Source organism: Cryptomeria japonica, chromosome 11 (assembly GCF_030272615.1).
Source record: "Cryptomeria japonica chromosome 11, Sugi_1.0, whole genome shotgun sequence".
NCBI classification, from domain to species: Eukaryota; Viridiplantae; Streptophyta; class Pinopsida; order Cupressales; family Cupressaceae; genus Cryptomeria; species Cryptomeria japonica.
In genome coordinates this window covers 562,475,701-562,547,789 of record NC_081415.1, presented here as the reverse complement: position 1 = coordinate 562,547,789, position 72,089 = coordinate 562,475,701, and the positions used below count along the sequence as shown (strand labels likewise).

At 36.1% G+C, this 72,089-nt stretch overlaps 1 protein-coding gene across 1 annotated transcript; it reads left to right on the top strand.

The window, feature by feature from the left end:
- Window positions 1-40,025: 40,025 nt before the first annotated feature.
- On the top strand, window positions 40,026-49,010 carry LOC131080104 (endoplasmin homolog). The gene is made up of 17 exons (XM_058018199.2): window positions 40,026-40,181; window positions 40,334-40,457; window positions 41,103-41,256; window positions 41,389-41,469; window positions 42,846-42,957; window positions 43,070-43,196; window positions 43,390-43,528; window positions 43,713-43,827; window positions 44,716-44,760; window positions 45,043-45,176; window positions 46,417-46,629; window positions 46,729-46,894; window positions 47,024-47,162; window positions 47,309-47,459; window positions 47,586-47,990; window positions 48,354-48,560; window positions 48,648-49,010. Exons 1-17 carry the CDS (start codon window positions 40,115-40,117, stop codon window positions 48,747-48,749), a joined length of 2,481 nt encoding a protein of 826 aa, XP_057874182.1. The 5' UTR covers window positions 40,026-40,114; the 3' UTR covers window positions 48,750-49,010.
- The last annotated feature ends 23,079 nt before the right edge of the window (window positions 49,011-72,089 follow it).

Here is a 72,089-nt window from a genome sequence, read left to right as displayed (position 1 = left end):
TCTTCGGGGGCACCCATTTACATGCTTTCCTATCCTCGTATTTATCTTTGTTCCCTTTCCCAATGAATGGGGGAATCTTGATCCCTTTCCACTACTTCCTAATATAGTCATCCCACTATGTAAATGTCTTATCATATTGTGGTATGTTCATATTCCTATTATTGGAGGTTTCTGTGATGGAGGCCTCTATTTTTGCTATCAGCATTTTTGTCTTCATTTCAATATCCTGAAAGATTCTCCCGTTTCTCTCCTCCCAAACCTCCCAAATTACTATTGTTGGGCTACAAATCCACAAGTTATGGAAGATGCTATTATTTCTATTAATGGCCAATTTCTGAGCCAATCCTTTAGGTTAGGGATGACGACTCCTCACCAACCTAATTGTGCCATCAACCAATACCAACATTTTTGTGTGTAGTTACAGGTTGTGAATAAGTGATCATTTGTTTCCTCATCTTTCTTGCATAAGACACACATTGAGGGCCCTTCATACCTCCTCAGTTTAAATTGTTCCACGGTAAGAACTTTCCCCTGGAATGTTACCCAGGCAAAAAAGACAGCTTTTGGGAGTACAAATTTATCCCAACAAATTGTGTTCGGGGAGTAGTCTTTGATTATGTTTTCCTCCTCATAAATGGTTCTAAAACCATCTTTGTAGTTATATTGTCCATTCTTTTATTTTGACCATATAAGCTCATCCGACCCAAGTCTGAGAATTATTGTTCTGCCTTCTAGTATTTGCATAAGTACTTGATCTTTGTTGTCCACTAATAAATGGGACATGTTCTTCCATGTCCATCCCGTTATTGATTCAGGTGCTAGCATCATGTAATCCCTTACATGGTTCCCCCATAAAGATTTCATTTGATCTTTAATGTTGTTTGTATCCATTAGACTGTCAATTGAGGGGTGACCACCCCAAGAATCCTCCCAGAACAAAGTTGTTCTGCCATCATGAATATCCCAGGATAGGTACTTCATAATGAGTGTCCAACTTTCTCTTATAAAGTTCCAGATTCTAGATCCCTTGGGGGGAGGTGCTTCCCTAAAAATAGCCTCTCTCTAATTTTGTGACATATATATGTTCCTAAGGATTCTAGCCCATTTCGCTTCTGAGGATGCATATATTTTCCATGCCAATTTTGCCCCTAAGGCCATATTTTGCCATAGTAATTTTCTTATTCTCGTTCCTCCATCACTCTTTTCTCGACATATATTTTCCCATGAAATTAGTTTCATTTTGTTTTTATCTTTTGCACCATTCTAGTAGAAATCTCTCATTATTTGAGTTAGTTTTTTACATGTCCCTGTTGGAAGAGGTATACAAGATAGAAGGTAGATAGGCATTGTTGATAATACTATTTTTATGAGAGTTAATCTGCCTGCCTCTGGCAGCCATAAGGCTTTCCATGATGCCAACTTCTTTATTACTTTTTCAATCAATGGATCCCAGAGTTTATTCGATTTGATGCCTTTGTCTAGGGGAATCCCTAAATATTTTAGTGGTAGATGACCTTTTTTGTATACTAGATATGAAGCTATCCTGTATTCTTCCTGTGGATCTGTTTTGAAGAAGAATATTTCTGACTTCTCTTTGTTTACCATCTCTCCTGAGGCTAGCCCATAGGACTGTAATATTTTTTTAATTTCCTTAGCTTCATTTAGCTGTCCTTTTCCCAAAATTATTGTATCGTCCGTAAACTGTTGATGGGTGCACGGGTCAACTCCACTCGTGATCTGAATTCCCGACAGTTTGTTGGACCTCCATACTACCTCCAAACTCCTTCCCAAGGTTTCAAACATTATTATAAATAAGAATGGGGATAAAGGATCCCCTTGTCTGAGTTCTTTGGAGGTTTCAAAGAAGCCTTCCGGTTTCCCATTTAGTAAGATAGAGAACCTAGGGGTTGATATACAAAAGTGAATCCAATTTATCCATTTCTTGTTAAAGCCAAAGGCCTTCATGCAGCTGCATAGGAAGTACCAATCCACTTTTTCATAAGCCTTTTTGATGTCTAATTTTAGTAGCATATTGGGCTGCCCTTGAATTTGGTAGGAGTGGATGGCTTCCTGCACAATGATGATCCCATCTAAAATAGATCTATTGGGTACAAATCTTGTTTGTTATTATGATATTATGATAGGAATTAATATTTTTAATCTATTGGCCATAACTTTAGCTAGTAGCTTGTAGATCATGTTGCATAGAGAAATAGATTTGAACTCATCCCATTTTGAGGGGTTCTCCTTCTTTGGGATTAAGGCCAGAAAAGTGTTGTTGATTTCTTTTAGGAATCTTCCCGCATTGCAAATAGATTCCAATGCATTTGTTACCTTGTCCCTTAAGATGTGCCAACATTTCTGGAAGAAGCAAGCAGGAAAGCCATCCGGACCAGGGGCTTTGTCTCCATGAAATTGATCCACAACTATTTTAACTTCTTTGTGTGTGATTTTGGAGTTTAACATTTTGTTGTCATCTTCTGTTATTTGGTTGGGTATGTTGTTTGTTAAGATTCTATTGTTGGTGAGTTCTAAATGTTCCAAATTGTTGAGAATGTTTTCAAAATACATGATTGCATCTTTTGCAATTTGGTCTTGATCCATTATGATCTGATCGTTGTTATTGGTGATTTGGGTTATTTTGTTTGTTGCTCTTTTAATTTTAACACTGTTGTGAAAGAATTTGGTGTTTCGATCTCCATCTTCTAACCAGGATTCTTGGGATTTCTATTTCCAGTATATCTCTTCTCTTGCCAAGATGCCTTCATATTCACTTAGGAGCCTCTTCTCAGATTCATATGTCTCAAACATCATCCCATTTTGCATCACATCAGTGTTTATTGTCTCCATTTCTTTCTCAATTCTTGCCTTTTCCTCAAAGATGTTTTTAAATTTCTCTTTGTTCTAGTCTAATAACTTGTGCTTAATCTCTTTCATCTTAGATACCAGACAAAACAATTTTAATCCTACAACAGTGCTTTCCTTCCACCATTTTTGTATATTGGGAAGGAAGTCTTCGTGTGTGTTGAGCATCAAATCTGAATTAAGTAAAATATCTTGATTTGAAAAATTAAATCTTAGAAGCCATCTACCTTTGGAGGAAATCATCATTTTCATTGATACCGTAATGAGCCATGAGTTATCGAACAAATCTGATAGCATTCTATCAAAATATCCAAAATCCAAATAATATCAATGAGACCCAGCGATGTCTCATCGATATAAAAAGGGCATCGAAGGAAAGGGAACACCGATGGACTCTAAAAAGGATCCATCGAAAGCAATGTTTTTGTTGAATAAAGATATCGAAGAAAGTAGAGACGTTTTCATCGACGGGAGAAAACTTTCGAGGAAATAATATAATTGGCGCAGCATGAAGGAAACTCACCGAAAGAAGTATTCTTATCGAAAGAGTGATATCGATAAAACAGAAGAAAATTACATCGATAAAATATATCAATAAGGATATGAGTTTCGAGGAGGCTAAAAGGTATGTTGCTGATATGTGTGGTTTCACCGATGCAACTTGATCGAGAAAAATTACTAATGAGCTCATTGATGAAAAGATGATGGCGGAAGCAAGTCAACAAAAGTAAAGAAGACTTCGATGAAACGAAAAACATGTTTATCAATGGGGTGTAGTGATGTCGATAGAAAGAGAGTTTCGATGGAAGGATAAAGGAAGTCACCGAAGCACTAGGTCTCTTCAACATGAAACCTGACGGACATCAGAAATATATCGATGGGGAGATGGCTATAATGACCAAATGCGGCATTTCGATAAAGGGAGAAAATACATACTCGAAGTAATATTCAAAATAAAATATCATCTATAGAGACAAAGAGATCGATGGAATAAAAAATGAGGGATCGAAAGATATATTCTCATCGAAATGATTACCACGAAAATCAGAAACAAATCCCAGGGAAGGTCACATCGCCATTAAATTCGAACATATTCCCAAGTAACTGTTGTTAAAACTACCACTATTAACTGATCAAAGATGACATGAGGATGCTAAACAGAGATATTAGAATGGATAAAGATGACAAGTACATCAAGCATATGGGGGTACCCAATTTGTTTATCTTCCAGTTTGTTAACAAAAGATGATAGTTAATGGTTGAAAAGCCACAACGCTTGGTAATAATGTATACTCTCATATAAAGGATGAAACTTTGGTAACGTGAAAAATAATTAGAGAAGGAGTAGATTATAGCCTCAAGCTTACCATTGTGATATTTTGGCAAATATATATAGCATAATCAGTCATTTTCCTTTGCATTTATGTTGTGGATTATTGCATTTTCTGCAGGCAATTGCTTATGATATTATCTAAAAGTGGATAAGGTTATTCGTGTTCTTCCAGTGAAATTCTCTGTTTCATATTGTAGATTTGGATCAAAAAGATTTACTCACGAATTATAATTGTTCCCTGTATTTCTTCCTTGGATGGTCTCTTAAAAAATAGGGTTAAATTCATTCAAGTAGTTTACAATATAGACATTGAAGTAGAGCTCATAAGAAACAGTAACTGACAGACTCATCGAGAGGTGGTGGGTTTAAAAATTGTCTCATAAGTTTACACAATAAGTCCTAAAGAAATATAAAGACTATTTAGCCCAAACATCGAAGAAAGGCACTGGTCATCTATAGAATACAACTCATCAGTTCACATTTCACTTTAAAAGTAATAGAAGTAGTTGAGTAGGAAATATAGAATAGGCTAGCAATAGCGTATATACATAAATTTCAAGCACAAAGATCGAATAACTTCTACAACAACAATCTTGAACTCATCTTCTATATCTCCATCCTGGGAATTTATGCCATTCTGAGATAGGAGGAAATCAGATCAAGATACTTAATCTGCTATAAAAAAAAACATTAGTCATTGAAAATAACTAGTGAGTAGGTATACCCGCCTAGGTCCTGTAGAGCCTAAAGTGAGAGAGTTAGTAACCAAACAGGTTCACTCTATAAGTTGGCCAAGTCAATTGGAGGGTTTGATCATAGGAGTTGGCATTTCCTTAGAACCTATCCAATCTGTTGATTTGAGACCCAACAGATTCCCGACTCTACTAGGGAACATTCATAAAAAAAGTACTCTATTGTGGGAAAGAACTTATATACAAAATACAAATTCCTTTCGAGAAGAAAGGTGGCAACTCTGAAATAAGAAATTTAATGTATAGGAGGAGGTCAATACCACAAGGCCACCCCATAGTCCAATTAAACTTTGATCAAAAGAGAAGTAAAAGAAATCCAAATGAGAAATCAATAGATAGTGTGATGGAACCTAAAAATAAATTTATGAATGGGAAGTATAATCAACACTATTTTGAAAACCATTCAAATCCAGTCTTGAGTAAACAGAATTATACAGTCCCCACATACCCCAGGGATGAGGATTTGGCAGCTATGGATAGAGCGCGGAAAGGGAAATACCCTCCTAGCTTTGAGAATCACCGTCCAAATTCAAGGGCAGGGGCTTCAAGTTCCTCAGGCTCAAGCAAGGTGGATGCATCAGATTGTATGGCAGACTTGATGAGGCAAATGATGGAAGTAGCCATTGAAATGAAAGATGAAGGAAGAGTACAAGAATGTATAGAATCATTTGCTAGATTGGGTATAGATATCAATGAAGATGATATTGATCATGACTTGGAGAGATACAGGCAAGGTGTGAATAAGCATCCCAAGGATCAAATAGAGGGAGAGACAGTACGGATAAAACCAATGCAAAAAATAATACTTACAAGGTGTTTGAAAACCCTCTATACAATTATAAGCCAAATAACTCTCCATATAATAATATACCTCCTGAGCATCAATACAATCACTTCAATAACTTTACATATCAAAACCACTTTCAACCACAAAACCAATTTCCTTTTGGTAATAACAATGTGAGACCAAACTATGAAAACTTCTTCCAAGGTGGATACGAGCTGATGAATACCGAATGCATCAGGCAATTCAACTTTTCAGGGATGACGTGTATCCTCACCCTATCCCTAATGAAATTAGGACTGCAATACCAAAGTTCACTGGGAGTAACGCCATATCAGGGGAAGCACATTGCAAGGCTTTTGACACAGTTATGGAGGATTTTTGTCTCCCATACAAGGATGTTAAGATGAAGTTGTTCATGCAATCATTAATAGAGGATGCCCGAGATTGGTTCAGAGCACTATCGAATTTTTCAGTAAACAACCGAATAGAGTTCAAGAGACTTTTTCTTGAACAGTACGGAGATCACAATAGCCCGGAGTTTGCCTTACATGAGATCATAAGCATCAAGAAGGATACAAATGAAACAGTGGCCGATTTCAATAAGAGATTTAATAGAGTTGTGAATAAAATTCCTAATAGAATGAAACCGGTTCCTGAAGTTGGCATTTTGTACTACATGAATGCTTTTTACAGTAAAACAAACTATGAGCTCAAAACAAAGAATCATACAACCCTTCAAGGAGTCATGAAAGTGGCCATAACTATAGAGAATAATAGAAAAGCAACTGGAACTATAGGAAGAAGGGAGGATGCAAGGTTGTTCAATCCAAAAGCCCCTAAACAAACAAAGGATGATGACAAGTTGGACAAGGTGCTGAATGTCCTCAAGGATTTGTTTGTCAGAGTAAACAAAACTGAGAAACAACAATTCTATCATCATGACAGACCCAGATTGCATGATATGCCTTATAACACCACATGGAAGGATGGGAAGCCAGTGGACAAGAATCTGAAAGAAGGTAACCAAATACCAGATCCTTTAAGAAAAGTGGTGAACCAGGTGGTTGATGAAGATATGTGGTGTTTAGCATGTGATATGCCTCATTCTCCTTACCAATGTGCGGTGGCAATGAAGTTGCAGGGAAGAGAGGAAGAATGTGAAGAATATGCATATGATCGTACGATAAACTTACTATCCTTTGAGGACTATGACTCATCTGAGGGGAGTGAAGGAAGTGATGTAAATTATAGGCAGATTAATCAGCAGTGTTGTATGCAACATGTATTCTCAAATGAGGAAGATGAAGTCGGGCTGAGGATCCCTACTAAAGAAGAGCGAGAGAGGATTACTACAGCTGTTGTTGAACAAGCCAAAAGGACTTATATGCTAAGAAACAGAATCGTAGACCCTGAACAAAGCAAACCATCAGGCATGTTCATAAAGGAAAGTAATAAAACATCTAAACCAATAACTAAGCCAAGCAAGACTCATGAAGAAAACACAAAGTTAATTAAGGAAAAGGAGTTGCAAGTTTCTAGGATGCAAAAGGGTGATAAGGATGGGACGGTGAACACTTCAATACTGCCTACTACAACATCATTTGATATTGCCAACACCTTGGCACAAATGAAGGTCTTTGTTCCACTACTTGAGATGATGAAGTTTCTCGAATACCAAGAAAAAACCTTGAAGGTGATCAATGGTGTATCTAAGGAAGAGACCAAGGAACATAAGAAAAATAGCCAAAATAATGACAACCCTGTTCCAACCATATATTTAGGGTCAACAATAACAAAAAATCCCTCTCAAGTAGACCCATTTTATGTAACCCTGATGATCAATAACAAGATGATAAAAAATTGCATGATTGACTCAGGAGCTGCTAGAAATGTTATGCCAGTAGGAGTCATGAAAGAACTTGGAATGTCAGTGGACACAAATTTTGGTAAATGCTATGCCATGGATAACCGTTCTGTCCTAGTGGTTGGTGTCATGAAGGATGTTGAATTCAAATTGGCAGCATGTCCAGAAGCATCTTATAAAATGGACATCACTGTGGTTGATGTCCCTCCTATCTATGGTATGTTATTGTCAAGACAATGGTCGAACCTGATAGGAGGCCATGTCCAGCTAGACTTATCATATGCTACTGTACTAGTAAATGGATAGGAGGTAAGGATTGAGAGAGAACCTCGCTTTGAATACATCATCGAGGAGGCGGAACCTGTTGATTTGGTATGTTTCATCCAGTCAGATATGGACAACTTCAAAGTAAAATTGACGAAAACAAAATTGAGTGGATTGACCCAGATAGAGTCTATAGTCACGAAGAGTAAAGATCAAGTATGGAAGATGTACTTTGATGGATCATGTAGCAAGGAAGGAAGTGGGGTTGGAATTGTATTTATCTCACCAGATGGAGAGATGTTCAAGTATTCTTTCAAACTGATGTTTGAATGTACAAATAATATTGTAGAATACGAAGCCTTATGCATTGGACTTAATGTGGCTACCAAGCATGGAATTAAATTGCTTAGTGTCTTTGGGGATTCAAAACTAGTAATATCTCAAATCAAACAAAAGTATGCCTCCAAACATCTCAGGTTGAGACAATACAAGGATGTTGTATGGGATACCATGGAACAGTTTGATACTTTCTAGATAAGTTGGATTCACAGATCGAAGAATATCATGGTTGACTTCTTGGCCAATGTTTCTTTGAAGGTAAATGATTTAACACTGAATGGGGTCTCAGAAATGGAAATAAAAGTCAGACCTTTTGTTCCAGATAACTTGTATAACTGGCAAGTTTTTCATGATGACAATGATTTGTTAAAATTCTTACACTGTGTGGATCACTACCAAACACAAGCTATCAACTTCAATGATTTTGTGGATATGACAAATGGGAAAGAGACTCTGTTGGGACAAGAAATCATACAGTTAAAATCTAATAAAATACCTAGAGGACTAGTCACATTGGAAAGAGCTTTCAACATACAAGACAAAGTTGAAATCAAAGGAACCTCGGTCAAAGAAAATGATGTTGAGTAGATTAATTTGGGAAGCAAAGAATCACCAAGACATGTTTTTATTGGTAATAAATTGACTCCTAAATGTTAGTTAAGATGAGAGGATTGGGGGGGGGGGGTGAATCATAAAAACTTCACAATACAATGTATTCAATAGATTCAACCTCGGTAGCCTTTACTGATATGCAACTATGATTGTAAATCATTAAATACTCATAAACAGATACACTTAAAACATCATAACACTTTTAGCACTAGATTTAATGTGGAAACCCAAATAGGGAAAAACCACTGTGGAATTTCAGACCCATAAAGAAATATACCCTTCTAGAGTATGCTCGGTTAAAAGCTAATCCTGTTAAAGATTACAAACACATTGCTAGATGTGACCCAGTTAAGGGATTTCCCTCAGACTTGTTAGAGTCTTGCACTTTGTTAGAAGTGACCTTGTCAAAGGATTTCAAACACTCATTTAGAATGTTACCTTGCTAAAGGGTTTACAAATAAGACTGTTAGGTCCACTCGGTTAAGAGATTTCCTGTCACTTACAAAATAAATAACAATAATAAAATATATCTGCAACTTCACATCTGAAATGCTAAAGCAGATTCTATGTGCTCAAAACAATCTTGTCATAAGACTTATCTTGTCCCTTGTTGGGCTTGCTGGGCTTCTCAATCTGTTCTTCAATCAGATCTTCAAGCTTTTGTGATCGGTAAACATTACTGTAGCATCATTGTGCATACATTTGCCCGCATGCATTGTTCATCTACAATTTCTTATTTATAAACAATTTCTAACCGCTTAATCTCCTTGATCACATTTCTCATGATCAATCTTAGCCATCAGATCTTCAAACTTGACTAGGTTCAATGTATCCTTCGATCTGAAAAATGTTTTACCTTGCCTTGGAACTTGCATTCCTTCCTTGGAACTTGTGCTAGGTTATTGCGGTTCAATCTGTGCTATAGATCTTCCTCTTGATTTTCCACTATCGTAGATCCTCAACAAACTTCTTGCACGACATACCAATCATTTATTCATCTCCAGCTCATCAGCATCCTTCATTAAATAATGCTTTTATTCATCCAATGTGATCTATTATACCTCGGTTGATACTCGGTTAATACTAAACTTCACTCGATAGACATTCTGCCTTCTTTAACCGATATCGATAACCTTAGGGGTTAGCGACTAGATTCTTTGCTCGATGACATAGTACAGTATTAAACTTATAATCAACAACATATGTAGGAAATCAAAATAATCAAAACAACATGATCTCATCATTGTCTAACTCGGTAATAGTTGCCCATTGAATAACTTATTATTCCCCTTCATTATCACATTCTTTCTGTGTCACTTACCGACCTCTTAATACTCATCAAAAAATACTTCTCAAGATATGGCAACATCATACTAAATCAAAAAATCAATCTCTTGACATCAATGACAAAATAATATTATTAAGACAATAATCATCCTTCTTCAGTTATATCAATAATCTCCAACAACCTTCTCAATATCCTTATTGAAATGCCAACAATCTCCTTTATGTTGTAATGCCAACAATCTCCCCCTTTGGCATTGATGGCAATACCAACTTTAAATGGCAATACCAACTTGATTTATTCCAACTGATTCGGATTCAGATTGTTGTTTAGACTTCTCCTGTTATCCTTGAGTTGTTTAAACCTTCTCCCGAAGTCTTCTCCCCTTTTCATTAGTCTTCTCCCAGCTTCTTCTGTTAGTTCCTTACAAATTAGTCTTCTCCCACTTTGACAACAATGCCAAAAAGAAAACTAATTCAAGATTTCTTCCTTTGTGAAGTAATTACCACAAAAAAAAATATCATCAACAAATACAGCTGAAAGTAGTATACCATTGTTTTCATCATTTTTCATATACATGTTGTTGTTTTCACTTGTCCTTATAAATCCAATCTTGATCAAATAAGAGTGCAGTCTCTCATACCATGCTCTAGGTGCTTGTTTCAGACCATATAAAGCTTTGTTCAATTTACATACCTGATCTTTATTCTTGTCTTCAACAAATCCTCTAGGTTGTTCAATATAAACTTCTTCTTCTAGTATACCATTCAAAAATGCAGATTTAACATCCATTTGATATACCTTTAAATTTTTGAAAGCAGCATATGCCAACAATGTTCTCACTCCTTTAAGTCTTGCAACAGGTGCAAAAGTCTCACCATAATCAATTCCTTCTTCTTGAGCATATCCTTTGCAAACTAGTCTTGCTTTATTTCGAATGACCTCTCCTTTTTCATTTAGCTTGTTTCTGAAAATCCACTTTGTACCGATTACATTTTTGTCCTTCAGTCTTGGGACCAGTGTCCATGTTTCATTCTTCTTGATTTGTTCAATTTCTTCTGTCATAGCATTTATCCAATCTTCATTACTAAATGCCTCTTTTACTATTCTCGGCTCAAATTAAGATATCAGACATGTGTTTTGTCTCAGTTTGTTCCTTGTCATCACTAGATCATCCTTATCTCCTATAATCTGACTTGATGCATGATTTCTTCTGACATATTTGGCTAATATGGGCTTGGTAGGCTCTATATGATCTTCTTCATCACTCGGAAACTGGATATTATCTTCATTTTCTTCAGCAACTTTCTCGGTAGGACTTCTCGGTTGAAAATAAACAAATTCTTCATAATTTTCTGGTTCTTTGGAATTTCCTTCATCATTTCTTTCTGCAAATTCATCAATTTTCACATTTGCACTTTCCACTATTTTGTTAGATGATTTGATCAGACATTTAAATGCTTTACTTCTAGAAGAATAACCAAGAAATGTTCCTTCCTCACTTTTTTGATCAAACTTTCAGTTTCTGTCATCTTTGTGAACATAACATCTACTTCCAAATATTTTAAAATAACTTACATTGGGTTTCTTATCATACCAGATTTCATATGGTGTCTTCAAAGTTCCTTTCTTCAGTTGTACTCGGTTCAGGGTGTAAACTGCAGTGCTGATTGCTTCCCTCCAAAATGTTTGAGGTACCCTCTTTTCTATCATCAGGGTTCTGGCACAATCTACAATTGATCTGTTTCTTCTTTCAGCTATCCCATTTTGCTGTGGAGTTCTCGGTGCAGATACTTGCCTTTTTATACCATGATTATTGCAGAATAAGTTAAATTCATCAGAAGTGAACTCTCCTCCTCTATCAGATCTAAGACATTTCAGCTGTCTTCCTGTTTCATTTTCAACTCTTGCCTTGTACCATTTAAACATTTGAAAAGCTTCTGATTTTTCTTTTAAAAACATAACTGATATCATCCTTGAGTAATCATCCACAAATAATATGAAATATTTATCACCATAATAACTTTGAACTTTCATAGGACCATAGAGATCAGTGTGCACTAGATCTAAAATTCCTTTAGAAGTGTAGGACTTACTTGTAAAGCTTGATCTTGTCATCTTACCCATCTGGCATCCTCGACACATAGCATTCTTAGGTTTTTCCAAGCTCGGTAGACCTCTTACTTGATGCTTCTTACTTATTTTGATCAGGTTATCAAAATTTACATGACAAAACCTTTTATGCTGTAACGGGGTATCTTCTATTTTTGCATATAGAAAATTGTTCCGAGTTGATTCAAGATGAAATGTGTTACCTTTTGTTTGTGTCCTGGTAGTAGCCAAATTTCCATGCTTGTCATGAACTTTGACAATTCCCTTATGAAATTCTATTCGGTATCCTGTATTGTTTAGTTGTGCTACACTCAACAAATTGTATTTCAAACCTTCAACCCAGTATACATCATCACATTTAGCATTGTCAAGAAGTTTTTATAGATCCTTTACCTTTCACCGGACATGGTGCATCATTACTAAATCTTACATATCCTCCATCATAGTCTTCTAATTTAACAAACTTGTGTTTATCACCTGTCATGTGATGTGAGCATCCACTATATATGATCCAAGAATAATTTCTGTTTATGTGAGATATTAGGGCTTTTTCTTCATACCTTTCTTCATCTGATCCATCTTTGATATCCACATAAACAACTTCCTCTGTATTAGTCCCATCAAATTTATCATCGTTGGATTCCTCATCAGCTACTAGGCATGTCTTTCTATCTTTCCTTCTGAAGTTTCGGTGTCCTCTGTATTGGTTGTCTTTCTGTCTGTCATCTCAGTATTCTCTCTTTTCACTAGATTCTTTGTCAGGACAGTTAGAAGCCATATGTCCTATTCTATTACAGTTAAAACATTTTAAAGGTAACTTTCCTTTATACTTACCTTTGCCTCTCGGTAACCTTCTGGCTAATAATGCTTCAAACTCTTCTTGCTTTTTGATTTCCTCATATAGTTTGTGTACCTCTTCCATGTTTTTGCAAAATCTTTCACTTGCTCCACTGTGATTTCCTTCAGTATACTTATACATTCTATCATTGTAATCATCAGATTCACCAATATGAAAAGAACTGGATGCAGATTCAACTTTATTTACCGAGGACCCATTGTTATCAAAATTACTTAACTCAAATGCATGTAGCTTACCGATAGTAGCATCCAAAGAGACTGGCATGTTTGACACAGACCTTAATTCATTGATTGTAGAGACTCGAATGTCATAAGCAGGTAGAAGTGTTCTAAGCAACTTACTTGTTACATCCTTTTCTTCAATAGTTCCTCATGCTCATTTGATTTGATTGACAATTTCCTTTAACCTTGTACTATATTGGGTTATGTTCTCACCTTCATTCATTCTCATGGATTCAAGTTGACCTCTTAGATTGTCTACTTTTTCTCTCTGAACATGTTCATCACCACCATACACAGATATGAGCTTAGACCACATCGCCTTTGCATCATTACAACCTTCTAGATAATTAAACTCTGAGTCGGTTAATGCAGATGTTATTTCGATCATAGCTTGAATATGTTCTTGCTTTGCCTTTATCTCTTCCATAGTCATCGGGTTGGTGCTAGGTGCTATGTAATCATTCTCCAGATAATATGTTGCATATTCTCCAATTCCTGATAGATGCAGCTTCATCCTTTTCTGCCATGTGGAGAAACTTGACTTGTTCAGCTTTGGTGCATCCATTTTATACATCTTCGGATCTTTGCCTCAAGTCCCTTTAAACTTTTCTTCCGGAGTCCAAAGATTTGATACCAATTGTTAGTTAAGATGAGAGGGGGGGGTGAATCATAAAAACTTCACAATACAATGTATTCAACAGATTCAACCTCGATAGCCTTTACTGATATGCAACTATGACTGTAAATCATTAAATACTCATAAACAGATACACTTAAAACATCATAACACTTTTAACACTAGATTTAACGTGGAAACCCAAATAGGGAAAACCACTATGGGATTTCAGACCCACTAAGAAATATACCCTTCTAGAGTATGCTCGGTTAAAAGCTAAACTTGTTAAAGATTACAAACACATTGCTAGATGTGACCCGGTTAAGGGATTTCCCTTAGACTTGTTAGAGTCTTGCACTTTGTTAGAAGTGACCTTGTCAAAGGATTTCAAACACTCATTTAGAATGTTACCTTGCTAGAGGGTTTACAAATAAGACTGTTAGGTCGACTCGGTTAAGATATTTCCTATCACTTACAAAATAAATAACAGTAATAAAATATATCTGCAACTTCACATCTGAAATGCTAAAGCAGATTCTATGTGCTCAAAACAATCTTGTCATAAGACTTATCTTGTCCCTTGTTGGGCTTGTTGGGCTTCTCAATCTATTCTTCAATCAGATCTTCAAGCTTTTGTGCTCTGTAAACATTACTGTAGCATCATTGTGCATACATTTGCCCGCATGCATTGTTTATCAACAATTTCTTATTTATAAACAATTTATAACCGCTTAATCTCCTTGATCACATTTCTCATGATCAATCTTAGCCATCAGATCTTCAAACTTGACTAGGTTCAATGTATCCTTCGATCTGAAAAATGTTTTACCTTGCCTTGGAACTTGCATTCCTTCCTTGGAACTTGTGCTAGGTTATTGCAGTTCAATCTATGCTATAGATCTTCCTCTTGATTTTCCACTGTCGTAGAACCTCAACAAACTTCTTGCGTGACATACCAATCATTTATTCATCTCCAACTCATCAACATCCTTCATTAAATAATGCTTTTATTCATCTAATGCAATCTATTATACCTCGGTTGTTACTCGGTTAATACTGAACTTCACTCAGTAGACATTCTGCCTTCTTTAACCGATATCGATAACCTTAGGGTTTACCAACTAGGTACCTTAGGATTTACCAACTAGATTCTTTGCTCAATGACATAGTACAGTATTAAACTTATAATCAACAACGTATGTAGGATATCAAAACAATCAAAACAACATGATCTCATCATTGTCTAACTCGGTAATAGTTGCCCATTGAATAACTTATTATTCTCCTTCATTATCACATTCTTTCTATGTCACTTACCGACCTCTTAATACTCATCAAAACATACTTCTCAAGATATGGCAACATCATACTTGTAGCGTCCTAAAATTGCGACACTTGCAATTTCGACTGCATTTCGGTCTTCACGATGGCGACGCAACACACAACCTGAATGGAGACCCTGAAACCTGATTATGACACTGAAAACTGCATTTTTCAAGCACCCTGGCCTGAACCTCCTTGCACCCTGCTGTCCCGGGAGGTGGGACCAGAGCGCCCAGCGCCCTGGTCCCTGGGTCCTATTTTGGGCCCGGTATCCTTTGGACTTCGGGTCTTTTTGTTTGCAATTTGGAAAATAAACTTTCCTGGTCGGCCTAAGGTCGGGAAAATCTGTCTATCAGCCCTAATTGACAAGTATATAAACTACATTTTCCTCTTTCATTCGATATGATGAAAAAGGCGTGGAAACTATACTCAAGCATTCAAGCATTCAAGCATTCCTTCAAGCAATTGATCATTTCAAGTCTCCATTCAAGGCTAAGTGTTGCATTCAAGACAAGGATTCAACCATTGAAGAGGAGATCACATACTACTACAACATACAACATCTAAACCTTCACACATAAGGAGACAAACATCCTTAGAACAAGGTATTAGTACTTGTTTTACAGTCATTTACATTTACAGCTCTTGCTCATTTCTTGGTTAATTCCAAAACTAGGGTTTGACCTAAAGGCAAACCCCTAATCCCTAACCCCCCAATCATCTTCACTTTTCTGTGTGTAGGTTGCAGGTACGCAGCTGAAATTGAAGATCTGGAATCCTTGTGCAGAGACGAACAGATCCCCCTTCGTTTCGCGGATTTTTCGGAGGACCGTGGCGCTGGGCGCCATCGTCCTGACAACTTTTGCTCAAATTTGCAGGACAACGCCGTATCGACATTTTACTGCTAATTCCAGGTCCGCAGCTTCATCCTATATCCCTATCTCAGTTTATAAGCGAATCTTTGTCACTTTCTATGCATTCCTAGCTTAATTCTTCTATGCACATTCTTTACAAAAGAGGGTAGCCTTGCTGTCATAACCCTTGAAACTCATTTAGCATCCAATCTTGCATTGTGTGGGATTGGATCTTGTGGGGTTTCAACCCCTCTTTTGAATGTAAAGTCTCTCCCCTAAGTGAAAACCATCAACCCTAGTGAATCTCCCTTCTCTCTCCTTGGAGTTGGAAGAGGGGAGAGCAACTAGGGTTCGATCGCGATTTTTCGCTTTACATTTTGGTGAACCCGACGTGAACATCCTTTCTGGTTTTTCATGCTTAGATCTAAAAAAAAAAATTGATTACATTTCCATGTTTGATCTTTTGCAAAATTTTAGAGGTGATTGCATAAAAACCCTAAAATTTCTTTTTAGTAATTAAGCTTGTGAAATGTCTAAATGTTAATGCTTGTTTCAGATCTATCCTTCTATTACAAATTATCAATTCATATTTGTGCTTTAATTTTGAAAATTAAGTGGTTAAGTGTCAAAACCCTAATTTTTGAAACCCTCTTGATTCAACCTTTGTTCGACAATTTCACTGATCAAAACATCTCCAAATCAGCTGTAACTTTGGATTCCGCAATAAAATCACAATATCTTTCATCCCTGAAAATTTGGAACAAAGTTGCGAGGACCGTGTGCACTCCGAGCGCCATCGTCCCCGACATTTTTTCCGAAATTTCGGGAGCGAGATCTTACTGTATTTTCCTGCTAAAATCCAGAATTTTGGCTGAATTTATCAATTTTAACACCTTCAAAATTACAGTCAAAGTTGGTCTTGTAATTGCTTGGATTAAGGCTTTTAAACATTCAAAAATCATTGAAACTAAAATTTTGTGTCAAAATTGTGTTCTTACTGTCCTAAATCTGAAAAGTGCGTTAACATTCATTAAAAATTTCAGTGCTTTATTCAAATTCTTGCATTTTGTGACTTTTGAAATTAAGTGCTTAATTACAACAACTTTGATTTCCGCTTTCAAAATTGAATTTTGCGTGAAATTGAGTCAATTTTTGAATTTCAAAACTTGCATTGCTTTTGACATTCCCTCTAAAATCATAAAATTCAAAATTTCAGTTTCTCTCTCTTTTTCAAAATTCAAATTTTGCATTTTTCGACAATCTGGGTAGGGTTCAATTTTGAGATTGCAACTTTAATATGGCCTATCTACAGATCGTAAAATCACTCAATTTTTTCAGATTGGCTTTAAAATCATCATACCTTTCATCCCTGCAAATTTCAAAAAAAGTTGCAAGGACCGTGTTGCACTCCGAGCGCCATGGTCCCGGACATTTTTTCCGAAATTTCGGGAGACTGTCGTGATTGCATTTAACAGCTTAAATCCAGAAGATTGGCTGATTTTACGGAAAATTGCTACCTCTAAAATCAAAATTTTCTCTCCTTCTCTAGTGCATGAGTTTTACAACAATAAGCCCTACTTACACTATTCCCGTTAGACGAAGCCATAGAATTAAGTCTTTCCGAGGTTTAATTACCGAGGAGATGGAACCTAATTTGAATAGCCTTTTTAACGAGGACATGGGTAATTCCTCTAATCCTCCTAATGATGAAGAAGCTCTCCATGAGGTTTCTGAAGAACAAATTTCGAAATTGGATAACCAATTTGATGATTTTCGACAATGGATGTCTCAAGAATACCCTGATAGTCAAGCTCTTCCTTTAATTGAGGGTCTAAAACATATGCTTCAAAGTGATAAGAATGGAATTGATATTTTGCGTGGTATTTCACACATTGTGAATTCGAACGTGATGCCTATGAAGAGTTGTGCTGAAACTTTAGGTTATACACAACCTCCTACTCAAGTCAATCATTCTATTCCTTTGATGACTTCTATTGCTAGCATACCTACCTTTACATCAAACATAATGGCTACTTCTACACAAGACATTCCTCCTGTGATCACTAGTCATGGGGGCAATCCTTCCTTTTCAATTAACCCTCTTCCTTCATTCAATCTGACTCCTTCATTCACTCCTTCAATGAGTGTTCCTATTACATCTTCACAAATGAACATGACGCAAGGGGGCAATTCGTTTAACCATTCCATTCCTCCTTGTAGTGTTCCTCCTGTCCAATCATCTCCTATGACTAATTATCATAGAGTCCCACCACCTTACTCTTTGCCTTCTTTCAATAACACAACACCTCCATCTCAATCTAACACATCTAATATGAACTCTTCGACTGAAGCGACCATTAACAATCTTGCACAAACTGTCTCTTCTTTACAGCAACAAATTGCCTCTATGAATCAATCTAAGTTTAGTGTGCCCACATTTGATGTTGCGAGCCCACTTTCTCTTGACATTGTTCGAGCTATTCCCCCTAAACATGTTGAAATTCCACATTTGGAGCTTTATAATGGTAAAGGTGATCCTCTAACACATGTTAAGACTTTTCAAACAATATGTACTGATTTTGCTTATGACCAAAGGTTGCTTGCAAAATTGTTTACTAGAACATTAAGAGACAAAGCCCTACAATGGTATTGCTCGTTGCCTTCCTATTCTATTACTTCTTTCGAACAACTTGCAAATGCTTTCATTCAACAATTTCAAAACAATATAAGTCCTAAAGTTACTTTGATTGATTTAATGCATTGTAAACAAGGTGTTAAAGAAAAAGTGACTGATTTCATTGGTAGATATAAGCATTTGTATGCTCAAATTTCTTTTCCAGTGCCTGACAATGTTATTCAAAGAATCTTTATTTCTAATTTACAAAAAGATATTCGAGACAAACTTCTGTTTTCTGAGTTTACTTCTTTCCAATAGTTGTGTGCCACTCTTCACAATTATCAACTGACTGTGAGTCAAATGGAACAATCACATCCTATAGCTCCGAGTGATAAGGGTGATAGCAGTCAACAACCATTTGTGAAGTTTAAACCGAACAGAGACTCCATCAAATTCAATGAAAACATCATCAACAACAATGTGAATGCAGCATCAGGTGTGCCTCCTATTTCTAAATTTTTCAAGAAAGAAAGAAAGTATACTCCTTTGGATGAATCATTGCATAGTATTATGAATAAGTTATTGGAACAAAATGTGCTTACTCTTCCTCCTATAAGGCAAATTGATCCTGCAAAGATTACTTCACCTTATTTTGATAATAAAGCTTTTTGTCAATTTCATCGTCAGCCTGGGCATGATACTGAAAAATGTTTTTCTTTAAAGGGTAAAATTCAAGATTTGATTGATAATAATACTATTTCTGTTTCTGGAGTGAATGATAAAGGCAATACATCTGTAGCTCCTCCTAATCAAAATCTTCAGATTTTCACTGATCCATTACCTTCTCATACCTCTAATGCAATTGAGGCTAATGATTCCTCTCTTTCATCTGATGGTCTTGTGTCTATGGCTCCGAATGTGATTAACTTCGTAGAGCAGCAAGAAAACCCTAAAGAACCTTCCATCACGTTTGATTCCAGTGAAACCATCAGGGCACCTGATGGTCCTTTATACATAGTTGCAAAAGTCAAGAATGCACCTTGCCGTGGAGCGCTTATTGATCCTTCGTGGATGGTTAATATCATTACTGAAGAATTTCTTTTTACTTTGCAATTGAATCAAGTGATATATGACAAAACAGATGTGATTGTGAAACTATTTGATGCATTTTCTTCTCCTGCAATTGGTTCTATTACATTGCCTATTGAGGTCCATAACAAATCCCTTGATGTGAACTTTGCTATTATTCCATCTTCCGAACAATTTCGTGTGAAGCTTGGCTATCCTTGGCTATCTTCCATGAAAGCTATTGCTTCTCATATACATAAGTGTTTGAAATTTCCCCATAATGGTGAAGTTGTTACTGTCAATCATAGTCTCTTTAAACCAGCTGAAAGAACCTCTAGTGTTCCTCTTGATTACTTTTGGCCTAAACAATTCCAATCTCTTCCTCCGCGAAGTGATCATCTTTTCAAATCTTATCAAAAGTGGAAAACAGATATGATCCTATCTCTAAGTGAACCTAGAACACCTAAACTTGACATTCCTATCATTCTTGAGAAGGAAGTTCTTCCTTTGAAAGATAAAACTAATGTCTTTCCTCAAGAAGATTCCCAACTCATCCCTATGGATGTGACTATGTCTAATAAACTTCCTAAAAGTAGACCTATACCTCCTCGTCATGATGGACTTGGTCTCCTTCCTAAACCGAATATTCCTCCCTTATATGGAGCAGTCCCTCCTCCTTCTTTTTATAGAGAGAAGAGACCTTCTTCTTCTCCTATTATCCAGCCTAAGAGACCACAACCTAAACACCCAAGTGATAAGGATGAGAACATTCCTCCTCCTCAATCTTCTTCACTTCCTACTAAGACTAGACGAAATCGTTTTGCACGTGAACGCAGACGAAAGCGTCATCTTAGAGCTCAAGCAGCTGCTTCTCAAACTTTGCAATCTCCAAAAACACCTTCAACAAGCATTATTCCATTTTCTCCAAAATCTCCTATACATAAGATGCATGATGGTCTTGATCCCGTGCGAATTAAAGACCCCATTTTTATAAATCTTGATGATGATATAGATGAAAATGTTATTCATGATGAAAATGTTACTCCTCTTGCTTTTGATAGTGAATATGAACTTGTTGATATTGATAACCATTTATCTAATGAATTTTCTAAAGCACTTATCCTAGCTCCTAGACAAGAACAATGTGGCTCGGAACATGAACATAGCCCTTGTTTGGATCTTGTGATAGCTCCATCTGCTGTGTTGAATGTTCCTCCTCTAGCGTGTTCCCTGCCTTCCCGAAACATTGATCAGCAAGATTGGGGGGTAGATGACGTGCTAGACTAGTTACATTAGCATAACAGATTCTCTCCTCCTCTCTTGTGTTACTTCTTCTATATGTTATTCTCATTCTTCTATTTGTTGTCCTTAGTGTTGTCTACTTGAGGATGATGCAAAGCATTGAGATCTCTCGATCTCTCTCATGTTGGCTCAAAAGATACATGTGTTCCCTTCTTCTAGGTGACCTTCCTTGATTGGGGAATGAAGAACAATTATGCATACATACATATGATATATATACATGAATTATCATACAGCATATTGACCCCGAGGAAAGCGAAGTCACCTCGTGCTTTGTGTTTTGTGTCTATTATCCTTGGGCTTATCTCACACTTGGGGGCTAAATCCTTGTGATAACGTGCTCCTTTCCCTTTTTCATTTTCTTATATGTATCACTACCTTAAAGCAATCACCCCCGATGAGGCGTGTGCGATCGCTTTAACGTAGGGGGGCATACATCCCGTTCATATCTTTTCAAGATACTTGAGAATTTCTTGGCAAATTTAGCCTTGCCTTGAAAATTTTTGATATCTTTCTTGCATGACTCATAGTGAGGGAACCTTACTACTGACAGTCATGGTTCTCCCTCGTGATCTTCCCTTTTACTTTGTCAATCGAAGTCGTAAGATCCTTAGTCCACTGGGGGCTTGGTGTGTCTTGCCTCCTTGACGTGGTGAAAGTCTTTCAATGTTGTTTCCTTGTACTTTACCGGAAGTATGAGCATACATACTCCCGCTAAAGTGGGGGCTAAATGTAGCGTCCTAAAATTGTGACACTTGCAATTTCGACTGCATTTCGGTCTTCACGATGGCGACGCAACACGCAACCTGAATGGAGACCCCGAAACCTGATTATGACACTGAAAACTGCATTTTTCAAGCACCCTGGCCTGAACCTCCTTGCACCCTGCTGTCCTAGGAGGTGGGACCAGAGCGCCCAGCGCCCTGGTCCTTCAGGACCAGGGTGCCCAGCACCCTGGTCCCTGGGTCCTATTTTGGGCCCGGTATCCTTTGGACTTTGGGTCTTTTTGTTTGCAATTTGGAAAATAAACTTTCCTGGTCGGCCTAAGGTCGGGAAAATCAGTCTATCAGCCCTAATTGACAAGTATATAAACTACATTTTCCTCTTTCATTCGATATGATGAAAAAGGCGTGGAAACTATACTCAAGCATTCAAGCATTCAAGCATTCCTTCAAGCAATTGATCATTTCAAGTCTCCATTCAAGGCTAAGTGTTGCATTCAAGACAAGGATTCAACCATTGAAGAGGAGATCACATACTACTACAACATACAACATCTAAACCTTCGCACATAAGGATACAAACATCCTTAGAACAAGGTATTAGTACTTGTTTTACAGTCATTTACATTTACAGCTCTTGCTCATTTCTTGGTTAATTCCAAAATCGGGGTTTGACCTAAAGGCAAACCCCTAATCCCTAACCCCCCAATCGTCTTCGCTTTTCTGTGTGTAGGTTGCAGGTACGCGGCTGAAATTGAAGATCTGGAATCCTTGTGCAGAGACGAACAGATCCCCCTTCGTTTCGCGGATTTTTCGGAGGACCGTGGCGCCGGGCGCCATCGTCCCTACAACTTTTGCTCAAATTTGCAGGACAGCGCCGTATCGACATTTTACTGCTAATTCCAGGTCCGCAGCTTCATCCTATATCCCTATCTCAGTTTATAAGCGAATCTTTGTCACTTTCTATGCATTCCTAGCTTAATTCTTCTATGCACATTCTTTACAAAAGAGGGTAGCCTTGCTGTCATAACCCTTGAAACTCATTTAGCATCCAATCTTGCATTGCGTGGGATTGGATCTTGTGGGGTTTCAACCCCTCTTTTGAATGTAAAGTCTCTCCCCTAAGTGAAAACCATCAACCCTAGTGAATCTCCCTTCTCTCTCCTTGGAGTTGGAAGAGGGGAGAGCAACTAGGGTTCAATCGCGATTTTCCGCTTTACAATACTGAATCAGAAAATCAATCTCTTGATATCAATGACAAAATAATATTATTAAGACAGTAATCATCCTTCTTTAGTTATATCAATAATCTCCAACAACCTTCTCAATATCCTTATTGAAATGCCAACAATCTCCTTTTTGTTGTAATGCCAACACTAAAATGAAGCAGCAATTAGTAATGTTACTCAGAAAATATAAGCACGTATTTGCATGGTCTTATGATGACTTCAAAGCATACAAGGAAGATCTCTTCCAACATGAGATACCTCTTAAGCCTGATGCTAAACCATTCAAACAAAAGCAAAGGCCTATAAACCCCACTTTACTCCCTAAGATGAAAGAGGAAATAATAAAAATGAAAGATGCGGGGATAATTAAACCTTGTAGATACTCTACTTGGGTTTCAAATTTGGTACCTATCAGAAAGAAAAAAGGGGACATAAGACTATGTGTGGACTTCAGAAATCTGAACATATCATCATTAAAAGGTAATTATCCTTTGCCAAACATGGATAATATGTTGTAGAAAGTAACTGGATGTGATTTATTGTCCATGATGGATGGGTTCTCTGGGTATAATCAAGTAAAAGGTAACGAAGCTAAACAATATAAGACAAATTTCACAACACCATGGGGCACATATGTATATGCAAGAATGCCATTCGGATTAACAAATGCAGGGGCAAAATTTCAAAGGGCAATGGATGTAGCATTTGCAGAACTGATTGATGTAATAATGGTGGTGTATCAGGATGATTTAACAACTTATTCAAAAAGGGCTGAAGATCATTGCGATCACCTTGAGAAAGTATTCAAGAAAGCTCTGGAATATGGAATTTCCCTCAATTTGAAGAAATGTCATTTCGCAGTTGAAGAAGGGAAGCTCCTGGGACATATAGTGTCTAAGGAAGGGGTGAAAATTGACCCTGAAAGAGTAGCCGCAATAAATGAAATACCTATCCCAAAGACTATCAAAGTTGTTCAATTGTTTTTGGGACAAATCAATTTTGTCAAAAGATTCATCCTTAATTTTGCAGATATCATAAAACATATAGTGAGGATGCTGAAAAAGGAAGCTAAGATTGATTGGGATTCAGAGGCATTAGATGCATTTCTAGATATAAAAAGGGCAATAGCTGAGGCACCAGTATTGATATCCCCAGATTTCAATAAACCTTTTTTAATTTTTTCATTTGCATCTCATTATACAGTGGCAGCAGTGTTATTACAAAAGAACCAGGACAATTGTGAGCAATCTATTGCATATTTTAGTAAGTCACTGAATTCATCCGAAATTAAATATGACCTAAATGAAAAACAAGCTTATGCATTGGTAAAAGTAGTAAAACAATTCAGACCATATTTGGTAGGCGCAAAAGTTATAGCATATGTTCCTAATACAACAATGAAGGACATATTTAGACAAACTGAGGTCACAGGAAAAAGATGTAAATGGATCAACCAGTTTCAAGAATTCAATATTGAGCTCAAGATTTCACAAGTTATCAAAGGTCAGGGATTGGCTAAACTTATGGCAAGAGCAGGGGTTGAATAATTTCAGGTAAATGAGGTTGGACTAGATGAAGCCAGTTTCAGTATTGAAAATACAACCTGGTATGCAGATATCATGTATTATCTCAAGCACATAAGATGTCCAGATGGTATGACTGATAATCAAAAGAGAACATTAAAACTGAAATCCGCAAAATATGTGATCATCAATGGAGACTTGTATTGGAAGAATAGAGATGGTATATTGTTGTTATGCCTAGATGAACACCAAGCAGAGAAGATTCTACAAGAGATGCATGAAGGGGTTTGTGGTGGTCATTTTTCAGCCAAAACTACTACACACAAGATATTGAGAGTTGGATATTTTTGGCCATGTGTCTTCAATGATTCCTATGCTTATGTTAGAAAATGTGAGGCTTGTCAGAAATTCTCAGGCAAAATGAAGTATCAAGGATCACTCTCACTAAGACCAATGCAGGTTGAAGAACCATTTCAACAGTGGGGAATAGACTTTATAGGAGAAATATCAGAAAATTCAAGTGGAGGACACAAATGGATTTTGGTTGCCATAGATTACTTTACCAAATGGGTGGAAGCAATACCTATTAAACAGGCCACCAGTAAAATAGTGATAAAATTCATACTGGAAAATATCATTACTAGATTTGGTGTTCCTGCAAGGATCATCTCTGATAACAGCATGGCTTTCAAGTCTAAAGAATTCAATACCTTTTGTGAAAAATATGGCATCACAATATCTCATTCATCCCCTTACCACCCTCAGGGTAATGGGCAAGTTGAGTCTAGTAACAAAAACATCCTAAAGATCATCAAAAGAGTGCTAGGACAAAATAAAAGGGCATGGGACTCAAAACTGAATCTAGCGTTATGGGTAGATAGAATAACAGTAAAAAAATCTACAGGGAGGTCTCCATATGAGCTGGTCTATGGTAAAAGGGCTAGACTCCCTTTGGATAACCTCCTACCTGTACATAAATTCATAGCACATGAAGGGATAGAGATTGATGACCCTTTACACGAGAGGATGATACAGTTGGTAGAGCTTGATGAAGTCAGGACAGAAGCACATGAGCAAAACCTCAAAATCCAAAATCAGATGAAAAAATTGTATGACAAAAGAACAATAGAGAGAAAGTTTAAAATTGGTTATTTGGTTTTAATGTGGAATGCCAGGAGCCAAGATAAAGGTAAGCATGGCAAGTTTGAGGCTCTATGGCTTGGACCATATGCGATAATGGATAAAGCAGGGGAAGATTCATATTTTTTCCAAAGTGCTACAGGAGAAGTTCAGGAACTGCTAGTGCATGGACAATTCTTGAAAAACTTATTTTCTTGAAAATAGCCTTCTCCATGTACAATAGTTTAGGTCTCGCCCCCATGATAAAAACCAAATTTCCTTTGATTTCACCCTACATAAACTAGAGAGTCTAGATTCTTGAAGGTATCCGTAGCATACCCCCATCCCCAGTCAAAGCCACTGTTGACCATCAAATCTGAATTAAGTAAAATATCTTGATTTGAAAAATTAAATCTTAGAAGCCATCTACCTTTGGAGGAAATCATCATTTTCATTGATACCGTAATAACCCATGAGTTATCGAACAAATCTGATAGCATTCTATCAAAATATCCAAAATCCAAATAATATCGATGAGACCTAGTGATGTCTCATCGATATAAAAAGGGCATCGAAGGAAAGGGAACACCAATGGACTCTAAAAAGGATCCATCGAAAGCAATGTTTTCATCGATAGAAGATATCGAAGAAAGCAAAGACATTTTCATCGACGAGAGAAAGCTTTCGAGGAAATAATACCATCGGCGCAGCATGATGGAAACTCACTGAAAGAAGTATTCTTATCGAAAGAGTGATATCGATAAAACAGAAGAAAATTACATCGATAAGGATATCAAGTTTTGAGGAGGCTAAAAGGTATGTTGCCGATATGTGTGGTTTCATCGATGCAACTTGATCGAGAAAAATTACTAATGAGCTCATTGATGAAAAGATAATGGCGGAAGCAAGTCAGCAAAAGTAAAGAAGACTTCGATGAAACAACAAACCTATTTATCGATGGGGTGTAGTGATGTCGATAGAAAGGGAGTTTCGATGGAAGGATAAAGGAAGTCACCGAAGCCCTAGGTCTCTTCGACATGAAACCTGACGGACATCAGAAATATATCGATGAGGAGATGACTATAATGACCAAATGCGACATTTCAATAAAGGGAGAAAATACATACTCGAAGTAATATTCAAAATAAAAATATCATCGATAGAGACAAAGAGATCAATGGAATAAAAAATGAGGGATTGAAAGATATATTCTCATCGAAATGATTGTCGCAAAAATCAGAAACGAATCCCAGGGAAGGTCACATCGCCATCAAATTCGAACGTATTCCCAAGTAACCGTTGTTAAAACTGCCACTATTAACTGATCAAATATGACATGAGGATGCTAAACATAGATATTGGAATGGGTAAAGATGACAAGTACATCAAGAATATGGGGGTACCCAATTTGTTTATCTTCCCGTTTGTTAACAAAAGATGTTAGTTAACGGTTGAAAAGCCACAATGCTTGGTAATAATGTATACTCTCATATAAAGGACGAAACTTTGGTAATGTGAAAAATAATTAGAGAAGGAGTAGATTATAGCCTCAAGCTTACCATTGCAATATTTTGGCAAATATATATAGTATAATCAGTCATTTTCCTTTGCGTTTATGTTGTGGATTATTGCATTTTCTACAGGTAGTTGCTTATGATATTATCTAAAAGTGGATAAGGTTATTCGTGTTCTTCTAGTGAAATTATGTGTTTCATATTGTAGATTTGGATAAAAAAGATTTACTTGCGAATTGTAATTGTTCCCTGTATTTCTTCCTTTGATGGTCTCTTAAAAGTTAGGATTAAATTCATTCAAGCAGTTTACAATATAGACATTGAAGTAGAGCTCATAAGAAACAGTAACCGACAGACTCATCGAGAGGTGGTGGGTTTAAAAACTGTCTCATAAGTTTACACAATAAGTCCTAAAGAAATATAAAGACTTTGTAGCCCAAACATCGAAGAAAGGCACTTGTCATCTATAGAATACAACTCATCAGTTCACATTTCACTTTAAAAGTAATAGGAGTAGCTGAGTAGGAAATATAGAATATGCTAGCAATAGTGTATATACATAAATTTCAAGCACAAAGATCAAATAAATTCTACAACAACAATCTTGAACTCATTTGCTATATCTCCATCTTGAGAATTTATGCCATTCTGAGATAGGAGGAAATCAGATCAAGATACTTAATTTGCTATAAAAAACATTAGTCATTGAAAATAACTAGTGAGTAGGTATACCCGCCTAGGTCTTGTAGAGCCTAAAGTGAAAGAGTTAGTAACCAAATAGGTTCACTCTATAAGTTGGCCAAGTCAATTGGAGGGTTTGATCATAGGAGTTGGCATTTCCTTAGAACCTATCCAATCTGTTGATTTGAGACCCAATAGTGTGTAAACCACATTCTCTCGAACTTAAAGGGATATCTCGTCTGCTTTGTTTCCCCCATAAGTTCTAAGCATACCGGGAAGTGATCAGACCCTGAGTAGGGTAGCACCGTAGTTTTTAGTTATGTGTGGAACTCAGTTAGATCTCCCTTAAAGAAGAATCTATCTAATGTTTCTGTGATGTTAGTGAAATCTCTTCTCCTATTATTCCATGTGTGAAAGTGAGTCTCTGTTTCGATTTCAAATAAGTTATTATTGTTTATTCAGTTAACGAAGTCTCTTTGTGATTGTTTCATGTTTGTTTTACCGTCGCTTTTATCCGATGCGTATAAGATAGTATTGAATTCACCACCTATGATAATGTGTTTCCCCTCCTGCATCCTTAAGAATTATTCAAATTCCTGCCACACTAATCTCTTCTTTTCTATTGGGATTGGGCCATAAACATTAATGATTATAAACTCAAGGTTAAGACTAAGGGTTCTGATTCTGTTAGCCATCCAATTTTGCGTTTTGGATTGGCATGTGAATGCAACCATACTTTTTCTCCACATTATACCTAATCCTCCTGATGCCCCTGTAGATTCCACAGCTTCCATTTGTGATTGGTTAAATTTTCTACTAAAATTATTTATTTCATTCTTACTTAGTTTTGTTTCTTGTATCAGAACTAGATCCATATTAGATTTCAGTATACTTCTCTTAACCAGTCTCTATTTAGTAGGGGCTCCCAAGCCCCTAACATTCCAGGTAAGTATGTTTATACCTCTACTAAGGGGAGGGGTGATTTTCCTGGCCCCAATAATGCTGTTATTTTGGCCTGCCCCTCTTCATCCCCATCCATCTTTCTTTTGTCTGAAAAAGACTTCCTACCTCTTTTGTTGCTCATGGTTTTTCCATAACTAGGAGTTGTTCTCTCACTTCCTGTCTGGATAATACCTCTATTTGTTGGATTGGTTAAGTTATTATCTACTATTATGTTATTGTCTTCTACCTGCATATAGATTAATTCCTTGATAATGAAATCTCTTTCCTCATTTGCATTCAACCCTTCCACCACAAGGGATTCGTCCAAATTGGTGAAGTTTGTAGTTATGTCTTCTTGAGCCTCTTCATTAGGGTTGTCGATCAAAGAGGGTGTTCTATGAATGGATTGAACCTGTTCTATAGTAGGGATATTATCATTTTCTGTCAATTTTGCTGGGGTATCGATGAGCATTTCATCTACACATTCCTCAACTAGTTTCCCCATTAGGTTTTCTATAACCTTGTTCAATTCATCTTGTATTTGGTCTTCATTTTTATGGGTCTGAATTTCCAGGGTTTTGTTATTACTGTTTCCCAAGACCGGGGGAGGAGGAGTAGTTGGGGTATTCTCAATCCTTTGTTGTCCAGTGTTTATAATAAAGCCACCCTTGTTCACATTAAATTGTATATCTAATTTCCCATTTGGTGTTACAATTTTGTCCACAGCTGATGCTTGCTGCTTCTGAAGATTATGGTTTGAGCTCTTACAGAAGGCTAGATCTTCTGCTACCGACCCATTAAACCAGACCGATTTTAGAGTATATGTGCCATTGGTAGTTTCTAAAATTAAATTTTTTAGATTTCTGTTAGCTTTGTTGAATTCTATTAGGGTTTTTATTTCTGAGCTATCCGCCCATTTTTTTTCAACCGCTATGAATTTGCCCAGGCTTTCCTCTATTTCTATAAGGATTTTAACATGCATTAATTCTACAGGAACATTGTGGATTTCTATCCATTTTGGTTCCGTTTCAAATTCAAAGCTTTTGGCATCAAAATTCAGTTGCCAATCTATGAAATTAAAATTTATGCCTTTATAAAAAAACATAATCTTCATGCAGAAGTTTAGCCTTCATAATTTTATCATTGCATTCTATATATATGAAGTTGTTTACTAGGGTTTTTATACTTACCTGGTCGTGGAATTTTGTTTTCCACCATTCCACAATTTCTTTAATTGGTAGGTTGTTCCCTCCCCATTTTGCGAAGAGACCGTGCCCTCTATAGTACTCGCTTAGGGCCTTTTCTTCTGTAGGGAATTTTATTTTGATGGGCTCTGTAGCGAGATTTGATATCGCTAGGGCATCCTTCTTTCTTGCATCTTTGTGGGGCATATTGTCCCGTTTCGTGTCCAGGATCGTATTGGCCAATTTAGGGCCAGTTATTGCCCTTCCTCCATTTTTCACGGGTCTACCATAACCCTCCATTCTGATGGTCCAAGGGCACGTTATTTGTTGCAGGTTGTGGATGGAATCTCCCGAGCCTAAGTTTGTTTGAGCGCCCAGTGGAATCTTGTTCGCTTTGGTGGCGCAGCTAGGGATTTGTGATGTGATTGGGATCACCCACATTTGTGGTTGATCTATTGCCCTGCCTTTCTTTCATCTCTGCCCTAGCTTCTCTCCTCCCCATTTACACGGTCCTTGATTAGATATGTGGCAAAACATTCCTCGCATATGGATGCTTATCAGCCAACTCTCAGATCCTGCCCTGGTTTAGACGTTTTTGTCGTGGTGTTGAAATGTGTAGTTTTCGTCTGCCCTCACAACCCATCTCCTTTCTGCCCTAATGGCTTTCTTACTTTCCACTAATTCCTAGTTTTGTTCCTGCCAGAAGAGAGCCCTACCAGATGTTGTGGCGATCCTATCATGTGTTCTCCTCTCATCAACTGCTTTGTTATTCGCATATCTGCCAAGTTGTAGAGCCATTGTTTATTGATAAAAATCACTATCATTTTTTCTATGATAGAAAAACCAAAAATTGCCTTCAACCTCCATTAATGGAGCTTACTTTTTCCATTATATTATATTTGTAAAAAATATAAAAATGAAGGACACCCTTATCATTTGAATAAAAACAAAAAGTATTTCACACATTAAAAATTGCATTTTTAGGGTTTTCAAGAAAATTCACCATGGTGAGGCCACACATGAATGTTTTTGCAAATTTAAATAACAATTTGAATTAAATTCTACTACTTATTTCTCGAGCTAAAAATGGAGCTATTTTCTACTTTAAGGGTGAGCAAGGCAACCAAAATTTGATAGGACTGAAGAGCCAAAAAAAAGAGAGAAATGTCTCAATTGCAATCACACACAAATAAAGGCTTACTTCCAATTTCACAAAAGAATTGTAGAATCCAACACACACACACATGCATACGAACAATAATTAATTAATATGCTTAACTTAATTTCTTTCTCTATAGCAAAATATAATATCAAACAATTCCCTTCCCAACATTTAGTAATTCAATTTAATTTTTTGAAGCAATAAGTAATATGGATACACAAGATTTAATTTTGGAAAAGAAACGATTGCACGCATACGAGAAAATAAACAATCACATTAAATCAAGCATTTATTGGTTTTCCATACACACATGAAATCTAGAATCACCATCAATTCAAACCTAGAGGGAAAAATAAGGCTCATCTTGCACTCAATTGAATGCAATAGTGGTTATTGACTCATTAGCCCAAAGTGACATCTTTGATTAACCACCATTGAGGAAATAACTCAAACTTGAATATTTGGCTAGGAAAATAACCATATACATACACACTAATGCACATGCCAAGTGTATCCGATCAATGCATAATAGTCGAAGTAATGCATGAACATCCAATAGGGTACAACATCATATAGCATATAAATCAATGTATCAAATGACATACCATCATGATAACATCTTTTTACAACTATGAATATCCATGATTACATAAACAAGGATAGAAACCACTACTACCAAGATATAATCAAAATAATGAGTATCTTAAAATATGCACCATGATAAAGGAGCAAATATATTTAATATAAGGCCAATAGCACCTCAACTCAAAATAACAAGGTTTTTTCGATCAACAAGACAACATACAGAATACAACCATTTGAGTGTAAACATGAGAGGTGTTATAATATGAGGCTGTCCTCTAAAATCATTAGGGGTTTTGTCCTCAGATTCCCATGCTTAAGTACAAGTGCTCAAAAAATATTTTGAAAGGAATTTGTTGGTGTAGATGATAATCTTAAATGAAAATATTCATTGGCTGATCATAGAGTACACTTGTAACTTAAAATTTGAACGCTGATCATGGTTAAGAAAGATTTACTTTGAAAGTGATGACACAAAAAATAGACTACCAAAAACAATATGACACACATTGGGAAGTTATGAGGGGAATAGTAATATAGGAAAAAAATACCAAGGATCAAGGTTTGGCCATATGTCATGACTCAAACTAGAGGACAAGGCATTGGGGGTCAAACAATGGGCATGTTGGTACTTAGGGAAAGTTTGAAAGTTAGACAAGAAGAAGAGAATACCTTAGTTAGAAGAAAATGCATACTCGAGAGGGGAAAACACACAATATATGAAAACATGGAAGACACAAGTAAAGAACTAATATGCACATACTTAGATTGACTAAAAATGGGACATGAGATATAACCTTTAATTAAATTATATGACGATTAATATAGTCCTGTATAGGTAGTCAAGTTAACCTATGTGACATCCAAGTCATAAGCATGACATATATAGGAGATAATGGTTAGTTCATTATCTATTCTTGTGGAAGACATTCAAAAGTTGCACCATCAAAGTACCATATTAATATCAAGTACTGATTTTTAGTGTACTTTTAAAGCATTTTTTGTTTCATTAATATTTCGTGTAAGTTATTTCACTATATTACATTGTTACATATTTTTCACACACTAAATCTTTATATTCTTAAATGGTTATGTAGTTTTACATTACAATGCTTGCTTCCCTCCTCTAATTTCTTGCATCCCTTGTATGCAAATAATTAGAAGGGGGCATATAATATCATTACTGTTCATTTGATAAGTATGGTTCCTATGACTAAATTAAGATCACTTTTTATTTTAGATGGAATCACATTACTTATTGGGCATGATTTTTCCAATGTATATGAAGATGATTTAGAGTGCTTTTGGATTCAAATGCGTAATTTTTTTAATCATTATTTTAAATCATATTATGTGACCCATCATGAAGATGAAGAAGGCATGTTTTTCTTCCTCATTCGATAATGGACAATTATGCTATGAAACATTAATTTAGAAAAAAAAAAATTCTTCCTCATCTAGATGATGGATCACATGTTGGATCCAGAATGTTGATGGAAAATTATTACCTATTTAAATACAAAAGCATTGTAAATAATCATATCTCTTCTTTAGCTCTACGTACAATCATATTTTCACTTCGATTAAAATCCCTTAACCTTTCTATTTTTGATTATTGACATTTCAAGTAGGTTGTATCTTATGCCCATTTTAGGTGTTACATAACACTCATTGAAATTTTTATATTTTGTAGGTTTTAAGATTGAGCACTTATTGTGAGAGGATTGGACTAGATTGATATCCTCATCCATATCATTTTTAAGAGTGTCTTAATATTTACTTTCACTTTGATTGCCTATTTTACTTTTACATGCATCTTTCTAGCAATTCATAATCAAGTCAAATTGATGGTAAAATTTAATGGCAAAAAGTACATATCTTACACTTTTCCCTTTAAGTTTTACTCACAACTAGCTTGTTCCTAATCTAGTGACTAGTGTACACGTGACACATTTTGACATACAAGTTAGTAGATAACTCAAATCTAACTCAATTTGCACGTATTCCCAAGGTTCCTAATTGAGTGATTATATCCCCATGGATTGGTCTCAATTCTTAGTTTATCCATTCATTATCTTGGTCAAATATGTAGGTATGGGATTGAAAAGATTTGGTTCCATGGGTGTGTTGAGCACTATTTTTTAAAGAAAAAATATAATAAAAATAAAAAAAATAATAATATATGTTTCCATAAGCATGAAGACTAATGGATATTTCGGCCAGTAAGCTGTATCGAGCACTGCAGGAGAAGTTTCATCGAAAGAGCGTTTTCATCGACACAGGGCATGTAAAGCATTAAGCAAAGGTGTTTCGGCAAAAAGTTACCTTCGATGAACGCAAGAAACCGCTCATCGATACCCCAGGTTTCATCGAAAAGGTAAAAGCAAAAGGCGAAAAGGCAAAAGGTGATTTCGAAGAAATATCGTTACCGAGGAAACTCAAGAGGCATTCATCAAAATGCAAGTTTCATCGATGAACGTGGTGTCGAACAAAAGAAAAGCTGTTTCATCGATAAAAAGGATATCGATGAAAAAGGGGATATCGATGAACACTCATAAGCCTTCATCGAAGAAAGAAACTCATCGAAAGTATGGCATCGATGAAACTCACGAGCAACTTGTCGAAAAAGGAGACTATCGATGAAAAAGTAATTTCGATGAGTCTTAAAAGCGGCTTCTCGACGTAAGTTTTTCACCGAAACAATATTATCGAAGAGAATGAGCTTTCGATGGAAGATTCAAACACTCGGCCGAAGATAAGGGTTTCATCGATAATTTGAAACGCACGCACTTTGAGCGGACTGTACTTCCCGCGAAGGAATTAAAGGCCCAGTTGAAAAGTGTCACATCTGCAATTAAATTTAAAACACTTGAGTAGCCGTTACAGATGCAGAACATTAACTATACACAAGTTGCCCATTCAATTACAGTTAAGCTGAGTGAATTTTCGTAAGAATCATATCGATGCTAAGAGATTGAAAGCTGTGAAGAACTTGCAGAGATTTGCAAACGATAACCAGAAGAGTTGAGCATTCTACCAAGTAAGTATTGTCTCTCTTATTTACTGGAACTATGGAACCTTCGTCTTCTTCTTCTAAAAAGAGTAGGAAAGGAAAAGAGTTAAACCCTGAAGAGAAGCCCAAGAGACAGAAGAAAGAAGGGAGGGCTTTGACTCAGGACTTATTAGACCAGTGTCCATCGTCTAGTGTAAGGTCCAAGAAGATTAAAAGTGAAGAAGAAGGATTAGAGGACAAATTTGAAAATCTAGGAGACATTTGGACTGAGATAAGAGGGCATGAGTTATTTTTGTTTGGTTACAAAAGAAGGGATGCACCCGAACCCATTAGTAATCTGTGGAAAAGGAACTTAGGCAAGTTAGTAGTTCCAAATGTATTTGTAGACGTAGAATTAATGAAAGCTCTGGTAAATTGCTACAACCCGAGAACTAAAACCATATGTGATTACAGAGGAAATACATTAGTAGTAATCAACAAGCAGACTATTGATATGGTTTTTGATCTAGACTGGGAAGTCGAGGAAAGCATCGATATGAAGAAACTTTCACAGGAATTCTTTAGTTTGGAAAATATCTACAGGACTTGGAGGCTACCTGTTCACAGGCCAAAAGTGGGTGGGTCATTTGTTCAGTTTGGCAAAAGTGACAAGGTGCCATTTGATGTCAACCACTTCCATCCATATTTCAAATATACGTATTATACTGCAGCCCAAGTACTAGGCATAGAGGCTCATCCACTCATGGATGTTGGGATTATGGTTCTGTGTGCTGATATTCAATCAAAAGACCCTAGGTCATTTGATTTTGCTACTTATGTTGTGGATACCTTGAATCATGGGCTGGAAAAAATGAAAGGAGACCTTGTGAATGTTCACTTTTCATTATACTCCATGCTAATGCATATTCTTCTTTATTGTGGACAAGAAATTAACTTCTGGCCAGAGGAGTTCAGCATCAGGTCTTATGATAAGAATGGTCTGAAGAAGCCAGTTCAGTTGTGGGTATCAGCATGGGACCAGAGGTTTATGAACAACCAATATTGGCATTTTCAAGAATACTTTGTGAAACCTCTCAGTGCAGCTTTTGGACAACGCAGGGATTATACTTTGTCCCTTGAAATTAAGAGGTTCCTCAGGCCAAAGGATTTCTCTCCAGAATCACAGATTGAACATAATTGGGGTGATTGGTATTGCCATGATAATCACACAGAGATAAGGGTATTTGGATATGAAGGGCAACCACACATGCTTCCAATTACGGTGCCAGACAGAGTGGCTAGCTTGGAGATTATAAGGCAATTGTCTATTGCCAGTGCTAAACATTTAACTGATTTTGGTAAACAATCTATTGTTCCAGGTCTATTAGTTTTCTCTGATTTCATTGTCAAAAGTTCGAAGAGTTATCATTTATTACAGAATAAATTAAATTACTATGGCATGACTCTGGGTGAGCCTAGGGAGAATTTTGATCCCGAAGGATATATAAGAGCTGCCAGAGCCTCACAGAAACTCAAAGCTGGGATGCATATGGCCAAAATGCCAGACGACCTAATTAAGAACCTTGAGCGAGAGGAGGCCAAAGTTTTAAAAGGAAAAAGTGAGTTAGTCTGGGAGGCCTACAAATGGAAAAGGGCAAGGGGAATGATAGATGGAGACCTAATTGGAAATCTCCAAGATCCTCTAGAGGTAGCTAAAAGGCTGCTTCAACATGAAGCTGAAATTATGCACAGAGTTCCTTCACAATTCCTTCGCTTCATTAATACTGAAAGAGACAGTCAGCCCCTAGCTCACATGTCACCAAAATCAACCGCCAGTAGTATCCCACCTGATTCTCCTCGAGAGGATTATCCTCCTGGTTTCGAAACAGAAATGAACATGGACACAGGAGAAATCAACATCAAAGATGTTGTTGACATAAGAATGACTGAGCACGAGGACTTCATTGCTGATGATGGATTCGCCTCCTCTAGGGAATTCCTCTCATTTCTATATCAATACAAAGGGGCTCATGTCAAACGAAGCATGGCTGGAAAACCAGAGGAAGAACAGATGAAGAGATTACAGGATGAAATTGATGTCCTCATGAAAGATATGACTCCTGAAAAGGGGAGGAAATTATTAAAAGAGGCCGGTGTGATCATCTTCTCTGGTTGGGATATTAACTCAACACTCTTATTTGATGGCTTTTTGAAGAAACAAGATTTGAATCAGCAGGTATTGCCCCAGGAGGTAGATAAACTGTTCCTAGGCTCTGGATATGATCCAGACAAAAAGGCTCTCCTACAGTGGGCACTATATCCAAAAGGGAAGAGGCCAATCATTGTGGATATAGAAGAAACCTTTGGGCATCTCATGGTTCATCAGGTTGGAAAGACTGATCCTAGGGTCACCGCAAAGCTCAACCTGGATGTTGCAAGATTGAACTTGGACCAGACAGAGTTTCTGGTCAGAGAGAACATTACATACAAGGGATTATATGAAAAATCCAAGGAAGAAAACCAGAAGCTGCAAGCAAAGGTATTGCAACTAGAAACGGGGACTCCTATCAGCGAATACACCTCATACCCCGCAGGACGCAGCTTGGATGACGTCTCTGATGCCCTGTACTGGAAATATCAGGCAGAGAAGGCCAATAAACGCACAGACAATATCCAGCAAAAGATGGACAAATTGGTCAATGACATCATAGGACATCGGTTTAACACCATGCTCTTACAGGTCGAACCATATTGGATAGTTTACAATGGAACAATAAAAGCGCTAACAGAGCATGAGCGGTTAAGAGCACGATTGCAGGGAGTGCTAAGCAATGACGATTCCATGACGCCAGAAGAAAAGGTTGAAGGTAACGCGTATATGGATAATCATGTCAAATTCGAGGATATGCTGAGAAGAGATTTAAAAGAATTAGATGATGAAAAACCCGTTGGAATGCCTTCCGTCTACAAGGAAGGAGAGGTAATAACCTTGGAGGATTTGCGAAAGGAGCTTGTCAGCATCAAGGATTGGGCCTTGTCAGAAATTGATCGAAGTAAGGATATGGCCCCTACCGTTAACCAGATGATATTCAAGTACCTGACGCTAGGGGATGAATTAAAAAAGCAAACGCCTCGAATCAGGACATTCAAAGACGATGATTACATTCATCATTTGGGGCTTTTGAATCTCTTTTTGCTTAAGTTTAGAAACACTCGAGTTAACGACTAATATTTTGAAAAGGCGTGTCTCTTCGTGAAAAACTTTCGTCCTCATACATATATGAGAATGATTTTTGTAATGTAAGGATATTATTAGATAGGAAAAAGAGCGAAAAAACAACAACCTGTAAGTCTTTTGTGTACGAACTTCAATGGAATACAAATCTTGATCAAATGTTTCCCTGCATATGTGTTGTGGATTATTTCATTTTCTTTTGGCAATCGTCTGTGATATTATCTGATAAAGATAAGGTTATTCATATTCTTAAGATCAAATCTATGCTTTAGGTTATAATGTTGCAACAAAAGTTTTGCATGCGGATTGTAATTGTTCCTTGCAAAGCTTAATTGACTGGTCCCTTAAGGGTAGGGTTAAATTCACTCAATCAGCACATAATATAAAGCATTCATCTGGTTTTGAAAGAAATAGTAACTGACAGGTTCATAAGGGATGAGTTAAAAAACTGTCTCACAGATTCGCACTACAAGTCCTGAAGAAAATTGTAATGACTCTGTAACCCATGCAGTAAAGAAGGCACTGGCTAAAGTCTCAAGTTATACTTATCATTTCTTTTCATAATTAGTTATTTCGACAGCTACAGGAGTAATTAAGAAACATAAAACAAAATAACAATCTTGAACTCGTCTGCTATATCTCCATTCAAGGAACTCATGCCATTTCAAGATCAGGAGATATCAGAATAGGGTAACATATCTGCTATAAAAGGCACTGTTTATTGGAGACATTCAGTGAATAGGTATACCCGCCTAGGTCCTGCAGAGCCTAAAGAGAGAGAGTTAGTAACTAAATAGGTTCACTCTATAAGTTGGCCAAGTCAATTGGAGGGTTTGATCATAGGAGTTGGCATTTCCCTAGAACCCTTCCAATCTGTTGATTTGAGACCCAACAGGGTGTAAAAATGGCTCTAGAACCTTCAAATCAAATTTAAAATCTGGAACCAAGCTAATTCCCTCCATCTAGGCACTAGGAGCCAACTTGAGCATAAAAAAATGTTAACTTGTATACTAGGGTATTATATTTAAGGGTAAACCCTAACTCATTGTCCTTTATTAGGATGCTCCATTTTTAACTTACATCATCACATATAGATCATCAACATTACATCATCAACATGCATTAACATGTTAGGCTTTGTTGCGTGTTTGTTTAATGTCCTTAATATTTATATTGAGCCATTAAATTAGTAACAAGGGATTGACTAGAGCAAAACCTTCCTAGCCTAACAAATCTCATGTTGTTTATCAACACCACCCCCTTGTAGACATACATTGCAAACATTGTGATAAAAATATTCTAGGCATAAATTTATGTGAAGATTATTTTTGTAACTAGTGACCAGATTTGTGGGTAGGGTTTACATCCACAAATACAAACATTAGTTCTACATGCATTAAAATTAGTTTTGTAGATACAAAATCGAATGAAATTATTAAATAAGAAATTCGCTAATAGAAAAGATGTTTCTAATGAATCGATGATTCAATTTCAATCATCTAACACATAGAATTCATCAAGCTTAAACTTGATTACCATTATTTTTATTTATTTAATTTCCCAAAAAATTATTTGAATGATTCTAAAATTTGTTGTTTAATTTGATTAAATTACTCATTTTAAAATGTTGTTCAGTATACTTTTCAACTATGAGATGTTGGAAAAATGGTGGAAAAGACTTTAGATAGACTTGAAATCCTTAGCCAAACATTTGTCCCAAATGTCTTGACCTTGAGTCATTCTTTCCAACAATAAACTTGGTCAATACGGATAATCACGAGTAATGTGGCCCACGGGCCTCTTTAAATTTAAACTAGTCAATAGAGAAAAAAAAATCCAATCAGAGCTCTCCAACTCACGGGCCACAAAACTCATCCAATCAGAATCAACCATGCAAGGGCTCTCACGAATCAGATTGCTACATTCAGCTGGATAAGCATCGGCCGTCCGATTGACGCCAGCTAGGCTACGCTAAGCAATTGAAGTCGTCCGATTTGAAAAACTAATTCAACCTAAATTGAAAAGATTACGCATAATCACCTTAATTAATTGGAGAGCAGTGAAGTAGGATGCATATATAAGCAGAGCCAAGCCATATTGGCATTCGATTTAGTAGAAAGATTCGACAAAAGCGGAGATCTGTGGAAAAATACAACATGGGGAAGTTGGCTGTGCCAACTGTGCTGTTGCTGCTCTTTCTTCTATCCATCATTCCTGACAATAGTAAGAATGGAGGATTTTTTTTTCTGTTTTTTGAAATTGATATTTTAGGATAGTTGGATCCATTGTTCAGAGGATTTCTCAATGGGCAATAAGATCAACTTGGACAAATGGCTTGATTTATGGGGACCTGAAGTTGTGAATGGTTTGTGCAGGTCGCACCATAAAAGCCAATGCAGAGGAAACGGCTGCAGATGAGGTTGTGGATTCTCCTAGGGTTGAGGAGGGCTTTGGAGCCATCCCGGACGCACTTTCAACTGATGCCAATGTTGCACAGAGGTTTGATCTCAAGTCTCTGGATCTTTAATTAGTTTTTTAAAAAATAAGTAATTTTCCCTTGACGCGTTCCTGGACCTAGATGCGATTACTGACTGTATTTCGTCTGTTGGGCTAAGCCATACCCGTTATTAGATGGGGTAGTTTACCATCGACATTCATGAGTTGAACATATGAAGATATAACATGTCTCCTTGGGATTTGAACACTGGTGTACTGGATGAATTACCACTCGCGGATTTGAACATTGCTATATCCCATCTGACTAATTTCAGATCCCTGTTTTGTTTTCACTTGTATAAAGTATTTTTTTTCCTAATTGGGGAATTACCTATGCCCACTGGCATTTGCTTAGATGCTACCAGCTAGGATGATCTAGAAAGTCAAAGTTGGTTAGACCTTGCACCTAGCCCCATCCACAGTGGGATTTTTACCCAAATGTATCAGAAACCAGGTTTCAGCCCATAAATCTCAATATGTGTTGGTTCGATGCTATATTTTACTTAAATTCAACACTTGACTTGTTTGATCGTGATTCGAGCGGAGAAGTTCTGCTGTAAAAGTGCTCTGATTATTTGCAATTAAAAATTATCTCATTCTACTTTGCTTCTAATGATACAAGTAATAAACGTGTATTTTTCTTTCCAGGGAGGCAGAGTCTATTTCTAGGAAGACTCTGCGAGCCAATGCCCAGAAGTTTGAATTCCAGGCTGAGGTTTCGAGGCTGATGGATATCCTCATCAACTCTCTTTACAGTAACAAGGATATCTTCTTAAGGGAGCTGATCTCAAATGCCTCTGATGTAAGTACCTAACCATTCATCTATCTAAAGGAAAAACATCAGAAACTACACAGTTGATAAAATATCAAATAATCTTTTGGTTTCTCACGACACATGTGGAATGCTGATTTGTCGAATTGTGTCTGTCTGCAGGCTTTGGATAAAATTAGATTCTTGTCTCTTACGGACAAGAATGTGTTGGGAGATGGTGAGGATGCCAAGCTTGAAATCAAGGTAAATGAGTGTAATTGCTTTTGGTTGAGCAAATTCTATCTTTCTTTGCTAAGTAAAATTTGGTTAAGACTATGGGCATTTAATTGTAGTCGCTTTGTTTAGTAATGTTTAGTGAATTTGATACCATGAAACATTTGATATATAATCAAGACTTCCCATCGAAAGCGGTTGACAGATCTGACATTTCACAGTAAAGTTCAAATCACTTCTGTTTTAAACATTCCCGTGATTGCAAGACACATTGGTTGGATGCTGGGATCATATATGTGAATTTCCTTTTATTTTGCGATGCCTTTTGTTAGACTAATAGGGTGACACTACACAGCTATCACACTGAATTTCATTATCAGAGTAATTAGTTATGTCTTACTACTAAAGCATAATGAACCTATAATCGTTTTTTTTTTGTTAAAGTTTCTCTTGCTCATATTATCATTCTACAGATTTTTCTCCTTAGCATATTTTTAAAACTCTTTTTGAACACTTATTTTTTCCCTTCCCTTTTCATGGACTGCAACATATGTATTCTTATTATTGTCCATTTTTCAAGTTCAACCTATTTATGTATAGGCCTGTAAAAAAGTTTTTAGTCTAGTGTTCATTCAACCAGTTCATTAGATTTTTTATACTTTTCAGAACTGGTCATATACCATGGATCCAGGATGGTGTGATTGCTTTGCCTTATTTATGATGAACGACTTCTATTGGCTATATTATCAGCTTAGTGCGCGCTAGATTCAGGCCCCTTTCATTCTAGTTTTTTAATACTATTTCAACGTTAGTATGTATCCGTTTAAAACAGTCAATGTATAATGCAGGCCTGAGCTGACAACAAAACTGAAAACTCCCATTTGTGAGACAAAATTTATAAGTTTTATCAGACCTGGTTAAACTTTGGCATTTCATTTGGCAGTGATTAAAATAAAAACGTAAAAATCTTGATATTTATGAAGATTTGATAAAATCACAGTTGCTTTAAATTAAGCATAGGGAAAACTAGTATGGAAACTTGTAAAACAATTACATAAAAGACGAATCTTTAAAATTTTAAGCCTTATATGGTAGCTGATTGAATAGATATGATTTCAAGATTAGAATCTGTGAATCATTAATTCAGAAGAAAGTGGCTACTAAATTCCAGAGGTCTCATTTTTAGAAAATCTAATGGCATTTTATTCATATCTAAGAAGATTTTTGAAGGGCTTTTCGTTGCAACTTACTGACAACAAATTCTAAGCTTCTATAAGTAGACACCTTTCTATTATATGTGTTTGAATGTGGAGATGCAGAGTTGGGGTCATGTTACTTTAACTTCATGTTTCGTTGCATTTCCGTCTTTTGTTTGTGTGTAATAATTGTTTTTTTATCCTTAACAGATGAGTTTGGATAAGGAAAAGAAGATTCTTTCAATTCGTGACCGTGGTATAGGAATGACTAAAGAAGAGCTGATTAAGAATCTGGGGACAATAGCCAAATCTGGAACTTCAGGCAAGTTATTGTCTAATATTACAAACGTTAAAAGATTGGGCGAAACAGAATTACTGTTTTATCTTGGCATGCGTTACTGAGGTTTTATTCTCTCGGTTGTTTACTTTTACAGCCTTTTTGGAACAAATGCAAAAAAGTGGGGATCTGAGCCTTATTGGTCAATTTGGAGTTGGGTTTTATTCTGTGTACCTTGTTGCTGATTATGTTGAAGTTATTAGCAAGCACAATGATGACAAACAGTAAGATCTGTGCCTTACACTTGTCTTGTGTGGAAGGAATGATGCGTGACTCTGTTTTAGTTGAATGACTTCAAAATTATCTTACGTTGGATGAAGTTAGAATTTTGTAACTTTTGATTGTCTTATTTTCTTTTGCTTGGTTGATTTTTGGTACTTTACTTATGGTGTCAATTGCTGTTGGCTAATCTTACAGATACATTTGGGAGTCGAAAGCTGATGGAGCATTTGCAGTAATGGAAGATAATGAGAATGAACCAATTGGTAGAGGAACGGAGATTAGAATTCATCTCAAAGATGAAGCTGGTGAATATTTGGAGGAGGGCAAATTGAAGGTCAGTTTTTGCTAGGGTTTATGCTGAAATGTAGCATTAGGTGTGGTGTTAATTTCTGGAATTTACGTTGGAAACATAATTTCATGCGTGCTCAACTTATTGTGAGTTAGCATATTATAAACTAAACTTATCGTGAGTCAACTCCTTAATAATTATAGACTAATGGGGATGTACGTTAACTCAGGAACTGGTTAAGAAGTACTCGGAATTCATCAATTTCCCTATATATTTATGGACAAGCCAAGAACAAGATGTAGAGGTTCCTGCAGATGAAGAAACTACTGAAGATGAGGACAAAAGTAAGAACTAGCCCAATTTCAAGTTCTTGATTTTGTGGGTAGAATAAATTTTTGAAGGCAAATTGTTTTGCTATTTTTAGTTTGTCATTCATATTACTTAATGTCATGTTTATGCTGAGAGGGGTATAAACTATGTGTAGTGGGAGCAAGGTGTACAATAACGCTTCATAGTATATAAAATAAATATTTAACAAAACCAATATTAAGAGAAACGCTTCATAGTATATAAAATAAATATTTAACAAAACCAATATTAAGAAAACTTTTGAAAGTCAACAAATGAAATTATTAATTACTGAATTTTTCAAAAATAAGTGCCTTTGTCAAGTAACCCTAAAGAGTCCTTTATCTATGCTCCCACCAACAAGTTGTAAAATGATCAGAGGTTGTTATAAAACATCTCAACAACAAAGAATATGGTTGTTCTTTTCTGAATCAAATGTACATATAAATATATAAGACTTCAACAACAAAGAAGAAAAAACAAAAATAGTAGTAAAATTATGAACTAAGTGTGATTAAATGTTTTGAAATGAATCGTAGAAAAGTTTCTGCATTTGAATTGTGCTCATAGTTTATTCATTTAATTGTAGTTGGTAAAATATTTCTTAAAATAGTAAAAATAAGAGTAAGTGAAATTATTGCTATTGCTATAAACTTGATATGTAGTAAAAATAATTTGTTTTCATCTAATTTTTGAAAACTATAGAACAATTAAATAGTTCTTCAAATAAAAGTTTAAATTTGTGTTTTTGAATCATGACACCTATGTTAGTTTTTAGGTTTATCTCTCTAGTATAAATTTGTGGAGTTTTAGCTTGTAGTGGAGAAATATGATGTGATTCTATTGACTTGCAGATCAATTAACTCTTGATTCTCTTCTCGCAGGTGAAAGTTCAGAAGAAGAACAAGAAGAGGAGGAAACTGAAACAAGTATGTTATTTTTCTACCTAATAAACTATCCTAATTGTTTTCTCAATCTAAAATTATTTTGATGGCACAATGGAACGTTACTGTGGATAAGATTTTCCTTTTACCTTTTGTACCTTGCACTATTGGATCAAGACAGCACCAATTGGCGTGAATATTTTTTTTATCTTTAGCTCCTTCCAGTACTTATAAGTTAGTTTGAGTTTGAGCTTTTAATGGTGTGGAAAATAGGTTATTTTTATATTATTCTTATGCTTCTTATTTGCTTGCACCACTTACTTCCAGAGTCTAAGACTAAAACTGTTAAGGAAACAACATATGCGTGGGAGCTTCTAAATGATGTCAAGGCAGTCTGGCTTCGGAATCCAAAGGAGGTTACTGATGAAGAATATTCCAACTTCTACCATTCACTTTCAAAGGTTTGTGAACTGCAACTATAAAGTTTGGTTAATTTATTTTTCAGAATATTGTGAATGCGTCTGCTAGGGTAATAATAAAAGGGTATTTAACAGTAGACCCGAAGAGCATGGATAAGACTGCAGAAGGATTTTAAGCCCTAATAGTTTTCAAGGCTAAATCATTTAACAGTCCTGAATTTTTTTGGGTTTTTTATTATGTTACCACTTAAAGAAAATGATTTGCCGTATTACTGTGAGGTTTTCTATTTCAAATGATAATTTTACTCAATACGAGCTACAATTTAGTCAAAAGTGCAAGCATATGGATAGATAGACACATAAGTTGAAAATCTATGATAATGTGAAATCCAGTGTTGTTTTAGTAACGTAAGTGCTCAATATGTGAGAATTTTGAAATGAGTTCTTGTTTTAGTAGTACAAATGCTCGATAAGAGAAATTCATGCATGTAATAGCTAAATATTGGTCAATTTGGGAGTCAAATGTAGAGGAGAGAAGTTTATATGGTAAAAATTATGAGGTTATTGCCAGAAATGATTGGTTTTTTTATTGTTCTAAGCACTATATTTTTTGGGAAAGGGGAGAGGGGGACATTACTAGGCCGCCATTTTTACGGAGTACCATAAGTGGGGATGTGTATCATCTAGTAGTGTGCTGGTTGCCTTAATGTTTCTGTGGGTTTGAGCTTGGGTTTCCTTTGTGAGTAGCACAATATTGTCTAAACATAATTTAAAGAAATTTTTTAAAATATCAATTTTGACCACATTCAGAAATCATTAATTCCCTAAGAATCTGAGTTCATATCTGATTTTTTCTTACTAGCTAGAAATAATAATTTTCTCTGTGCCTCAGCGAGTTCTTGTATTAAAATGAAATTCCTTGCAGGATATCAGTTGTTGAGTGCTATTCTATAGTCCAATTAAAATGTAATCTGCTTCATGCTGACAAAGTACAAGCAGATGGATATGTAGAAGCATTAAGTGACGATCTATGTGGTTCTCAACCCGGTCCTGTTTTAGTAAGATGAATAATCTATATGCGAGAATTGCACGTCTGTTGTTTCTAAAGACGCTTCATTAAAAAATCAAATATTAAAGGGAAATTGAAATTTTTAATGGCATAAGTTTCAGCGCCTGATGATCTAATTGCTTGATTTTGCAGGTGTTTGATAAGCTTCATGTATTACAATATATTCATTGTTTTTATTATGTTTGCTAAATCTGTACTGCACATTCTCGACAGGATCTTAGTGAGGAAAAGCCCTTGGCATGGAGCCACTTTAGTGCAGAAGGTGATGTTGAGTTCAAGGCTGTTTTGTTTGTCCCACCAAAAGCTCCCCACGATCTCTATGAAAGTTACTATACCAGCAAGGCAAATCTTAAACTGTTTGTTAGGCGTGTCTTCATTTCTGATGAGTTTGAAGAGCTTCTTCCCAAGTACCTTGCTTTCTTGAAGGTCAGTGTTATGTCATTGTTGCTCCTACCTATCTGTTTTATTTGCTTTTACATACATGTATAATACAGACCGCCACTGACTTTTTGTTTTACATGGCAGGGTATTGTGGATTCAGACACTTTGCCACTCAATGTATCCCGAGAGATGCTTCAGCAGCATAGCAGTTTGAGGACAATAAAGAAGAAGTTGATCCGTAAGGCTCTTGACATGATTCGTCGTATTGCAGATGAGGATCCCGATGAATCTACTGATGAGGATAAAACAGGTACATACATATTCAGTTATTCACATTTCTATAGGTTTGGGCAATAGGTGGAATTTTTTTTCTTATATTCAACTGCTTTGTCTAGGCAGTCGCTGTATGCTGATGTACTAAAGAATATATTTATTGCAGATGCTGAATCAGAAATAGAATCGGAGAAAAAGGGCAAGTATACCAAATTCTGGAATGAGTTTGGAAAATCTATTAAATTAGGTATAATTGAGGATGCATCAAACAGGAACAGGCTTGCAAAACTTTTGAGATTCGAAAGGTGACTGCTACTGCCATTTTGAAAGCTTATGATTTGTTTGCTTGATTGTGGATGAGTTCTCTTACTAAGGTGTTTTTTCTATATTTTCTATCATTAAATTTTTCCTTCTACTCATTTATACTGGTATTTTATGTCTGTTTTAATAGCACAAAATCTGGTGATAAACTTACATCACTCGACCAGTACATATCAAGAATGAAGAAGGACCAGAAGGATATTTACTATATTACCGGTACTAACAAGGAGCAATTGGAGAAGTCCCCATTCCTTGAGAAACTGAGAAAGAAAAACTACGAGGTGTGTGTTTTAATTGCAGCAGCTTAGATATTTTATCTTTTAGTACTTTAATTTTCTTAAGTTGTCGGTTTTTAAATGACTCTGCTGTATACTCTAGTCCAGTGCACTGAGATGGCCGTTTTGCAGGTAATTTTCTTCACGGATCCAGTTGACGAGTACTTGATGCAGTATTTGATGGACTATGAAGACAAAAAATTCCAGAATGTTTCTAAAGAAGGTCTTAAGATTGGGAAAGACTCCAAGGATAAGGAAATTAAGGAGTCATTCAAGGATCTGACTAAGTGGTGGAAGGATGTTCTTTCCACTGAAAATATTGATTCAGTGAAAATAAGTAACAGGTTAGCTGACACCCCTGGAGTTGTTGTCACATCAAAATATGGATGGAGCGCAAACATGGAGAGAATTATGCAATCACAAACTCTATCAGATGCCAACAAGCAAGGTTACATGCGTGGGAAGAGAGTCCTTGAGATCAATCCAAGGCACCCTATTATTAAAGAACTCCGAGAAAAAGTTGTGCTTGATCCAGAGGTATTTTCTAATAGCAGGATACTAAATAGAATGCCCATAAAAATCCATCAACTTTAGCTTGCCTTTTCTGATTTATTTGATTGCAGAGTCCATTCAATTCAATCTCACATGTTATCTTTAATCATTTGTACCTGTTCTTTACTATAAGTTTGCTTTGGCATATTTTTATTTTATTTAGTTTTAATTAATCACCAATAATTTTAGTTTGTATATCTCCTAAGTTTACTAAAATTTGTATCTTGTTCAGCACTCGGAGCATTTTTTTCATTTTGTGTTTGGATTTTTCAAGAGTTAAATTAAATTTGTAAGTTTTGAAAAGATTTTTTGATTAACCTCTGCATTTTGTTTTGATATTTCTTGCAGTCTGAAAGTGTAAAGCAAACGGCAAAACTGATTTACCAGACAGCATTAGTGGAAAGTGGGTTCTTCCTTAGTGATCCAAAGGAGTTTGCTGCCAATATTTATTCAGCAATTAAGACCACTCTCAATGTGAGTCCTGATGCAACAGTTGATGAAGAGGACGAAGTAGAAGAAGAAACCGAGGTTGAAACAACATTTGACACTGAAAAGGTAACTAGTTAGGTTTGAACATATGAGTGTGCAATTGTAAACAGAACACATTGCCTTTGTTGTAATCTTGTGTGCCTTCCTTTGCAGGAGCAGACAAATGAGGATGTCTCGGAAGGGATCCCTGCCAAAGAGGAAGTCATTGAGGATGTAGTTGAGGAGGAATCAAATGAGGACCATGATGAATTGTAGATACATAGTTTGATGCTAGGGCCATTGGCCGAGGAGTTTTGGATAATTGTGAGATATAGATGTAATTGCTGAAAGTTTTAAAAATTTCACTGAGATAAATGCCGTAGCGTCTTGAATTCCTCAAAGCTAGAATTTACTTGCCACTAACGTTGGCAGCATTGCATGGCAGCCAAATCAACTTTGTTAAGCTGAATGAAGAAGGAATTGAACTGTCCCTCTCATTCTTATTTACAATATATATGACATTCTCATTTACAAATACCTCCATTATGGCACTCTTAGTAGAAAAGTTCAAAGCATGCTGTGAATTTGTACTGCCTATATGTTCTGAAGTCTTATGCTACCAGTGTTCCAATTATGGGTAAAAATTAATTTAATAATCTTCAAGATGAAAAAAAAGTACATATGTGGAGAATGGCAAATGGACGATTCTTGGAATGGGACACGGATTGCTCTTAGAATGCACCTTGATGTTTTCAACAAAAGCGGTTGATCACTCTCAGGTCCAGTTTTTTTTGTAGCGTTTGGTGAAGTAAACAGGTAATTGCACGAGTCAAACTTGCCCATAAGACGAGTTTCAAACCATATTAATATACAATGTTATGCTTAGTTGATATCTCATTGATTGAAGAGTAGATGACTCTTATTTTTCATTTAAAGTTGTTTTGTAGTTATAATTTGATGTGGAAAAAATATGGTTGCTATTATTAGATTGTTTCATATCTTATCTATCTTATTATTGGAGTAACATAGTGTATATTATTGAAAAAAATTTGACATCATGTATAACTCTTGTTGAATAAATGAATGATTATTGGTCTACTTCATTTATATGATTGTTATTATGAATTTGATATTATGTTACATGAAAAAGAGGAAATGATTTGATGGACAAGTAAATGTGAGTAACATTTCAAATATTAAAGGAAAAGCTTACAACTGCATTAATTTTGATTGCACTAGATCTTAATGGTAGATTTTCAGTTATAACAAATGCTTGTGGAAAAAGGTTGGGTAGGATTTTAATGCAAAATTGTCTGAGTGGAAGTAACAAATCCAAACCTAAACCAATCTAAATGTTTGATAAAGGTGGCTAGAATTCCTTGAGTAAATATGAATTTGATATTGACTAGATCAAAAGAAAGGAAGATAAAGTGGTTGATGTATTTAGTAGAAAGAAACACCTTTTTGTTAAAACAACTTTTAATATGACCTTCAAATAAAAAGTCCTTGACCACTTCAACGATGAATATTGCAACAAAGTTAAATTTAGCTCTAAGTGTAGAAGAGGCACATAATGCTTTGTATTAAGTAAGCTAGGAGTAACCAAATTTACAGTTAATCGAAAACCATTATATTTTTGGCCAAATGCTTGGAATGTTAGTGAGTCAAGGTTGAGCATGTGCATTCCACATGACATCCTTGAGTATAAATGGGGGGACATTAGTATGGATTTTATTCAAAAGATGCTAACATGCCAATCATGATGCTATTTTAATGGTTTTGAAGGGCTTTGAATGCTTCGTTGGAAGCACATTTGAACATTGGTACAACATATTATCCTCAAATTGTTGAAGACTTGCTTAGAATGTAGTGCATGGATCAATAATACACATGAGAGGAGAATTTTCCCCTAGTTGAGTTTTCTTATAATGATTATTTCCAATCCTCTCTAGGTATGACACCTTTTGAGGTTCTCTATATTAGGAAGTATTGTACTCCTATTAGTTGAGATAGTTGAAGATAGACTAGTTGTTGACCTTGATATGGTTAAGGAAATGGATCAACAGATGAGGGTGATTGAAAGAAGGCTAAAGGAAATTTTAGGTAGAGAAAAAAATTATACAGACACATCGAAGCTTCAAACAATTTTCTATATAGGAGACAAAGTATTATTGAGTTCAAAACTTACTCCTAGATATGTGGGGCCTTTTGATGTCTTGAAATTTATAAACGTTGTTGCTTATAGATTAGCTTTACCTCCAACTCTCTCTTGGATTCATAATGCTTTTGATGTTTCTTATTTTAAGTCTTACAATCCAAATGTTTCTCACATTTTTTATTGGTGGGCCTTGTAGGTTTAGGATTCAAGATTGCTTCTAATGGAACCTCTACAAATCTTTGAAGAGTAAAATCTAGTTGCATAATAGAGAAATGGTCCAATGAGACCAATATTTAGAGCCCATTCATTTATTCAACAAGAATAGTATATGGTGCCAATTTTTTTTCATAAATATGCATTTACATTATTCAACTAATTAGATGGATAATAAATGGAGCAATCTAATAATAGCGGCCATATTTTTTCATACCAAGTCTGAGCTATATAATTGTGAAGGAAAAATTTAAACAAAAAAGAGAGTAATCTACTCTTTAATTAGTAAGACATAAATTAAATATAATATTGTATACTTAACCACTTCTGTCTCTTATGAATTCCACATTGCCACGAAGCCATAGGCTTCTTTGTACTACTCTAGGAGACGAGCTTGATCCATCATGAGGAGTTTAGCAATCCATGGCCAACATGTGTGAAATATATGCAACCATGAAATAATTGACACATACATCCTATTTAATGTTCCTTGACACATACCAATGCACATGCTCTTTTACCCGTGAAGTGACTCATTTTAATTCAAGCAATCTTTTCTCTAATTATTTGAATTAATTGCTTCATCTAAAACATTTATTTGTATTTCTTATTTGTTCCTTCAGATGCAACTTGGTAGTCACTTAGCACCTTTTAACACGTCTCAAGATTATCATTATTTAAGACCATATGACTCATTCCAAGAGTTTAGGGAATTATGGTCCTCCTCATTACATTTATTATTATTTATATTCTTGTGTTTATCATTCAATAACCTAAACTAGTTATCATTCATATTTAAGAAATAATGAAAATCCACTAGCCAATAGTGGAGAGGTTACACTTAGGTGTGAATTAATTCCTCTTTGATTGTTTACAACCAACAATAATATTTAAACAATTCGAGTTATAAATTTCATTCGATACTTATAGATTATAATGTTGCTCAAACTTTGCATACATTGTTAATCATGATGATATATTTTACAAGATCTAATCTTTGAGCAATGCGATCCGTCGGGCTATGTAAGAATCGATGGACAAACTGTGCCCTAGCAGTGGCCCCCATAATAATGTTACCTCTCTAGAATCCCTTGAGGTGGGTAACTTCAATGCAGATCCTTTATCCTACTCAGCCATCTTTAAATCTTTACCCTAGATTTGGGAACCCTCAAAAGGCAAAAATGATGTGCATGGCTTAGGTGACCTTGGTAAACAAAGTAAATCCAGAAAAATGAACACCTTAAAAATTGTTTTGGATAAAATCAAGAATAGTATTGGCAATTTAGGACAATATTAAAGAGAATATGGAACTTTGTAAATCCTTTGAACATAATGCCAGTTTAAATATGATTGACTCCACTAAAGATGCCTAATCCATGGACTCGGGGTTTATAACCTCAAGACCATCATTCAAGAGTTAGAAAGTAAGAGTCATTATGTTTCAAGTTTGTAGAGGTTTAGCAGTCTTGTTTCCTCATTTATGGTTGAGTCTGATCAGAATTTGTTTAACAAATTCAATGTCATCTTTGATCATATGGTAGATGATCCTAGAGAGGAAAGGGCATGCTCTCCCAATGACTACCCTAATGGTGAGAATCTTAAGAATTCTCCAGTCTCTAAGGATGTATAGACTACCTTGCCTATACAAACCCCAAACATGATGACCCTAACTTTTTCTACTTCGAACAATGGACTAAATGAAGAAAATTTTCTTAAGCAAGTGGCAAATGATGAGCCAATCTTGGGCACGCAAGGTGAAGCCTCACAAGTGGACTCTAGAAGCTTAAATAAGAATCTCACCACCTCTAATAACCAAGCTTTGATTCCATATCATAAACCTATTAGTATTCCTACATTGAGGACTAGTGGGAACTTTATTGTAGACTTTGTTGGGGTAACGAAGGAGGGTCCCAACTTAGAAGTCAATAAGAGGAAGAAGAAATCCAAGTTTTAATCCTATCCCCACCTCTAAAGATGACACCAATGATAAATTGATACTTGTAGGCTATAGTTTTTTAATGTTGCGAAACAAACAAGGAAAAATAGAACCAAAGAATGTGCATCTCCTATTCATAAAAGAAAGAACACTAGAGAAGGATTACCTGAATGCTTTTAAGGCTTTAGGAAGCCAATGGACACGATTGAGGGAGTTGGACCATTAATATGAACTGTATATCATCGAATCTAAGGGGGCTGGAATCCCCAGGCATAAAATATGTGGTGAGGAGAGTCCTTAACTTAGCCAAAAACAAGGATGCAATCTTCCTTCAAGAAGTCAAAGCCACCCAATTTACACTAGATGTAAATTTGAAATGCATCTAGAAATATGCCACGCAATTCACCAACAAACATGAAAAAGGTAAAGGTGGAGTTGTCATTTTGTTATCTAATAAGTGGATCAACTATATCATTTAAAATGGATCTTCGTTGTGCAATAGAGTAGCTTGGATAATCATTGAAAATGTCGAGTTAAGGATTGGACCATGTTTTATATATGCTCCAAATGAATACAAGAATAGAATAGAATTGTGGAAGTGGTTGTACACTCTACCTGATGTACATTAGACTATAGGGGGGACTTTAACATGGTAGAACATCAAAAGGACAATATTAGGGGTAACAAGTTTGATTGGAAGGGAAATGAGAAGCACTACTAGACCGAGATGAAGGAAAAATTAAAACTGTTTGACTCATTGGAAGCTAAGATATAGGAGCACAAAACAATATGGTTCACATGGTGTAACTTTCAACAAGGAAGAAAGAGGATCTACTGTAGACTTGATAGGATATATGTCAATAAAGATAAGTTTAAGTTCAACAAAGATAGCTTGGAAGCAGTGTCAAAGTCCTCCCCTACACCCTATTAGATCATCACCCCATCCAAGTTGATATAGTGCTTAACAACTCTATGGGGATGATATTGAATACCAATTTTCTAAATGATGAAGACTACAATTGTACTATATACATGATCAAACAAAATAGAAAATGGGGAATGCATAATAAGACTGCTATTTCCAAATGGGAACAAAACATCAATAGTTGAAAAGTCTTGTTCCATACTATTGGCAAGAAGAAGGCTAAATATAATAGATGGGTTGAAAATAAGCTAAATGATGAGCTTATATTCTCTAAAAACCAATTGCATGATGACCCTAAGAATAGGGATCTCAATGATAAAGCAATGATGGTTAAAAATGCATTAAGGAGGATCCAGACTAGAATGATCCAATTTCTAGAGTTAGAGACAAAATGAATTGGATGCAAAATGGGGACAAAGGTACCAAGTTATTTTTCAAAATGTTAAAGACAAAAGGATTTCAAAGAAAAAATAGACAAGATATGGGAGGATGGCAAAATAATCATAGAGCAAAATGAAATTATAGAGGCCTTCTTCCAATTCTACAAAAAGCTATTCTCCCTAGAAGACAACAATAGTAAATGTCAAGAGGCTAGCGAATTTTACAAAAATCTTATCCCTAGCAAAATCACAAAAGAAGATAAACATAAACTTGAAAAGGGTATCACCTTGGAGGAAGTGCAAAAGGCTATCAATGTCTTAAACAATGATAAATCACCAAGCCCGAATGGATTGCCTATTGAATTTTATAAGAACATCAAATGGTTTTGTGTGGACCTATTGCAAGTGTATAATAAAGCCATTACCAAAGGCACACTCTAGGGGTATAAATTAACAAAGGGGTTCTCAAACTGCTTCCAAAAGAGGGGGATAGAAATCTCATCAAGAATTGGAGACCAATCACACTGTTAAATGTATCATATAAGATTCTATCTAAGATCATTGCGCTAATATTAGTAGACATACTTCCCAAGTTTGTAAGCAATACACAAACTGACTTCATTAAAGGAAGATATATCCTAGAAAACTTATTGACAAGTTGGGAAGCAATGAATTGGGCTAAGGTCTTCAATCAAAATGTAGCAATGTTCTTGTTGGATTTTGAGAAAGCACATGCCAGGTCTGAATGGTCATTCTTGTTAATGACGTTGGAAGCTTTTGGATACCCAAGCAATTTTTGTCACTTGATTCCAATTCTTATGAGAGATGCTTCTACTCAAATATACATTAATGGATCATTAACTAAGAGGTTTTCTCTGGAGAGGTCTATTAGGTAGGGTCTCCCTCTTGCCCCAATATTATTTGTTATTGCATCAGATGCTATATACTACCTACTTAGAGAATCATCCATCTCCTAGGGTCAAATAAATCGCCTTGCCCAACAGTGACAACCTCTTGAACATCCAATTTGTGGATGACACTACATTGTTCATTGATCTTCAGGAGGGTAATTTGGATTCACTTATCAAGAAGCCCGATTTATTCTATGATGCTTGTGGTGCTAAAATATCTAATTTAAAATATATAATGTTAGGATGGATGGAGGATCCCCCTCCTTGGTTTGCCAAATACAATTTTCAATGGGGTGGTCCTACTTACCTAATAAGGTATCTTGGCATCCTGTTTGCTATCAATTCTTGTTTAAAAGACATGTGGATTTGGATTAAAGGTAAAATTGATAACAAGTTGGAAAAATGGAACAAATAGTTTCCTCTCTCTTGTTGGTAGAGTGCAAGTGTGCTAAAAGATCCTATCTTCCTACAATCTATACTATTCTTTAATTTGGTTGTTTAGTAGTTACCAAGTTAATGATATTTAGAAGAAAATAAGGAAGTTCTTTTGGTTTGATGACAAAGGCAAGAAGAAGGCACATTATGTTAAATGACAATGGTGCTATCTGGATAAGAGGTGGGGGGGGTTTAGGACTAAAGGACCTTAAAGTTCATGGAATCGCTCTTGCAACAAAATGGATCTTCAAATATCCTATTACATCCCTCTTATTCCTTGATATTTTGCTATGTTTTAATGCACTGATATACGATGTTTTTTAATATTGTTGAATAGTGGTTCATAATGCATATGTGAATGATTTCGTTTGAAAAATCATTAAGTTTAAATGAGCTATTTAACCATGTTTATACATGTTAGAGCTAACAATGAGATTTCAGACTAACTACATTGTTTTGACCTAGTGGATGCAGGGAATTCATTATCCTCCAAGAAGGGAGGGAAAGTATCATTGAGAATGGGAGGTAAGCAGTTGATCGGTCAAGATTGCTATCTAAGTCTCCAAACCTGTAAGTGTGGACATGTCATGTTTTGTAGATCAAGCCTAGTGTTGAGGAGTTGTGTCCTAGGTACCTTATTAGTTGATTCAAGTTTGCCAATGGAGAGGTTAGGATACCTTATTGTAATAAACTCTTAGTGTTGACCTTAGTCGTCTGATAACCAAGCTCATTAATATTGGTATTGATAATCATTTTAGATTTAACTTTAAGTTAATTAAAATGTATTGTATATATAATGGCCATGATTGTATATTATATGGAGTATATATTTATATAAATACACATGTATATATATATGTGTGTGACATATTAATGTGGCACAAGTATACATACATATATACCTATGTATAATATGTTCCCCATATTGTATACATTATGATCAGAGTATTGTTGTTGATACTAGAGAACTTATCAATGTAGTAATACATGAATGTAATGGCCTTAGGCCATTCTCACTTGTGCAAGCAACTTCAATATTTCACAACATATATCTTTTGAGGCAAACTCTATAATACCATATCCTTTTAAGTGGTGATATACTTATTTGAACAACCACAATTCTTATATATTAAAAGTATTGCAAGCTTGGTACCTAAATTTTGGGAAGCTATCCATTAATAAGAAAACATTATAAGAGCTTTATTTCATCACATAAAACATAAGAGGCTGACGCCACTAGCTATTAAGCAAGAAAACTCAACCAACTCACCAAGGTGAGTGAATTTATCCTCATCATCGAAATCAATTCTTGGAAATGAAATGGAAATTTCTCCAAATTAAATGGAATTTGTATAGCTACTTAAAATAAGCAATAAAGGATATAATTTGAAGTCCATATAATAAATAAATAAAGGAAAGCAAACTAGGGGAAAGGACCTAGTAGTTGAGCATGTACCAATTGTTGTGAGGGTTGTTGATACCTTTTGTTCCACAAATTGAACAAATAAAACCTATTGTTTGAAACAAAAAATATCAATTTTTGTTAGAAAAAGTACCAACAGTTGTTAGGAAATGTACCAATAGTTGTTAAGAAATGTACTAATATTGTAAAAAGTAACCAATCAGGTGATGCCATGTCAGCTACACAACTATTGGGGTCTCTTTTGCATGCCTATTGGTCTCACTTTTTTTTGGGGCTGTTTTGGACACCTTGGCAAAAAGCATGCTGATGTGGCATCATATTTGATGATGTGGCCCTGAAACCTTAGTTATAAGCAGGGGACTTGCCAAGTAAGCTGCTGTAAAAAAATCATAGTGATTTGAAATTTCCAAGTAGGATTTTGAGAAGCGCGAAGTTAGGGTGCATAACTACTGGGTCCTTTCCCGTATGTTTTATTAATTTTGAAAGATGAGAATATAAAACATATAAATTGTCTGCATAATTTGAAAGGAAAAGTGTAGTGAATATTTTGCAAGTAATTAGTGATAGCTAAAAGGAAGGATTTAGAACTTGGAGTTAATCCTCAGCCTGAATATGAAGCTTGATCCAGGTTACTCAAATAGTTCTTCCTTTTTAATTTTTTTTTTGAAAGATTTACAATTTGGAATAAATTATTTTAAAATTAAAAGGGTTGTCATAAGAAAGGCAATAGTTTCTTAAAGCTTGGAATCTATCTTTTGCTATGAATTGTTTAAGAATAGTTGTGAAAATCATAATATCATGTTAACTTATTAAGCCATAACAACATACATATAATGGTATCATTGTTGATGATGGTAGCGTTTGTGGTGAGAGATCCATCTGGTGGAATCTTGCTCATAAGGACAAGCTTTATGAGAATTTTGCAAGAATTAAGAAAAGAGTGAAGCAACAAAATACACTTATCATCATCTTCAATATTAACATCTATAGATGTAAGTTGACTTATAATCAAATTAAAAAATATTCAAATGTTCAACAATAGAATCACTATTCTTCATTTTCAAAGAGTACAATCATCTTTTAAGATATAACTTGTTAGACAAACTCTTAGTTTGGTAGATTTCACCTATTTTCCCCCATAGCTTGTATGTGGCATCTTCTATTAATACATTCAAGAGGATAGAGTTTATAAGACACAATCGAATGGTTCCCCATGCCATCTTATCTAACTTCTTCCAAGCATCATCAAACAAAGTAGAGTCCTCTAGTTTCTTCTTAAAAAACAAGCAACTGCTAATTTCTCTCTTCAAGGAGATATTCCACTTTCAACTTCCACATCTCATAACCAATGCCATTGAACTTCTAAATATATTGATGAGGGGTTGAGTCTAAGATGTACAAATTTCCACAAATTTGCAAAAAACTCACAAAGAAAAATATTCCACTACAGTAAGAAACCTTTAACACTTTAGAGAAATACATTCCTCCCTTAACAAAACTGTTATCTTTGATACCGAATGTTATAAAACAAGATGAAGAAATATTTCAATATGAACTTAAATTGAAGTAATTACAAATCAAAATCAAAATATTAACCCTTATAATATGTAATTGCAAAATGAATGAAAGACAAAGAAAATCATAACACATACAACACAATATATACGTGGAGAAACCCTTTCAAGAAAAGTTCCACCACAAAAAAGAGATACAACTATATTACTAATCCAATGAGAGATTACAATAGAAATACACATCTCTAAATAACTTTGTAGAATCTGACAACACCATGTTAACTACAAAGTTGGACAAACCTTGATTGAAAACACTAAGTTAAGGCCCCAATTTATAGAAACTCTAGGGAACAAATACCATTGTGGTATAGCTAAACATCAAGCAACAAAACCACCCAAAAAATCCCATGCTAACCTCCTAAAATAGCCTTCTTGCAACTGTCATATTGCATCTAGCCAATTTGGGCATCTCTAGACCAAGATAGTAGTCTTTTGTCATAAATGTTGTCATAGGGACTTGTGATGACTATCATAATCATAATACAAATATTTACAACACCTTATAAGTGTCTGTGCACCTCAAAAAAAAGAGATTTTCCTAAAAGACAAATGATAATACTAACTTTGTCTTTACATGAGTTCTTTCACTACTATTGGTTAAATGGTTTCACCTCTTATGGGTAAACTACAAATAATATTAGGAGAACAAGTAATTAAAAGTTTTACAAGGTCAATGGTACCTAAATCCTAAAAGTAAGAAACCTAAGTGGACACACAAAATAAATGAAGAATTTTTTATACTAAAATGTTGAGTCCCAACATGATATATCCCCAAGCCTTGATCCTAAAAACTTTAAAATTTAATCTTGTTCACCACCAACTACTCCCTTGTGCAATCGAAGTCACTGTTAAAGACCATTTTTTATGCTGAAAAACTTATATGTCCTCGCTTTCCCCCCCTCATTTCACTATTAAAATAGTTAAGACAAAGTGCTCAAATTTAATTTGTCAAGATTTTGTGAGTTCACAAACTACTTAAAACCTTGACAATATAAAGTGTTAAAATTTAGTATGTTAGCAACTTTCAAAGTTTTTGAACTCCCCAAAAGACCAACATGAAAAAGTTAAATTTGAAAAACCAATAAGTTCACAATTTTGTGAACCTATTGAAAAGTTGATGAGAGAAAGAAGTTGAGGAGTTTCAAAGTTCTTAAACTCCCTAAAAGTTTGACAAAGTTTATAAAAATAGCCAAATTCAACATGTCAAACATTTCATGAGTTTGTGAACTATGTGAGAGTCTAGCATACAAAAGTAAAAGAAGAAACAATGGTTATTAGCGACCGCATAGGTTCTCAATCAAATATGTGACAATGTTTGAGAGGAGCCTAAATCTTTATAAAATATATATAAAGGTAACTATATTGAAGCTATAAAGGCATGGAATATGTGCTAAAAGGGATATTTAAATACCATTAATGATCTAATAAGGCCTTGCAATTACAAAATCAGATTTTTCTCACCAAGAAACAACTATTCACCTTAAAGGTGCATATTCACAAGCACTTCTAGTGGTGGAAAATAAGACAACCCAAACAACCATTAATATGATGGTTGAAATTTTAGTTCTAGATGGTCCTTACACCATCTTTTGGTTATTGTTCTAGTAGATTTCATGGGCTCTTCCTTAAGAGATTAGGATTTGATTTAGTTCTAACTAAAGGTTGCAATACTTGAAGATAGTTGTGGATTATCCACGAGGACTTCACGTGTTCTACTTTAGGAATTTTTTTAGTAATTCATCTTGTAATCCTACATTGACATGTGTCATTTATTCATAGGGGCTATCTTTGTACTCTTTTCCATACAAGGGATGAATATTTCATTTGTAAAAAGGAAGAAGTATAAGGGAAAAAGCTTTTGTATAGTATACCACACTTGTTTGAAGATATATAGTGATTCAATGTTGTCTATCCATTTTATCCTAATACCTATTTTTGGTTGCAATATATGAGTGAATGCTTTTAGTTAAGGGTCATAAATATCTTCAAACAAATTTATTCTTTTGTACAAGTAGTTTTTGTTGGTTTATATTCAACCTGAAAATTGTAAATTTTTTATGAATGGTAGTGGGACATACTAAATTCATAATGGGCTATTAAGTAGAATGGTATTTTCTTAAGACAAAACCATTGGTTTTATCACCATAAGGTAGTGATAAATGTCTTGAACCATTAACAACATTATTGTCAATGTAGATTGATGATAATATCTTCCTTTAAAATTTACAAGTTAGTTTGTAGATGCCCTCCCAACATATTCATACTTAAAGAATAAAAATTATTTAATAAAAAATATATTTTAATAATTTATATTATTTATGCTTGAGTAACAAGGGTACAAGAAATGTTTAAATAACTTGAGGAATCATTTAAATAACTGTCAATTTTGTATGAATATCTTATAGGTACTTTACATTGTGATAAACCAATTGCATTTCATAAGGAATCTAATATGTACTAATATGCTACCCCCTAGGATTTGTAAAGCCTAAAGTGCAAGAGAGAATTACTTATTCTCTCATTCTTTGGCTATCCTCCTAGCAACTTTGAGCATATAAATTCACATTCTTCGAATTTTCTTGAAGCAAGTTGGATAACCAACATGATTCAATCATGCTTTCATATTATTTATCCTTTTTGGCACTATTCAATAAAGGATTGAGAATTACTATAAATTCAAAAAATTATATTTGATCCAACACATTGAAATAATATAATTAGTAACAACCAAATTCATCCAACATTCTTAAATCAACCCAAGTCATTATTTTGGACCAAATTCTTAAATTCAAGAGTCCAATTTTTTTAATAAGAATAAATTCTCAATATGTTTTTTAGGAAAATCACGACCATATGAGATCATAAACCTTGATATTATCTAGTCTTTTTGCTTGAGATCAAATGTTAGTATAATACTCAAACTTTTATCCAAAAGAAATCTGGAAAAATAAAAGAATAGCATAATCAAGGCAATCACATCAAATCTTACCCCTTAAAAGCTAAAACATCCTTGTCATGAAATATCTATGTTACTAATTAGGATAAGTTCCAAATGAGAATTGATGACAGCAAATTATGTCCCATTTTATGCTATATCTTATCCCTTTAACATGCCTTCATATTCATTTCCACATTCCATTGCCATATCTCTTTTACCATTATATGTTGTATATGATCTAGAATATATGTAAGTAATGTTTAATTTAGTTATTAGATAAAATATGATTGTATTTATACAACATGCCGATAGTGAGTTGCAGAACTTCCTATCATAATGCAAAAGACCTTCTTGTCACTTTTTGGCTAGGAGCTTCAGTATTTTACCTTTTGACCAACAACTTAATCTTTCCAAATTATGATGTTAGCTTCCACAGTGGCGTTGGTGTTGACTGTGTACTATATTCTAAATAGCATAAGAACCCGTGATGTAAATATATTTGCTAGCTATTTAGAGGAAACCACAATCTGCCCATTTTTTAATTTTTAGCCACTACAACAAAGTGGGTTTTAATTTGTTGCCAGATGTGTAGAAGACTTGACCAAGAGTTCAATGGCCACCTCAGCACTGCCAACAGATCTAATGGGAGATGTATTTTCTATTGGAGACAACTTAAATTCTGAAGTTTCCTATTTCTAGCTATGGGTGTAACAAATGCATTTTTAATATATGGCTAGCAAGAAAGGTTTCACGTAAACCATTTATGTGTAGTTTGTTGGTTGTAGACCCTAAATAAACTGACTAATATTGTATTTAGTTGTTATGTACTAAAGTTGTATATATATTAGCTTGAAATCAAATTATTGTATGCAGACTACCGTGTCAAAACTCTGTAATATCTTCAGATAAATAAAAGAGTATTTTCTTCTTATCAAAGCAACGTAGAAGCTCTTTCATTTTTTCATCCAACGGACTAAGGAGGTAAGACCCAATTCTTGTGACATCTAGTGAATTCTATAATTTAATAGTGTGTTTATTTTCATTCTTAATTAATGTTATTTGCAAGTGTGATTTATTGTAGTTTAAAATCCGTAATTGTTAAAAGTTGTTGCTATTCTCGTCGCTAGGAAGTGACAATTCTTGTCACTGGGAACATTTTCATTTGTTGTAGGTTTATTTCCATAGTTGCATTCATTTCCACTCATCTTGTGACTTTCACCCCTTTGTGGCATACAACCCCAAAATATTTTGCGAGCTTACGATCCTTGGATTGACACGTATAGACCAAGCTGAAACTAGTTATAATTCTTCTTATTCTTTGCCCCATTTTATGCCTGATGCTCTGCAAAAAGGATTAGAAAATCTATTTGATGGCAACACACACAAGAGCACAAGAAACAAACGTTAGTGTTAGCAACAAAAGATTATCCTAAACAGGCATATCAAGAGAGATATTAAGCATGAAATAGAAAGCATATAAACATAAAATGAAATAGCTAATCAAGATGCTCATAGTTGCTCCTCCCTTGTTCCTCTCCTCTCCAAGTCCCAAATGAGTGTAGCTCTCAGCAGCTTTTTGCACTATGGATGCTTATGGAGGATTGAGATTTAATACTAAGCTTCAAATATGAAATGAAAAGCTAAATACTATGCTAGAGTAGATAGTGATGCTATGAAAAAGCTCTATGCTAATGCCAGTATAACAACAATACTCTAAAATGCTTCTCTTTTTGCTTGAGGAGAAGGGTTCTATTTATAGAAGAAATAGGGAAATGAAGGGTTAAGATTGAATGGTTTAATCAAGGGCCAAGTTTGAAAGTTGGGGATCCATGTGCACAATTGGCACCAATAAAATGGTGACAAGTGTCAACATAGGATTGGGTTGAGAGAAGAGGTTGGAGGCATTAAAGGCCTGAGAAGACCTCATGGTTATCTAGAAGGTAAGGGTCAAGTCTAAATTAAGATTACCCATTGGATTAAGAGTTAATCCAAGGATAAACCTTTGTGCAAATGTTTAAGAGATAATCATGGTCAAAGCATTAATGGCCTGATGAGACCTTTGGGTTGGGTAGAGGTTGAGTCAAAACAAATGTTTTAACCATGTGGGAGGGTTGAATTAACCATTAATGGTTATTGGAGACTTTGGGGATTAAGTGGTTGAAGGTTGAAATCTTTCAAAGGTTATCCAAGACTTTGAGCCATTTAGTGGTTGAAGGTTGGAAGCTTTCAAAGGTTATCCAAGACTTTGAGGGTTAATTTGTTGAACACACAAAGCATTAATTGCTTTTCAAAGACTTTGGAGTCTTTGAGAAGTGACTCCAATTTGCTTAGGAATGTGACAATATTTAGGGGATGGATTAGGCTAATTAGGAAGGGTTTAGAAGAATCTAGAAGGGGTTTAGGCATACAAGTGGATTTTGTAGGAAAATGCAAGTGGGAGAAATTTTGGTATTTTCAATTAAAATAAAATCATTTATTTCAATTAAATGGTGTAAGTTGAATTTGGATAAATATTTAAATAAATATTAATTTATTTAAATGAGAAAAAGAAGATAAAGCATTTAAAATGCTTGAAGACTTTGAGGGAAACCATTAAAGGCTTGAAGACTTTAAGGAAAACCATTAAAATCTTAAGAAGACTATAGAAGGAAGCCATCAAGTTTGAAGACTTTAAAGCCATCAAGTTTGACTACTTTAAGGGAAACCATTAAAGGTTTCAAGTGGGTGAGGATAAATAGGATTTTAAATAAATAATTTATTTAAAATAGTTGTGCAACTTGCTTTTGTAGGAAAATACAAGTGGGTGGAGGATAAAGGTGATTTAAATAAATTATTTATTTAAAATAATTGTGCAACTTGCTTTTGTAGGAAAATACAAGTGGGTGGAGGATAAAGGTGATTTAAATAAATTATTTATTTATTTAAATGTGAGAGGTGGGATTTTGGGGGTTTTAAATAAATATTAATTTATTTAAATGTGAGAGAAGATTTAATTAAATAAATATGATTTATTTATTTAATTAATGGTCTGAATTTGGTTAAGTGAATTAAATCAAATAAATTGAATAATTTATTTAATTAATAGGAGAATAGGGTTAAGATGAATTAATTAAATATTAATTTAATTAATTCATTAATTGATGGTTAAATAATCAAATAAATACTAAGTATTCATTTAATTAAGTGGACAGATTTATGTGACTACATTTGCCCCTCTTTGAGACGGTGCAGTTTATCGCGTCGTTTCAAAGAAAGAAAAATAGGTGTGAAGAAATGCCCCATAAAATGTAAATTTAATGGGTGGTATGCCCCCTCGAGAGATGGGCCAAATTTTGTTTTGAAAAATCGGGCGATCTCTCGAAAAAGAATGCAAAGTGGAGGGGAGGTAGAATAGAAGAAATTAGAACTAATGATGAAAGAATGGGAGAAAATCGAGTGAATATGAAGAAACAACAAGCCAACGAGTACCCTGAGGTCATGCAAGAGATACATAGCAGATGTAGTGTGGGGTTTTGATTGATGCTATACAATTGATCAAAATTGGTTGGACAATCTGGTGCAATCGGTTGAATTGCCCCGGTCAAGTCAAAGCGTGACAGTTGATGTCAGTTGGTCGCTTGAACATGATAAAGTCTGAGTAAGTGAATCAAAGTGACCTGATGGTGACTTAGACAATTGATGTAATTGTCCGATGAAGTCAAGCTATATGAAGCAAAATACTCGTTGAGACGTAGACAATTGATGTAATTGTCCGTTGGATTGTGTTTGATTGGTTGATCAATTGATAGTGTGTGCGTGTGATGGATGGTTGTGGGGAATCATGGCAACCCCGTTGAGACTAGGTCATTGTGATAAATGCCTGATATAGTCTAGGATTACCATAATCGATTACCTGTTGAGACCCGAAGATACTTGATCAGAGTATCTGTTGATAGTCTAGGTGTGTGGGAGTCGATGTATCTGTGTAGATAGAGTAACTGGCTTAATTTTGTGGATGAGTGAGGATGGGAAGCGATGAAGGGATTAGGATGATGTTGATGATCAAGATAGGGAGGGTGAGGGGGGATTTGATGTTAGATAGAAGATATGGAGGACTAGGATCGAGTCCTATGGAAGAAGATGAGTAAAATAGAGTATGCATTATTATGACTACGTATGCATGATATGCAGCTATTATGAATGTATGGATGGGTGGAATGCAACGAAATGCAATATATACAAATGAGATGGAATGACGATCCATGGTGCTTTATTTTCATCATTGAGCTTTAAAATGTTGTAAGAAAATACAAGCAACTTGACATAAAGATTCAAGATGACTAGAGTATTTCTTACATGGATTTTATATAGCAAGTTAATACAAGCAACTTGATATAATGGATCAAGTTGACCTGAGTATTGCTTGCGGAACAGATAAGGATTATCTCCTTTCATGCATGACTTGGAACGTCCTCCTTGATCTTAGGCTGATCATATCCTGAGACAAGTGCATACCGTACTAAGAAATAAAAACCTTTATCCAAATTGGATGAGGAGGAACCAAAGAATGAGCATTGTACCTGTAAACAAATAGTATATACATAAAGAATAAAAGAATATGGATCCTTGGTAATGGTTCATGCTCATATGGTCGAGGTATACGCTGTAGTCAGCAAGCCGTAATGATCTATGACTGCATTTGGCATAAGATCACGTAGCTTAGTGAACTTCCCACGTAGACACCATTAGTACATGCCCCAGAACTTCATCGGAAATAATGCACAAACGATACAAAACCATGCTGAAAGATCCTGATACAGATAAACAAACGATTTGTACTCACAAATCAACCAAGTATTTGATAGCTTAACATAATTTTCTTGTCAAAGAAAACGTCACTTTTGTCTTTGTTTTGGTAAGGAAGGATGCATCCTTGTTTAAGACAGTTTGGATTGTAGATGTTGATTGTGTTGGTCGAGTGATAAGTGGTCATTTGTGTGAGTATTTTGTCAATGTTTGTTTTGTATCTGATCGGATGAATATGTACAAGGTGTTGTCATGTTCTTGGGTGATTTTTGATGGTTTTTCCGATGTTTTTGGATTTTGTATTGTTTTGAATGTTTTTGGTATTTTTGCGAGATATTTTTGAATGTTTTTGGATTTTTGATGATTGTTTGAATGAAGAACTTAATGAATCATAAGACAATGTAGAATCCACTTCCATCAATAGGTTAAAGGCATTGCCCCCAGTTTTAGACATGACTATGAAAAAGCGGGATGCAAGATGTATGGAGTACTATCATAATTGCAGAGGAATAACAAGCCATGGTTGATGGATGGATGGATGTATGTATGAAGTAGATGTGATCGCCACAAGTCTGAAAGATAATGGAGCCATAGCCTTTACGAGTGGCGCCTGTTTGCCAGGTTTTCACCATCGTTCTTACCCAAGGTGCCACCGGAGTGGTTGTTCACCATTTGGATGCATGATTTTTCTTTACTTTTTTGAATGTTTTTATATTTTCTTCAGGACATTTTTCTGAATGTTTTTTGGTATTTTATAATAGGTAGGGGAGCCTGATGCTCTGTACAGCTTATGTGTAAAACCGTTTGAGGTGCATGCTGTTGATTGGATCTGCGAGCGGTTCTCCTTCTGATGTAGCCAACTGATATGCCCCGGACCCGAATACAGCAGTGACAACATATGGGCCCAACCAGTTTGATTCAAACTTGCCTTGATGTTCTCTGTTTGGTTGGTTGCGAGGATTTTCTCGAAGAACAAGATCACCTACCTCAAATGTACGAGATCTAACTCGGTGATTGTAGCTTCTACTCATACGCTGCTGATAGGCTTTGAGGTGATTGTATGCAGCTTGTCGCTTCTCATCTAGTAACTCTAAGTCTTGAAGACGGGATACTCTGTATGCTTCATCATCGATGAGATTGTGCAATGAAACTCGTAAGGATGGTATCTCGACCTCAATAGGTAAGATAGCTTCAGCACCATAGACCAATGAATAAGGAGTTGCACCTGTAGGGGTCCGAATGCTAGTTCGATATGCCCATAGCGCTGGATTCAATTGAACATGCCAATCACGGCCGGCATCATTGACTGTCTTCTTTAGGATCCTCAATATGTTTTTATTGGATGCTTCGGCCTGACCATTGCCTTGTGGGTAATAGGGAGTGGAAAAGCGGTGTTGGATATGAAATTTCTCACAAAGCTCACGAACATCCTGATTTTTGAAAGGAAGACCGTTATCTGTGACAATGGACATGGGCACACCATACCGGCAGATGATGTAATTGAGGATGAATGAGGTGATCTGCTTGCCAGTGACTTGGGTAAGTGGAACAGCTTCGATCCACTTTGTGAAATATTCGGTGGCGGTAATAATGAATTTATGGCCATTGGATGAAGATGGATGGATTTTACCCACAAGGTCAAGACCCCATTGACAAAAAGGCCATGGTGTTGTGATTGGTTGCAGTTCCTGGGCCGGTGCATGTATCAGGTCGCCATGAACTTGACATTTCTTGCACTTCCGGACAAAGTAGTAGGAATCCTTTTCCATAGATGGCCAATAGTATCCAGCTCGCATGATCTTCTTGGCTAGTGATGGACCACTTGAGTGAGTCCCGCAAATTCCTTCATGTACTTCTTCCAAAGCCTTTGTTATCTCATCTTGTTCCAGACATCAAAGGAGAGTACCATCAAGACCGCGTCGGTATAGGGTTTCGGCAATAATGGTATATCGAGCAGTTTGGCGAATGAAGGTTTTACGTTGATTATTTGATTGGTTGGGAGGAAGGGTGTGATCACGGAGATAAGTGTAGAAATCACCATACCATGGGGATTCAGAACCGACAAGGCGACATATCATTTCGGATTCGGGGATATCATAAGCGGGAATCCAAAGCTGTTCTACCAAGAACTCATAGCGTGTTGAATTCTGTGGAAGATCTAGTAGAGATGCGATGGTAGCCATAGCGTCAGCAGCTCGATTCTGATCTCTTGGTATCTGCTCGAAAGTGATAGTAGTAAATGATGTCTTTAGATTGTCCACCATTTGCTTGTATGGCATGAGTTTATCATCCTTGGTCTGATACTCATCTGTTGCTTGTCGAATGACTAGTTGGGAATCGCCATATACTTGCAATTCTTTTAATTTCCATTGTATGGCTAATCTAAGTCCTGTGATCAAGGCCTCATACTCTGCTATGTTGTTTGTGCATGGAAATGTGAGCCTGTAAGACTTCGGGATGCTATCACCTTGAGGTGTGATAAACAAAATGCCTTCCCCCGAGCCGTGCCTAGTGTATGAACCATCAAAATATAGTTTCCATGGCTGTGCTTCTGTGATCATGAATATCTCTTCATCTGGAAAATTGGAAATGAGAGGATGATCGCCTATGAGTGGTGCATCGGCCAACTGATCTGCAATAACTTGCCCTTTGATAGCCTTACGGTCCACATACTCAATGTCGAATTCACTTAGAATCATTACCCATTTGGCCAAACGACCTGTCAATGCTGCTTTGCTGAGTAAATACTTGAGTGGATCAATTTTTGCGATGAGTTGTACCTTGTGTGTTAACAGATAGTGCCGCAATTTAGTGGCTGCTAAGATTACTGCTAGGCAAGCTCGCTCAATAGGTGTGTAATTGAGTTCATAGCCCACAAGTGTGCGAGAGATGTAGTAAATAGCACACTCTTTTCCTTCTGCATTATGTTGTGCCAGTAGTACACCCAATGCTGTACTTGTTGCTGAGATATAGAGCAATAATGGTCTACTTGGATCTGGTGGCATCAGCAATGGTGGATTCATGAGATAGTCTTTAAGCGCCTGAAATGCTTGCTGGCATCTGTCATCCCACTGAAAGCGGATGTTCTTGTGTAGTAGGTGTGTGAATGGGTGACACTTATCAGCCAATTGTGCAATGAATCTGCGGATAGATTGAAGCCGTCCTTGTAGTGTTCTTACCTGACTGATATTCTTTGGAGGTGGCATGTCCATTATTGCCTTAACCTTTGCTGGATCGACCTCAATACCTTTGCTTGAGACAATGTATCCTAGAAGCTTCCCGGAGGTCACTCCGAAGACACATTTCTTTGGGTTGAGTCGAACATGGTATTGTTCCAGTCTATCAAAGATTTTATCTAAGATGTGAAGATGTCCTTCTCTAGTAAGTGATTTTGCTAGTAAATCATCCACATAATCTTCCATTATAGTATGCATCATGTCATGGAAGATGGTGGTCATTGCTCTTTGATAGGTCGCTCCTGCATTCTTTAGACCAAAAGGCATTACATTCCAGCAGTATGTGCCCCATGGACATGTGAAGGCTGTCTTATGTTGGTCCTCTGGTGCGATCTTTATTTGATTGTATCCCGAAAAGCCATCCATGAGTGAAAGCATGGCATGTCCTGTTGTCAAATCCACTATGATGTCGATATTTGGTAGGGGAAAGTCATCCTTAGGACATGCCTTATTCAGATCTCTGAAGTCTGTACAAATGCGGATGCCCCCTTTTGGTTTGCCAACTGGTACAATGTTGGAGATCCATTCTGCATAATCAATTGGTCTAATGAAACCAACATCCAGGAGTTTCTTGAGTTCTGTTTTGACTAGCACGACAATCTGAGGATGCATCTTACGAAGCTTCTGCTTGACAGGTTTGGCTCCTTTTGCTACTGTGAGATGATGCATGACGAAATCAGGATCAAGCCCAGGCATGTCTGCATATGACCATGCAAAGTTGATCTGACGCTGTTGGAAGAACTCTATAAATTGAGGTTGTTCCTCTGGAGTGAGAAGAGATGCCAGATGTATGATATGAGGGTTTTCAGGAGTCCCCACATTGTATTCTTTGGTCTCCTCAATGAGGATCGTTGATCGTTCCTGTTGTGTATTAGCAGGGAGAATGTCAAACCCTTCATCCTCCGGCGCCTCAGAGAGGTTTTCACCGTTGGATACGCTCTTTCTTTTTACTTTTGTTGGATCAAACAGTGCCACAGTGTGGTTTTCACTAGAAGATCCATGTTTTAATGTTATATTTTTGCAGCTGAAGGGTTTGGCATCCGCTCCGAAGTATGCTGTGCTATTAAGTTCAATGGCGAATCCAGCTTTGTGATCCCCGCTTGGTAGATTATCCCTTAATTCCAAAAAGTCAATGATAGCCTCATCGTTTTGGAAGAGGTCAAGACATGGGGGATTTGGTTGGTTCCATTCAATGAGTTCAGGGTGGACAATGGGCATTATGTCATCGATTAGGTTAAGTGCGGGAGATGTATCAGTGAGGGTTAAGACAGTGTGGTGAAGGTAGTTGATGGTACTTTCCCTGTCAGAATCAGGCGTAGGATGAGACGTAGGGTCTGTGGAAGATGTTTCCAGCTCAGGTACCCAAGTGGTCTTTATCTGTGCTTCTCCGTAAACAGGAATGTCTTTGCGTGGCGGAGGTGGTGATGTGTCTTCCTCATCTGAAGTGTTAAGTTGCACTGAATCGAATTCCCACTCATGTGAGTCGGTCTCTGAATCACTTTCCAGCATCCGATTGCTATACCATACTGGGATGTCTTTGGAGTTAAATACTGCAGGCATGATTGGTTTATGAACTTTTGTGGTGATCAATGCTGCAGGAACCGTGATGGGGTTTAAAGGATTTGTTACTGGAAGTATTGGTAATGGTGACTCAGTGGCTTCTGCTAGAACTACTGGCGCCATAGATGTTGCTGCGGGTTATGATACAGTTGCTGCTGCTATTGGTGTTATTGACGGGATTACTGGTTCGATTGGTGGTATGTTTGGCACTGGTGATGGTTGCGGTGGGGTTGTGAGCCTCGATGGGGCAATGGCAATATTGCTTGATGGTGCTTTGATTATGAAAGGTGTCCTCTTTACAGTAGGTGGGCAAAATGGTTTGCTAGGTTTTCCTTTAAATCTGAGTTTAGGAAGGATCTCTTTTTCAAAGCCTAGGCCTGTATTACCTTTGGGCTTGAACTCTGGCAGCAGTGGTTCATGTCGTCCTTGTTTGCAGTATCCCAAAGCACTCTGACCATCATACCCCATTCTTTGCATAATGAGGAGGCCTTTACCATACTGTTCCGTAGGAAGTGTAACTTGCGGTTTGTCAGTGGTGATGGGATCTTTATAGATCCAGTCCGCCAGGTCCTCATCTTGTGTCTCTTCCTCTTGACTCTTTCCAAGAATGAAAGGCGTTAAGGCACATGGAGGCGTGATTAGTGGTTGCTGGAGCAACTGCTGTGGTTTACCATGTGTTCTAGGAGAAGTGGGCATTTGTCCCACACAAAAGAGCTGACTCAAGTTGTATTCTCCAGGACCTTCCTCTGCGATTTTCATCTTAAGCTTTTCTTGCTTGGGTATAGGGGTGTTTGAACTGGCAAGAGAGGTGGGATTTACATATGATGTGGAGGAAATGGCTTCCCTATTATTAGGAACAGTAATTTCTGGTTGATGGCTGATATTATGGCAAAATGCAAAGGGATTTGCATCGCCCAGGATTGTGATCTCGACACCGTTATGTGGGAACTTGATACATTGATGGTAGGTAGATGGAACAGCTTGCATGGCATGTATCCAAGGTCTCCCTAATAATAGATTATATGGCAGAGGAAGGTCCAGAACCTGACAAATGATATGCTTTACCACAGGGCCCACTCGGATTGGTAGTACCACAGCTCCTTTGGATGAACGCTCTGCATCATCATAGGCTTTGATGGTGA

What these genes read in the sequence shown, in the direction of transcription:
- LOC131080104 (XM_058018199.2), top strand. Translation starts at nt 40,115, where the DNA reads ATGGGGAAGTTGGCTGTGCCAACTGTGCTGTTGCTGCTCTTTCTTCTA. An exon ending in TACTGATGAGGATAAAACAG is followed by an intron (nt 46,895 to 47,023) that starts GTACATACATAT and finishes TATTTATTGCAG; the next exon opens with ATGCTGAATCAGAAATAGAA. An exon ending in CAACATTTGACACTGAAAAG is followed by an intron (nt 48,561 to 48,647) that starts GTAACTAGTTAG and finishes CTTCCTTTGCAG; the next exon opens with GAGCAGACAAATGAGGATGT.